General features: G+C 39.7%; 1 protein-coding gene and 1 long non-coding RNA gene across 3 annotated transcripts; one reads left to right on the forward strand and one right to left on the reverse strand.

The window, feature by feature from the left end:
• Window positions 1-18,704: 18,704 nt before the first annotated feature.
• GGH (gamma-glutamyl hydrolase) lies at window positions 18,705-43,471 on the forward strand. Of its 2 annotated transcripts, XM_055286242.2 has the most exons (9): window positions 18,918-19,511; window positions 22,400-22,514; window positions 27,896-27,946; window positions 30,945-31,029; window positions 31,919-32,057; window positions 34,026-34,132; window positions 34,215-34,305; window positions 40,895-41,032; window positions 43,101-43,471. In XM_055286242.2, exons 1-9 carry the CDS (start codon window positions 19,403-19,405, stop codon window positions 43,220-43,222), a joined length of 957 nt encoding a protein of 318 aa, XP_055142217.1. In that variant the 5' UTR covers window positions 18,918-19,402; the 3' UTR covers window positions 43,223-43,471. The 2 variants fall into 2 exon arrangements, with proteins under 2 accessions (XP_055142219.1, XP_055142217.1); XM_055286244.2 differs by lacking the exons at window positions 40,895-41,032; window positions 43,101-43,471 and adding an exon at window positions 34,475-34,978 and having other exon boundaries at window positions 18,705-19,511.
• On the reverse strand, window positions 23,982-29,543 carry LOC129486405 (uncharacterized). The gene is made up of 4 exons (XR_008658959.2): window positions 29,409-29,543; window positions 27,694-27,755; window positions 25,429-25,548; window positions 23,982-24,195 (listed from the first exon to the last, which is right to left on the reverse strand). It is a non-coding gene; the product is annotated as an uncharacterized lncRNA (long non-coding RNA).
• Window positions 43,472-58,514: the final 15,043 nt, after the last annotated feature.

The following is a 58,514-nucleotide window of genomic DNA, read 5'->3' on the forward strand; positions in this document are numbered from 1 at the left end:
CAGTAAGGCATGTCTGAGAAATAGTAAATAGCCCTATATTTTTATGGCATGAGTTGTAATGTATTCTTTTTCATTTCTGAGTTTATTTGGGTTTTCTCTTTTGTTCTTAGTCTAGCTAATGTTTTGTCAATTTTGTTTATCTTTTCAAAAAACCAACTTCTTGTTTTATTGATCTTTTGTATTTTTTTGTTCTCTATTTCATTTATTTCTGCTCCGATTTTTATTATTTCTTTCTTTCTACTGATTTTAAGTTTTATTTGTTGTTGCTTTTCTAGTTCCTTGAGGTGCATCATTGGGTTATTTATTTGAGATTTAAAGGGACAGCTAGACCCCAACATAATAATCGCTGGGGACTTCAACACTTTACTCATAGCATCAGACTGATCATCTAGACAAAAAATCAACAAAGAAACATCGGATTTAAGCTGCACTTTAGAGCAAATGGTCTTAATAGACATATACAGAACATGTCATTCAACAGCCGCAGAATGTATATTCTTCTTATCAGCATATAGAACATTTTCCAGGATAGACCATATGTTAGGCCACAAAACAAGTATGAACAATTTTTTTAAAGTCATACTAAATCTCTTTTCAGCCAACAATGTAACAAAACTAGAAATCAGTAACAAAAAAACCTTTGGAAACTGTACAAAATACATGGAAATTAAACAACATCCTCCTGAATGACCTATGGGTTAATGAAGAAATTAAGAAGGACATTTGAAAATTTCTTGAAACCAATAGAAATAGAAACACAACATACCAAAATCTGTGAGATACAGCAAAAGTAGTACCAAGAGGGAAATTTATAAGCAGAAATGCTTACATCAAAAAAGCCCTCTGTTTTTGGGGGAAAGAGATGAGTACAGGAGAGTGGTTCATTTACCTAGAAAGATCCATGTGAATCAAATCATAAGAGGCCTTGAACACCACCTGAAGGGCACTAAGGTGTATGAATTACTTATGTGCCAGGGACCATATTAGATTTACATACATGGCATCATTTCATCTTTGCAAAAAAAAAAAAAAGGTTAAGTGGCATTAGACCCGATTGTACATCCTTTGCTCAGAATCACAGAGCTTTGTAAGGCAGAATCAGACTGAACTCGGCTGGCCTGGCTGTAAAGTCCACATACTCCACAACACCACCATGCTCCTGTTAGACCAGATTCTGCAGGCCATGGAGATCAGTGGCCATCAGATTCCATCAGTCTTACCCGGAAATGTCTGACACTGATCCATCTCTGAGGCTTATCATCTTTCATCCAATCTTCTGCAATGGCTTCCTCTTGGACTACAGGTTTTTCATTGTTCCTCCATTTACTTACCCTTTCCATGCTGCCTGACTTATCTTTCTGTAAGATTTCATTTCCTGATCTTCAAGGGAGCAGCACTGTAAGCTGGGTAAACTGCTAATTGGCACCCACGGCCCTTCACACCCAGGCCCAACCTGTTTTTTCATTCTCACAATGTAGGACTCCTGACTCCACCTATTCTCCAGGCACAGCAACCTTTCCACCACTGTGATAATATCATCCCTTCCATATAAGACACATCAGAATTGGCAGAAAGGAGTGGAGGAATGAGGTGAAAGGGAGGTGAGGTATATTTTGGACTGTGAACCTTTGTTCTTTGTTTTCTCTGCTGGATGCCCTTGTTCTGTCTGCTCATATAGAGATATAAGTCCTGCCCCCTTGTCCCCTCTGTGAAACATTCCCTAATCATCCCCAGTAAGAATTCTTTGCTCCCACTTGTGTGTTCTCTTGTTTGAACTTACAGGCAGTTACCTGCCTCTCTCCCTTCTAGAAAGTATTCTTAAATGCAAACACTGTCTTTTCCATCCTTGTATAACCAGTATCTAACTAGTGCCTAGCACAGGGTCAATACTCACAGGGCAGACTTGACATAGGCATATTTCTTGTTGCAAGGGTGGGTGACAGCCATCAGCAGGGGCAGCCACAGGTCATATGTAGTGCAATGAAGCCTTGCACTATGCTAAAGTTTGGCTGACCTCAGCAGCTTCCTCATAAGCTCTTAGACGACCTTATCCCTCTACTTTTTCCTTCTCATTCTAAATGTTAGCTGTCTTACAATAAGTTCTTACCCACTAGTCTTTATTTCCATCTCTAACTTCACTCCAATGTCTCTATTTTAAGTGTCTTAACAAGTTAGGTTTCATTTTTAATTGATTTTGAATTTCAATTATTTTAATCTCAATATATATTCATACATATTATAGGCTGGTCCCTAAGGGGTTGTTCAGGAGACATTAACCCTTGTTAAATGAAAACCTGTTGCAATTTGGCTTTTATGTATGGCTCTCTCTCCAGTCAACAAGAAAACATGTGCTGCTGCTGTATTGAGCTCTTTCGGTGGGTTTCCCACAGCAGAGCTTTGCTGTGCACTATATACCTCTCTTTCTCAGAGCATCATGCACACGAGAAGATGTGGGGGTCTGAGATGGGAATGGTCAGGCATAGCCCCCCATTGTACCTGGTTATCCTTCCCTACTGCTCAGTCTCATTCACTCATGACTCAGGCCAGCCTCATTTGAGGAACTTCAGTCCATGAGTCACCTCTGAAAGTGTCTTAGCCCCAATATTACCTGAATTCAGAAGGTAGATGACCCCTTCTCAGTTCAATGGTGATTGCCAACACTCAATATTTACTCCAAACCATTGCCCACAAGGGACATAACATCATTAAACCCAACATAAAATTAACAGCCCTCAAGTGCCTAGGACATGATATCTCCCTTGAAGGACACGCTTTATCTTCTAAAAGAATTAACATTGTCATCAATTTCCCTTTCCCTGAGGCCAAAAGACAACTCTGACTATTTCTAGAATACATTGGCTATTGCCGAAACTGGATCCCTAACTTTTCTGCTATTGCTCCTCCCTAGCGCCCCTTAATTGGGCTTCTGAGTCTGCATTTCAGAGCCTCAAGTCCTCTCTATCCTCTTCCCTCACTGCTAGATGCCCCAATTACTCATTAACTTTTCCCTTTTTATACATGAAAGGGATGAATACACTTTAGGTGTCCTCAACCAAATCACAGCTCTCTTCCTCACCACCAAAACTGCTGCAAGACTACAAAGAATACAACCTTAGGTTCACATTTCATAATCAAAAAAATACAAGCCTTCAAATAGAAATTCACCCCAAAGAGGAAACATTAAATTGGAGGTCTATCAAGAGCCCTTAGAAGCAGATGATGACATGAGATAGACTGCTTTCCCAAGAACAACTGCATGATGCCATCAGGTGGCTGACTTCTACCCAAGACACCAGAACAAGATTCCCTATGAGTCCTATTTTTAATTCCCTCTGTATTCTCCCTTTGTGTCCTTCTCATTGTCCTCATTATCCTTTTGCACTCATAAGTACAAAAGCTTTCTGAGACAGGTCTGCTCTTTTCCTTTTTGCCTTCCCTACCATTTCTTTCTTCTCTATTCCCCATTTACCTACCTTCAGAAAGGATGCTCAAAACTTTTGGATGGCTTATACTGAAGAGACTACTCAATCTTAAAATCTTTCTTAAAATCACTGCTTTTATTCATCCTTTTCTCTCTTGGATCAACCATTTGATATAGTTTGGATCTGTGTTCCCACCAAATCTCATGTTGAATTGTAGTCCCCAGTGTTGGAGGTGAGACCCAGTGGGAGGTGATTGGATCATGGGGGTGGACTTCTCATGACTGGTTTAGCACCATCCCCTTGGTGCTGCTCTTGTGAGAGAGAGTTGTCATTTTTGAGATCTGTTTTTTAAAAATGTGCAGCATCTGTGCCCTCACTCTCTCTTGCTCCTGCTCCTGCCATGTGAGATGCTTCACTCCTTTTTTACCTTTCACCATGATTGGAAACTTCTTGAGGCCTCCCCAGAAGCAGAAGCCACTATGCTTCCTGTGTGGCTTGCAGAATGGTGAGCCAATTAAACCTCTTTTCTTTATAAATTGCCCAGGCTCAGTTATTTCTTTATAGCAGTGCAAGACTATACTTTGCACCATCTTCCCCCAAATTACTCTTCTCATTTTTAAAATCTCCACAGCTATTGATTTAGCTGTTTTCCTCTGCACAATGTTAGGAAATTGTTCCTATATTTTATATCAATCACACAAGCATCCAAATAGAATCTGAACCACTTTTTTAAAAAGTCATTTTTATTTCTCTCACAATTTTACAGACAATAATGCTCTATGTTCTAGTTTCTGGCTTTACAGCATTTACTCTGTCAACTCTGATGACAGTACTTGCAACTATTAATCATTTTCCCACAGAAAATACAACATTATATGAAATAAGTTTGCCATGGGGAATTGCTATGGGGACACTAAAGATTTACATATGGAAAAGTACCAATCAAGATATTCCCCTTATAGACATACCCTTTCCTCAACCTAGTATAGCGGAAGAGAATTGCTCCCACTTCACTTGGTTAGCCACAAAAGACAACTATTTCATTTATGGAAGAGGAAACTACTGGTATCTCCTAGAACACTGGACAGGCCCATGTTATCTAGCCAATCTTGTCAACCCCTACCATATATTACCAGGGGAACCCACCCCCAATATTTCAATGTATGTTCTTTCTATTTTCCCTAAGTGTCAGCTGGTCTGAGAAATAAAGAGAAAGAGTACAAAGAGAGGAATTTTAGAGCTGGGCCGCCGGGGATGACATTACATATCAGTAGGTCCGTGATGCCCCCCTGAGCCACAAAACCAGTAGGTTTTTATTAAGGACTTCAAAAGGGGAGGATGTGTATGAACAGGGAGTCGGTCACAAAGATCATATGCTTCAAAGGGCAAATAAAGATCACAAGGCAACAGGCAAAGCAAAGATCACAAGGCAAAGGGCAAAGTCAAAAACTCCTGATAATGGCCTATGTTCAGCTGTGCACGTATTGTCTTGATAAACATCTTAAACAACAGAAAACAGGGTTTGAGAGCAGAGAACTGGTCTGACCTCAAATTTACCAGGGTGGGGTTTCTTCCCAACACTAATAAGCCTGAGGGTACTGCAGGAGACCAAAGCGTATTTCAGTCCTTATCTCAACCACATAAGACAGACACTCCCAGAGCGGCCGTTTATAGACCTCCCTCCAGGAATACATTCCTTCCCCAGGGTATTAATTATTAATATTCCTTGCTGGGAAAAGAATTCAGCGATATCTTCTCTACTTGCACATCCATTTGTAGGCTCTCTGCAAGAAGAAAAATATGGCTCTGTTCTGCCCGAACCCGCAGGCAGTCAGACCTTATGGTTGTCTTCCCTTGTTCCCTGAAAATCGCTGTTTTTCTGTTCTTTTTCAAGGTGCACTGATTTCATATTGTTCAAACACGTTTTACAATCAATTTGTACAATAGTGGTCCCTAGGTGATGTACATTCTCAGCTTATAAAGATAACAGGATTAAGAGATTAAAGTAAAGACAGGCATAAGAAATTATAAGAGTATTATTTGGGAACTGATATATGTTCATAAAATCTTCACAATTTATGTTCAGAGATTGCATTAAAGACAGGTGTAAGAAATTATAGAAGTATTAATTTTGGGAACTGATATGTGTCCATATTAAAATGAAATCTTCACAATTTATGTTCCTCTACCGCAGCTCCAGCCGGTCCTTCCATTCGGGTTCCCTGACTTCCCACAACAATATATGTAGCTGAACTACCTTCTTAAACTATTTAAATTCCCCTGTGTCCCTTCTAATGTCCATCATTGGTCTTGATGGTGCACTAGTAACTGTGCCTCCTGAAAATGTAGAAGTTGGCACCAAAATAATACTGCATTCTTCCTTTCATTGCTAGATCTCAGATCTTCCTTGAAAAGGAAGCTGTGATAGTAAGGAATCTCCAGAACTTAAAGCTACATTTGATCACATTTAGGCTACTTTTGTGCCTGGAGCAGCTGCTGTATGGGATACTCAGAGTGAAGAGAAACTCTCATATCTTCCATGCTCTAACATGGGAGATAACCATCACTGCAAACAATGAAATAAATAACTTCACTCTTTCTGCCCCAGAATTTCAAAAGACTCAATACACAGAGCTCCATAACTGACTGGCACTCAATATGACTTTGGCATCTAGAGGTGAGACATGCTTTGTTTGGAAGCAGCTGCTGCATGATTGTTATCCAAAATGTCTCTGACCTCTACGTCATAAACGAGAATATTCAGTTGCTAGTGAGGAAATGCATGCTGCTGCCACCACAGTCCTAACTCAATCAAAAAAGGACCTCATCACATCAATTTCCTGGAATCCACTAGATTAGATGCTTCCTGGCCTCAAGTCTTGGTTTTACTCCTTAACACACCTCTCATAGTTATTTTTCTGCTTTTGCTTAGAAGTATCTCCTGATTAAAGGTCTTGTCTCCAGAAACCTTCTCAGTTCCAGATCACCATCAGAGCATAATACAGGCATACCTCAGAGATATGGTGGGTTTGGTTCCAGACCACCTCAATAAAGCAAATATTGCAATAAAGCAAGTCATAATTTTTTTTTTGGTTTCCCAGTACATACGGAAGATTTGTTTATACTCTACTGTATTTTATTATGTGTGCAACAGCATTGGGTCTAAAAAAAACCCAACGTACACACCTTAAAAATACTTTACTGCTGGCTGGGTGTGGTGGCTCACACCTGTAATCCCAGCACTTTGGGAGGCAGAAGGGGGTGGATCACGAGGTCAGGAGATCAAGACCATCCTGGCTAATGTGGTGAAACCTCGTCATTACTAAAAATACAAAAAATTAGCCAGGCATCATGGTGGATGCCTGTAGTCCCAGCTACTAGGAAGACTGAGGCAGGAGAATGGTGTGAACTTGGGAGGCGGAGCTTGTAGTGAGCCAAGATTGCTCTACTGCACTCCAGCCTGGTGGACAGAGTGAGACTCCGTCTTAAAAAAAAAAAATTATTGCTAAAAAATGCCAATGGTCATCTGAGACTTCAACAAATTGTATTTTTTGCTGGGGGAGAGTCTTGCCTCAGTATTGATGGCTGCTGACTTCATCAGAGCGGTGGTTGCTAAAGGCTGGGGTGGCTGTGGCAATTTCTCAAAATACAATAACAATGAGGTTGGCTGCGTCGATTGACTCTTTCACAAAAGATTGATTTCTCTATAGCATGTGATGCTTTTTGTAGCATTTTACCCACAGTAGAACTTCTTTCAAAATTGGAGTCAATCCTGTCAAACCTGGCCATTGCTTTACCCATTAAGTTTCAACAATGTTCACAGTAACTTCTCATCCAATCAGGTTTCATCATGAGATTGCAGCAATTCAGTCACATCTTCAGGCTCAACTTCTAATTCTAGTTATCTTGCTATTTCCACCACATGTGCTGTTACTATTTCCACTGAAATCTTAAACCACTCAAAATCATCCATGAAGGTTGGAATCAACTTCTTCTAAACCCCTGTTAATGATGATATTTTGACCTTGCCCCATGAATCAGGAATAGTTTTTTTGTTTATTTGCTTGTTTTTTTAGATGGAGTCTCGCTCTGTCACCCAGGCTGGAGTGCAGTGGTGTGATCTTGGCTCACTGCAACCTCTGCCTCCTGGATTCAAGCGATTCTCCTGCCTCAGCCTCCTGAGCAGCTGGGATTACAGACATGCATTACCATGCCCAGCTAACTTTTGTGTATTTTTAGTAGAGATGGGGATTCTCCATGTTGGCCAGGCCGGTTTCGAACTCCTAACCTCATGTTATCCACCCACCTCGCCCTCCCAAAGTGCTAGGATTACAGGTGTGAGCCACCTTGCCTGACCAGGAATAGCCTTAATGGTGTGTAGAATGGTGAATTTTTTCAGAAGTTTTTCAACTTATTTTCCCAGATCCATTGGATGAATCACCCCCTATGGTAGCCATAGCTTTATGAAATATATTTCTTTCTTTCTTTCTCTCTCTCTCCCTCCCTCCCTTCCCTCCTTCTTTCTTTCTTTCTTTCTTTCTCTCTCTCCCTCCCTCCCCTCATTCCTTTCCTTCCTTCCTTCCTTTCTTTCTTTCTTTCTTTCTTTCTTTCTTTCTTTCTTTCTGTCTCTCTCTCTCTTTCTTGATGGAGTTTCACTCTATCACCCAGGCTGGAGTGCAGTGGTGCGAACTCAGCTCACTGCAACCTCCACCTACTGAGTTCAAGCGATTCTCCTGCTTCAGCCTCCTGCATAGCTGGGATTACAGGCATGTGCCACTGCACCTAGCCTGAAATATCTTTCTTAAATAATAAGATTTGAAAGTCAAAATTACTCCTTGATCCATGGGCTGCAGCATGGAGCCCATGGAGCCCACCTAGGTATTAAGCCCAGCAGCAGATAAGCTTCCTGATGTGCTGCTGGATTTGGTTTGCCAGTATTTTGTTGAGGATTTTTGCATGGATGTTCATCAAGGATATTGTTGAAGTTTTCTTTTTTGTGTGTGTGTCTCTGCAGGTTTTGGTATCAAGATGATTCTGGCCTTATAGAATGAGTTAGGAAGGAGTCCCCCCACCTCAGGTTTTTGGAATAGTCTCAGCAGGAGTGATCCCAGCTCTTCTTTGTACATCTGGTGATCCACAAAGGTGTTTATAATATTCTCTGATGATTGTGTGTATTTCTGTGGGGTCAGTGGTAATATCTCCCTTGTTGTTTCTAATTGTGTTAATTTGGAGCTTCTCTCTTTTCTTCTTTGTTAGTCTAGCTAGCAGTTTATCTATTTTATTAACTTTTTCAAAAAACCAGCTCCTGGATTTATTTATTTATTGAGACGGAGTTTGCTCTTGTTGCCCAGGCTGGAGTGCAATGGCGTGATCTCAGCTCCCCGCAACCTCCACCTCCTGGGTTCAAGCGATTCTCCTGCCTCAGCCTCTTGAGTAGCTGGGATTACAGGCATGTGCCACCACGCCCGGGTAATTTTTGTATTTTTAGTAGAGACAGGGTTTCTTCATGTTGGTCAGGCTGGTCTCGAACTCCCGACCTCAGGTGATCTGCCCACCTCGGCCTCCCAAAGTGCTGGGATTACAGGCATGAGCCACTGTGTCCTGCCTCACTGATTTTTTTAAAATGGTTTTTGTATATAAATCTCCTTGAGTTAATGTCTGATTTTGGTTGTTTCTTGTCTTCTAGTTTTGAGGTTGGGTTTCTCTTGGTTCTTTAGCTCTTTTATTAAGTTGGTGAAAATGTGATTTCAGTTTTTGCATTATTGGAACTTGCTGCTTGATATTGGAATACATTCTTAAATAAAAGTGGTTATGTTGTACACTGTTTCAATGCACATTTCTTGCTTTTTTTTTTTGCTAATGACTTATCACTTGCTGTTTATTTTAGACTATGGAAATGATGTTAGACAAAAAGCAAATTCTAGCAGTTTTCTTATTTGAGTTCAAAATGGGTCATAAAGCAGCGGAGACAACTTGCAGCATCAACGCATTTGGCCTGGGAACTGCTAGTGAATGTACAGGGCAGTGGTGGTTCAAGAAGTTTTGCAAAGGAGACGAGAGCCTTGAAAATGAAGAGTGTAGTGAACTGCCATTGGAATTTGACAATGACCAATTGACAGCAATTATAGAAGCTGATCCTCTTACAATTACATGAGAAGTTGCCAAAGAACTCAACATCGACCACTCTATGGTCATTTGGCATTTGAAGCAAATTAGGACAGTGAAAAAGCTCAATAAGTGGGTGCCTCATGAGCTGACTGAAAATAAAAAAAAAAACCATCATTTTAAGTGTCCTCTTCTCTTATTCTATGCAACAACAATGAATCATTTCTCAATTGGATTGTGATGTGCGATGAAAAGTGGATTTTATACGACAAACAGAGACGACCAGCTCAGTGGTTCGACCAAGAGGAAGCTCCAAAGCACTTCCCAAAGCCAAACTTGCACCAAAAAAAGATCATGGTCACAGGTGGCCTACTGCCAGTCTGATCCACTACTATTCAGCTTTCTGAATCCCAGTGAAACCATTACCTCTGAGAAGTATGCTCAGCAAATCAATGAGATGCACTAAAAACTGCAATGCCTGCAACTGGTGTTGGTCAACCTAAAGGGCCCAAATCTTCTCTATGGCAATTCCTGACCACACGTCACACAACCAAGGCTTCAAAAGTTGAACAAATTGGGCTACGAAGTTTCACCTCGTCTTCCATATTCACATGACCTCTGACAATCCAACTACCACTTCTTCAAACATCATCCCCAAGACTCATAATTATCAGAGTCTCCAAGGTCAAAATGAAAGAAAAAATGGTAAAGGCAGCTAGAGAGAAAGGCCAGGTTTTCTACAAAGGGAAGTCCATCATATTAACAGCCAACCTCTCAGCAGAAACTCTACAAGCCAGAAGAGATTGGGGGCCAATAATCAAAATTCTTAAATAAAGAAATTACAGCCCAGAATTTCATATCTGGCTAAACTAAACTTCATAAGTGAAGGAGAAATAAGATCCTTTCAAACAAGCAGAAACTGTGGGAATTCATACCACCAGACCTGCCTTGCAAGAGTTCCTGAAGGAAGCACTAAATATGGAACAGAGAGACTGTTACCAGCCAGTACAAACAAAAAAACACTGAGGCACACAGACCAGTGACACTATAAAGCAACCACATAAACAAGTCTATGAAATAACCTGCTAATATCATGATGACAGGATCAAATCCACACATAATAATACTAACCTTGAAAGTAAATGGGTTAAATGCCCCAATTATAAGGCATAGAGGGGCAAGCCGGATAAAGAACCAAGACCCGTTGGTATGCTGTTTTCAAGAGACCCATCTCACATGCAATGACACTTATAGGGTCAAAATAAAAGATGGAGAAAAATCTACCAAGTAAATGGAAAATAACAACAACAAAAAAAGCAAGGATTGCAATCCTAACTTCAAACAAAACAGACTTTCAACCAACAAAGATTTTAAAAAGCCAAAGAAGGGCATTATATAATGGTAAAATGTTCAATTCAACAGGAAGACCTAACTATACTAAATATATATGAACCCAACACAGGAGCACCCAGATTCATAAAAGAAGTTCTTAGAGACCTTCAAAAAGACTTAGACTCCCGGGCCGGGCATGGTAGCTCATGCCTGTAATCCCAGCACTTTGCGAGGCCGAGGCGGGTGGATCACACGGTCAGGAGATCGAGACCATCCTGGCTAACACTGTGAAACCCCATCTCTACTAAAAATACAAAAAATTAGCCAGGCGTGGTTGCAGGTGCCTGTAGTCCCAGCTATTCAGGAGGCTGAGGCAGGAGAATGGCCTGAACCCGGAAGATGGAGCTTGCAGTGAGCAGAGATCGCGCCACTGCACTCCACCCTGGGTGACAGAGTGAGACTCCATCTCAAAAAAAAAAAAAAAGACTTAGACTCCTACACAACAATAATGAGAGACTTTAACACCCCATTGATGATATTAGACAGATCATCGAGACAGAAAATTAACAAAGATATTCAGGGCCTGAACTTAGCACTGCATCAGATGAACCTGATAGACACCTATAGAACTCTTCACCCAGAAACAACATACATTCTCATTGCCACATGACATATACTCTAAAATCGATCAGATAATCAGAAATAAAACACACCTCAGCAAATGCAAAAAAACTAAAATCATAATCTCTTGGACTACAGTGCAATAAAATTAGAAATCAAGACTAACAGCAGGGTGTGGTGGCTCACACATGTAATCCCAGCACTTTGAGAGGTTGAGGTGGGTGGATCACCTGAGGTCAGGAGTTCAAGACCAGCCTGGCCAACATAGCAAAACCCCGTCTCTACAAAAAACACAAAAATTAACTGGGCATGGTGGCATGTGCCTGTAGTGCCAGCTACTTGGGAGGCTGAGGCATGAAGATTGCTTGAACCAAGGAGGTGGAGTTGCAGTGAGCTGAGATCTTGCCACTGCACTCCAGCCTGGGTGACAGAGTGAGACTCTGTCTCGAAAAAAAAAAAAATAGAAAAAAAAATAATAAAGAGAAATCAAGACTAAGAAATGTGTTCAAATGTACAATTCCACAGAAATTGAATAACCTGCTCCTGAATGGCTTTTGGGTAAATAATGATATTAAGGCAGAAATAAAGAAAATGAGAACAAAGATACAACATACTAGAATCTCTGGAGCACAGGTAAGGCAGTTTTAAGAGTGAAATTTATAGCACTAAACACTCACATCAAAAAGAAAGAGCTCAAGTTAACAACCTAACATCACAACTATTAGGTTGGTGCAAATGTAATTGTGGTTTTGGACCATGAATTTTAAATCATTATAACTAGGCACAAACATATCTTTATTATTATGTAATGCCCTTCTTTGTCTTTGTTTGATTGTTTTTGGCTTAAAGTCTGCTTTGTCTGAAATTAGAATATGAACTCCTATTTTTTTTTGTTTTGTTTTGTTTTCCATTTGCTTGGTAGATTTTTCTTCACTCATTTACTTTGAACCTATGGCTGTCATTGCATGTGAAATAGGTCTCTTGAAGACAGCATATAGTGGGGTCTTGTTTCTTTATCCAAGTTGCCACTCTGTGCCTTTTAAGTGGGGCATTTAGCCCATTTATATTCAAGGTTAATATTGAAATGTGCACATTTGATCCTGTCATTGTGTTGTTAGCTGGTTGTTATGTACACTTGAATGTGTAGTTGCTTTATAATGTCAATGGTTTATGTATTTAAGTGTGTTTTTGTGGTGGCTGGTACTGGTCTTTTGTTTCTGTGTTTAGTACTCCCTTAAGGACCTTTCACAAAGTAGGTCTAGTGGTAACAAATTCCCTTAGCATTGGCTTGTCTCTTAAGATCTTATTTCTCCTTCACTTATCAAGTTTAGTTTGGCTGGCTATGAAATTATTAGTTAGAATTTCTTTTCTTTAAGAATGCTGAATATAGGCCCCCATCTCTTCTGGCTGTAGGGTTTCTGCTGAAAGGTCTGCTGTTAGCCTGATGATATTCCCTTTATAGGTGACCTACCCATTCTTTTCAGCTGCCTTCAACATTTTTTCTTTCATATTGACCTTGGAGAATTTGATGACTATGTGTCTTGGGGATGGTCATCTTGTGTAGTATCTTTCAGGGGTTCTCTGCATTTCTTGTATTTGAATGTTCTTTCTAGTGAGGTTGGAGATATTTTTGTGGTCAGTATTCTCAAATATGTTTTCCAAGTTGCTTGCTCCTTTTCTCTCTTTCAGGGATGACAATTAAGTTGTAGTTTTGTTCTCTTTATATAATCCCATATTTCTCAGTGGCTTTGTTTATTCTTTTTTATTCTTTTTTCTTTATTTTTGTCTGACTGAGTTGATTCAATGAAACAGTCTTTGAGCTATGATAGTCTTTCCTCACCTTGGTCTATTCTGCTGTTAATACTTGCAATTTTATTATTATATTATTGTAGTGAGTTTTTCAGCTTCATCAGATTGGTTTGGTTCTTTCTTAAAATGGTTATTTTGTCTTTCATGTCTTGTATTATTTTATTTCAACTTTCTCCTGAATCTCAATGATCTTCATTCCTATCCAGATTGTGAATTCTATGTCTCTCATTTTAGCCATTTCAGCCTGGTTAAGAAACGTTGCTGAGGAGTTAGTACTATCACTTGGACGTAAGAAGACACTCTGACTTTTTGAGTTGCCAGAGTTCTTGCACTGGGTATTTCTCTGGCCAGGAACACAGTGGCTTGACGGTCCTTTAAACTTTAAAGTTGCTGTTCTTTGGATGGGTTTTTTTGCTTTTATATTCTTTGATACCCTGAGGGTTTGACTGTGGTATAAGTTGGGTTTGGTTGACTGGTTTTCTTTCTGGAGGATTTCAGGGGACCAAAGCTCAGCTAAGTACTCTTGAGCTGCTTGCTGAAATCCTGGAGGTCTAGTACCAGGCCCATGGCTTTGTTCTCTGGCCTCTCGAGGTTAAGCACCTACTGCATCTTAGGGGCTAAAGTGCTCCCAGTCTGCTGGTAACAATACTCTGATGAGGAGTGCCAACCAAAGCACTTCATCAGGGTGGTGGCAGTAGAGTCGCTTGCACATGCATGTTAGGAACAGCTATTCAGTGGTGTCCAGACAAAACTATTAAAACCAACTGTAGCTGTGGCAAATTATTAAGGAATACAAATTACCAAAAAATGTAAATTTTGACATCAAAATAATGAAATGTGGGTGGGAGGGAGTGAAAGTGTAGAGTTTTTATATGCAATTAAAGGCAAGTTTTATCAGATTAAAGTAAACTGTTCTAAGGATAAGCTATATTATGTAAGCCTCATGGTAGTCACAAAGCAAAAAATTATAGTGTTTACACACAATATAAAAAGAAAAGATAAAAAGTATACAACCATACAAAGCCACCAAACCACAAAGGAAGATAGTAAGAGAGAAAGAAGGAAGCAAAAGACCCATAATACAATTAGAAAAGAAATTACAAAATGGCAGTGGTAAGTTCTTACCTATCCATAATGACTTTCAATGAAAATTGATTATACTGTCCAATAAAATATACAGAGTGGCTGAAAGGATTTTTTAAAAAAGCAAGATCTAATCATAAGCTGCACACAAGAGACTCACTTTAGTAATAAGAACACATATAGACTGAAAGTGAAGGGATGGAAAAGATATTCAATGCAAACAGAAACAAAAAGAGCAGAGGTAGCTACACTTATATCAGACAAAACAGATTTAAGTTAAATACTATAAAAAGAGAAAAAGAAGGCCATTACATAATAACAAAGAAGTTAAATCACCACAAAGACATGACTATTGTAAATATACACCCATCTAAAATCAGAGCACCTAAATACATAAAGCAATTACTAAATGATCTAAAGGAAAAAATAGAATTTAATAATACTACAGTAGGGCTCTCCATATTCCACTTTCAGTAATGGACAGATCATCTAGAGAGAAAATCCATAAAGAAACTATGGACTTGAATTACACTTTAGAGTAAATAGACAAAACAGAAATATACAGAACACTGTATCCAATAGCAACAAAATACACATCCTTCTTAAGTGCACATAGAACATTCTCCAAGGTAGCTCATATGTTAATGCACAAAACAAATCTTAACAAATTTAAGAGAATTGAAATCATATCAAGTATCTTTTGAGATCACAATGGAATGAAACCAGAAATCAATAACAGGAGATATCTTGGAAAATACACAAATGTGTGGAAATGAAACAACATGCTCCTAAACAACCAATAGGTTAGAGAAAAAAGCAAATAGAAAATAAAAAATTACCATGAGACAAACGAAAATGGTAAGACAATATATCAAAACTTATGGGAGACAGCAAAAGCAATCCTAAGAGGGAAATTCATAGCAATGAACACCTATATAAAAAAAGAAAGGTTACAAATAATCTAATGTTACCACTCAAGAAACTAGAAAAATAAGTATAGACTAAGCCCAATGATAGCAGAAGAGAGGAAATAACAAAAATCAGCACAGAAATAAATGAAATAGAGACTAGAAAAACAATAGAAAATATCAACAAAACTAAGTTGGTTTTTTGAAAAGATAAAGTTGACAAACCCATAGCTAGACTGACTAGGAAAACAAGAGACTACTCAAATAAACAGGATCAGAAAAGAAAGAGGAGACATTACAATATACATTGCCTATATCTACTATAATAGACATATATACACACACAAATCCATATGTGATATACCACGTTAATCAAGGATAAAAATCATATAATGATTTCAATACATGCAGAAGAAACATTTGAAAAAACCCAACATCCTTTTATAATAAAACTCTTAACAAAGCCAGGCACGGTGGCTCACACCTGTAGTCCCAGTACTTTGGGAGGCCAAGACTGGCAGATTGTGAGGTCAGGAGATTGAGCCCATCCTGGCTAACACGGTGAAACCCTGTCTACTAAAAATACACAAAAATTAGCTGGGCATAGTGGCAAGCGTCTGTAGTCCCAGCTACTCTGGAGGCTGAGGCAGGAGAATGGCGTGAACCTGGGAGGCGGAGCTTGCAGTGAGCTGAGATCGCGCCACTGCACTCCAGCCTCGGCGACTGAGCGAGACTCCATCTCAAAAGAAAAACACACAAACCGCCCCCCGCCAAAAAAAAAACTCTTAACAAATTTGGTATAGGTATAGAGGGAATGTACCTCAACACAATAAAGGCTACATATGACAAACCTTAGCTAACATCATTCTCAACAGTAAAACACTGAAAGCTTTTCCTTTAAGATCAGTGACAAGACAAGCATGCCTACTCTCACCACTTCTTTTCAATACAGTACTGTAAGTCCCAGCTAGAGCAATTAGGCAAGAGGAAAAATTTGAAGCCTAATAGGAAATGAAGAAGTGAAAATATCCCTATTTTCTATGACACGATCTTATATATAAATCCACCAAAAAACTATTAGAACTGATAAATGAACAGTAAAGTTATAGAATACAAAATTGACATATAAAAGTAGCATTTTTATATAGTAATAACAAATTAAAATGAAATTAACAAAACAATCCCCTTTAAAATAGTAACAAAAAATTAAATACTTAGGTGTACATTTAATGAGCAGGTAAAAGGCCTGTACACTGAAAACACATGAAAATACAAGTAAATAAGAAAATACAAGTAAATGGAAAGATATCTCATATTCATGGATTGGAAGAATTAAAATTGTGAACATGTCTATATGACTGACCTACAGCAATCTACAGATACATTGTAATCTCTACAAAAATTCCAGTGTCACTTTTTTCACATAAATGAAAAAAAAATCCTTAAATTTGTATGAAACCACAAAAGACCCCACATACCTAAAACAATCTTGAGAAAAAAATCAAAGTTGAAGGCATCATACTCTGATTTCAAGACATATTATAATTATAGTAATTTAATCAAACTAGCATGGTACTGGCATGAAATTACGGGCATTGACCAATGCACCAGGATAGAAGGCCCAAAAATAAACCAACACATACACTGTCAATTGATTTTTGACAAAGGTGTCAAGAACACACAATGGGGAAAGGGCATCTTCTTCAATAAACAGCGTTGGGAAAAACTGGAAATTAGACCCTTATCTCTCACCATGTACAAAAATCAACTAAAGTGAATTAAGCAGTTAAATATGAGACCTGAAACTGTAAAATGACTAGAAGAAAACACACAGGAAAAACTTCAAGACATTGGTCATTTACATTTAATATTTTACTATTACAAAAAGATGCTCCAAAGAGCATACTTACACATATTTTTTTGTTCACATGAGCACGCATTAATCTAGGTACACACATTCAAAAAGTACTGGGTTACAGAATATGTAGATCTTCACCTTTACCAGATATTGCTTAATTTTTCTCAAAAATAGTTATAATAATTACAATTCTACCAGAAACGCAGAGAACTCTCATTTTGCTACATTCTTGACTTATTATCAAAGGCTTACATTTTTGTCAATTTACGGAAACCTGCTTCCAAAGACGGAGGAAGCTGGGAGACCAAAGAGGCTGACCGAATTTCTCAGAAAGAAACACTTAGTAGAGACAAACAGAAGCAACCCCTGCACTTGCCCTCCAGAAAGTACGCTTTATTTAGCAAGCTTCTAGGGTAAAGACAAGTGCAACTAGTTAGCTCTTAGACTATTGTGATCACTGGGGACGTTAGAGAAGCATCTTTATGAGGGGTTATATATGTTATGAGCATTGTTTAAAGACCTTTGCTGCAGAACACCTCGGTATGCTGTGGGTCAGACATCAGTCCCCAAGATAGTTTTGCTTCAAGATGGTGTCACTCTTGCCAGGAAACAGACTGTTTTTCTATACAGTCTAATGGATGTGACATATTATCTTAATTTGCATTTTTCTGATGACTACAGAAAGTTTGGCTTGCTTTTCACATTCTTTTTCCATTTTTCTATTGTGTCATTGTTCTTATTATTTCTTCGCATATTTTAGAAATACTTTATATTTTATAACTATTTTTTCCAAGTTTGTGCTTTAACTTTAATTTTCTTATATAGTCAATTTTTAATTAACATTTTTATTTTTAATGTTTTATGAAACTCTTCCAACAGCCAAAGTTATGAACATATATTTATATATTTTCTTATCAAAGTATAATATTTTGCCTTTCATATTTACATATGCACTTCACCTCGAGTTTATTTTTGTGTGTAATGCCAGGTAAAAAACTTTTCCTCAGTGGATAGTCAATTATTCTGGCACCACAAGTTCATATTTACAAGGCTACTTGTCTATTTAATCATGCTCAAAACCAGCTCGGCCCTTTCATGTCTTTCATCACATCCGTTATTGCTTACCTCTCACCACACCCTTCTACATAAGCGTTATTTTCTTGTTAAACCAGACTATTCACTGCATTTACTCTTCTTGCAATATGCTAAAATTGTTCCTGTTGTCTCTACGAGTCACGCTTTCTGCCTTTTTTCCTTACTAAATTTAAACCTCTTGTGAAAAAGACATTGTCCAATCTGTTTTCACCCTCAATACTGAGCATTGATGTAGTAGGTTTTCAAATATTCTTGTTTTATTCTGAATTTAAGTTGGCCCTTATAGATGGGAACTTTCACTGAGTACAAGCTATATATCCATGTATTTAGGAACAATCACAACAGTTTTAATGAATAGGAACCAGTGATCTTTTCTGCCCCGGTGGATAGGCTTAGTGGTCGTCGGTGGATGGCGCAGACCGCGGCTGATCAGACGAAGCTGACGCCGTTTGCAGGCGTGGCCTGGGCGTGCCCGCTTCGAAGTAGACGCCCGGAGTTGGCCCAGTTCTGACCCTAGTGATGCGCCTGTGCATGTGTTCATATCGCCGTCCCGTCTTCTTCACTTCCTACAGATGCCGGGAGTCCCCAAATAGCAAGTGTGGACATTCACATTCAGAGGCACAGGCTGCCCGTACAGCGAACGCTGTCACCATTCCCGGAGATAGGGCCCCGACCTTCAAGGGGGCGGTGCGGTTGGCGCGCAGTTCTCAGGCGCCTTCTAGAATCCCCCGCCAGCCTCCCCGCTGCCGGGTTACCAAACTCGGCCGGGGACACCCAACCTCCCCTGTCGAGGACCTGGGTTGGCCAGCCCAGCTTTGTACGGGTGACTGAAGGCCACATCGACGTAACAGTTGAAAGGGAAGGACGCGGAGACCACCCAGTACCCGCCCCAGGCGTTTCCAGAGTCTCCGCTTAGGCGGCCCGTGGGGGTCGCGGTCGCGGACCGGGGACAGCAATGGGGCCAGCGCGCAGCGCCGGCCGCACTCCCAGAGCCGCCCGCCGCCGCCCCACGGCAGCCTAGAGCGGGCCGGGACTGCGTTTCCCATAGGCCCACGCTGCGGAGCACCGCCCACCCGAGCCACACGCGAGTGCGCGGCCGCGAGGTGTCCCTGCCGCAGCCCCCGCCCGCCCGCAGACCTTTTGAAAGGCGGCGGGAGGCGGTGAGCACCATGGCGAGCCCGGTCCGCCTGCTGTGCGTGCTGGGCCTGCTACTCTGCGGGGTGGCGAGCCTCGAGCTGTCTAGACCCCACGGCGACACCGCCAAGAAGCCCATCATCGGTAAGGAGGCTGGGCGGGGCCACAGCAGACGGGGAGGGCCTGGGTGTTGGCTCTGGGCGCCTCCCGCCGCCGCGCTCCAGCTGGTGCGCCCGCCGGGAAAAACCCCCAGATGTGCTTCGCTTTTGGTGCAAGGAGGAACTCGGGGCGGGCACTATTTAGGTAGTACTGAAATGTACCTGGTTGAGGTACCTGGTTCATTCCTTTAGACTCATATGACTCTTAAAGGTGGGAGGGAGGAGGGTGCACCATGAAGAATCCTGCGGATTTTCTTTTTTTGTACACAGCTAGGAATTTCTACTAAAATAAAACATTTCTTTTTCGCACATAGTTGGGAAGTTTTACTCATTTTACATCTACAAATTCTGTACATGCATTACATTCATCAAAATGTATTGATGGCGTGTTTAAATACCAGTGCATTGTAATATAAAATCAAGAATTTAAGGTATAACTTGGATTTTGTCATGTTCGGTAGCAGAGGACAACAGTGGCTAATATCCTAATGTTGGTTCTATTTGGTGTAAAAATGCAGCAATTTTTCGTTTCCAACATATTTGTGTTTTAAAGAGATAGTAAAATCAGTCTGTGTTACCAAAACACACATTTGAGACAGGCCCAAGGAAAGCTACCTACGAAATCATCCTGGGGTTAACATTTGCCCAAAGAAATTTGTGTGTGGACATTAAAATTAGTTTTATTTTGGCTGTAGGATTATGCCTTTCATACTATTTTTTTTTCTGTGAATATTATCACTGTATTCTGTAACTAAACAGAAAGTAGACGAATGTTTTTTCATATAGGTAGTGTCCAATTTTCAAATGGGGGTTGCTGACTGGTATTTGGAACTTATTTCATAGCTGTTTAACATGGTGAATTGATTCTCCATGAACTAACTCAAGCTGTAATTAAGGTAACACATTGCATATTGTGTGTCCAGAGAAGAGGAAAAAAGCAGAGGGGATTCTTTCCCTTTCCTAGAATCAGGGGTAGCCCTGCGTCAAATATTTAAAAAAGGGACTTTGCTTTTGGTCACTGAGATCAGCACAACTTCGTTAGCTGAGTACCGACTATGTGCACAATCTTGCTCTAGGAAGTGCAAAGGCTTGAAAGATGACAAGCCACAAAAGTTGTGAGATGGCCTTAAATTACTGGTGGAATTTTGGTCACATTTTGAGGGACAGGGAGAACAGCTTGAGCTCTTTTCCCAGGGATGGGAAAAGTGAGTATGCGTGGGCCCAGGGGAAGGGGAGATGTTGGTGGAACTCACTCTGATGTACTTCTCTTTCTGGTACCTTTGCGCTCCCATGATGCCCCATGTCTCCTTTGTGGTACCTCACCCCATGTACCCTGTACCACTCCATTTCCTATGACACTCCTAGTTCTTCGTTCCCTCGCCAAACTTTGTTATTCCTTAGTGAAGAAGGAATAATACCAGTAAGGAGAAAAAGTTTTACTGAACAAATTTTGGCATTTGACATGTTATCTGAATACCTGATGAATGCCAATTGTAAGAAGCTGGGAATACAAAAGTGAGTAATACAGACAACAGCTCTTCCTATCAGGTGGCCTACAGAGACACTGAAAGTGTTCCAAATGCTGAAGTGCTGAATAGGAGTAGGCACAGGTACTCACCCGACGGATGTGTTTTGATGTATACTGATTGCTGTACTGTGTTGGGGCTGGGTTTCACTGGTAAAAGGAGGCCAGAGAGATGGGTGGGGCAGAGCATACAGGGTCTTACAGAGTTTATTAAAGTTTAGGGACCCACTGAGGTAGTTAAACAAAGTGGTGACACCTGCTTGCTGATCTGTCTCTACCTGATGTCCTTTCCTATTGCTTTCTGCTTTCACTCACCTGGCTCTAAAAATATGGATTCCTTGCAACGTGACAGGCACAATCCTAACTCCTGGCCTTTGCACTTGCTATTCCTTTGTCCTGGATTGCTGTTTTCCCAGATACATGAATGTGGTTTACTCTGTCACCTCTCTGAAGTCCTGGCTCAAATGTCACGTTTTACCTTCTCAGGGAGGACTCGCCTGGCCACTGTGTTGAAGAGACTGTCCTTTCCTCCATAGATGGGCTCTCCTTCCCCAGCTTCTTTCTCTCCTTAGAGCTTCTGACCAGCCATCACTCTATATATTATGCCTTTTTATCTTGTTTATTGTTTGTTCTCTCTCCCCTCCCTGCTACACTCTCGAATTAATGCACACAGGACAGGGGTTTTTGTTTGGTTCACTCATAGTCATGTGTCCCCAGCAGCTAGTTTGTTGCCTGGCATGAGGTATGATTCAACAGTATATATTGAATGACTGTAGGAATAGGAATGGTGATATGATCCGATTTGCTTCTACACGGGGAGCTACTTGGAGCTTGGGGGATTTCTTAAGAAACGATATAACAAGACCTTCTAAGAGTCTATTATAATAGTGTGGTGGGGAGAGGGGAGATATTGATAGCTTGGGCTAAGGTAATGTTGGAGAGGTGTGGATGGAAGATGTTTTCACTCCTTTGCTTCGTTGTCAGGGAATCAGTGTGTCTGTGAGTATGTGTGGGAAAGGAGTGACAGCCTTGTAAATTTAAGGATCTGTATTCTTTAGATGGATTCTAGAGTAGGTCTACAGTTGTGTGAAGGCTGCAAGTGCTATTGTAAGCCTTCTTTGGGGGTTTATTTGGCCTCCCTGATGTGGTGAGAGATAGATCTACTTGAAACTAAGATCAGCCTCCCCTGCTTCTTTCCCACAGGCTATGGGTGGACTTGGAGGAGAGACTTCCTATTTAATTCTGTGGATTGGAATAATAAAATATGATATTTTTGCTGTGATGTACTTCAGTTTCTGAGCAAGAAGAAAAGAAATTTGCTTGAAACTAAACTTTTTTTTTGTTATTAGGAATATTAATGCAAAAATGCCGTAATAAAGTCATGAAAAACTATGGAAGATACTATATTGCTGCATCCTATGTAAAGTATTTGGAGTCTGCAGGTGCAAGAGTTGTACCAGTAAGGTATGATTCAGTGTTTTTTTTTTTTTTTTTTACTCTGTGTAAAAAATTGCTGCGTACGGGTGCAGTGCCTCATGCCTGTAATCCCAGCACTTTGGGAGGCCAAGGCGGGTGGACTACTGAGGTCAGGAGTTCGAGACCAGCCAGGCCAACCTGGTGAAACCCTGTCTCTACTAAAAATACAAAAATTAGCTGGGTGCAGTAGTGCACTCCTGTAATCCCAGCTACTGGGGAGGCTGAGGCAGGAGAATCGCTTGAACCAGGGAGGTGGAGGTTGCAGTGAGTTGAGATCGCACCACTGCACTCCAGTTTGGGCAACAGATCAAGACTCCGTCTAAAAAATAATAATAATTACTGCCTAATATCTCTAAAATTCGTGCTTTTTCTCTTATGATTACACTGTTTAAATGCAGTAACATTGCACCTGATTTTTGACACAAACATGTTGCTTAGTCTCTCATTGAATTGTTTAATGTGGGAAGCTGTGTGTTACCTGTAACGTCATTAGAGGTACTGTATGTCATATGCATTAACATCAAGAATGAAATGATAGTTTCCTTTACCCCAGAAAAGGTGGTCCTCACAGACACTATGAAGGTAATGGAGTAAAATAATTTAAAGTGGTTGGGGGGCGGGGTGAAGGATAAAAAATTACGTATTGGGTACAGTGTACATTGCCCGGGTGACTGCTGCATTGAAATCTCAGACTTCATCACTATACAGTTCATGCATGTAACCAAAAACCATTTTTACCCCAAAGGCTATTGAAATAAAGAAAAATTTTAATGAATCTACCATTTAACCAGCTTTATTCTATAATATTAGGATAAGAGAACACTTAGGGAATGAAGGAGGTTTTTAGAAGATGACTTTTAAAATACCTTCACACTGTACTTTAAAAGTTTGTAAATTACCAGTGCATTAGGGTTGCTTCAGTGTGGATTATAGGTATTGCAGTTTTAAAGGCACTACATTATTTTTGTGATAAAATGTTCCTATAAGAATAAAATAATTCATCTCATATTTTCATTTAGAACTGAATTCTTCCCATATTTTTCATTTGGAAGGTGCTAACAACCAGAATCTTAAAAGTATTTATAATATCTTGTCTGCTAAAATTAATGTATTTTAGAATCTTTGAGCACCCTCATCTAATCCATTTTGAGTGATTTAACACAGAAAACACTATTTATTCTGTATAGCCTGTTTTTGCAAACAATTCCTCATCAAAAATTATAACAAAAGTACTATTCAAATATAATACTACTAATAAAATGCAAATATTACAATTTAGAGAATTGTACCACAAAATGGCTTTAGGTTTAGATTTATAAGAATTGTCTTCTTGTATGATCTTTGACATTTAAATTAACTGTTTCTACACCAAGATTACCATTTGCTTTTGATATTAGTCTTTGATATTTTAGTAGCATATCTAATTTTTCAAATGAAATTTTATTTGAAGCCCATATAACACCAGAGTTTTAGAGCTGAGAAAGAGGCTCCAGAGAGTCTTCAGAACAGTGTTTCAAAGTTTTCATCAAGGAAGCTTTTTAATGCAAGCTGTTCTTCTGGGATGTTAGTGCTGAACATGTGGATGGGAGATAGGAGAGACAAAAGGCAGAGCAGCCATAAAAAAGAATGAAATCATATCCTTTGCTGCAGTGTGGATGCAGCTGGAGGCCTAAGTGAATTAATGCAGAAACAGAAAACCAAATACCACATATTCTCACTTACAAGTGGGAGCTAAACATTGAGTACACATGGACCCAAAGATGGCAGCAGTAGATACTGGGGCTACTAGAGGAGGAGGGCGAAAAGGGCGGAAAAACTACCTATTGGATACTGTGCTCACTACCTGGGTGACGGGATCATTTGTACCCCAAACCTCAGCATCACACAATATACCCATGTAACAAATCTGCACATGTACCCTCTGAATCTAAAATAAAAGTTAAAATTATACAAAATAAATGAAGTAAAATCATAAATGAAAGAGGAGACATTACAACTAATGCTACAGAAATAAAAAGGTTCATAAAAGACTACTTACAAGAAACTATATGCCAACAACATGTGTAACCTAGAAGAAATGAATAAATTGTTAGAAACACACAGTCTACCAAGACTGAATCATAAAGAAATAGGTAACAAACCTGTCACTGGTGAAGAGATTGAAATGGTAATCAATAGCCTCTCAACACAGAAAAGCCCAAGACCAGCTGGCTTCACTGGTGAATTCTACCAAACATCTAAAGCAGAATTGATACCAGTCCTTCTCAAACTCATCCAAAAAATTGAAGACAGTACAATTCCAAGAATGAACCCCAATGTAAACTAGGTCTTGGGCAATTATGATGTGTCAGTGTATTTTTATCAGCTGTTACAGTGTACCATCCAAGATGTTAATGGAGGAAGCTATACATGTTTTGGGGCAGGGGTTATATAGGAAATACTTAACCTTCCCTTAATTTTGCTGTGAACCTGAAATTACTCTAAAAAATAAAGTCTTTAAAAAAATAAAACGAAATGCCTAAAGGCAGGTAGACCAGTTTAGAGGTAGTTGCAGTAGGCTAGGTGTGAAGTGTTGAGGGCTTGGCTTACACCGGTGGTGTGGGAATGATAGGTAAGTGTTGTTTAAAAAAATCACCAGTACGTGATGACTAATAAAAGGGCACAGGGAGGAAGTAATATATAAGGATGATGGAAGTTTTGAAATCATGGGAGTTTTGAAACTGGATGACTTTGCAGAATATTGGTATTTATGAGAGATGCTGAGAACACGACTGTCAGCATATAGGTTAATTTCGAAATTGGGTTCTCAGAGTTCATTTAAGGTATATTGGAATCATGCGATCTTGTAGAAACAGTGTAATACATAGGGGCTAAGTTCACAGACTAGCCTGCGAAGGATTACCTGATGCAAAATAAGACTGGATCATGATGATGTTAGGTTCATTTCTGAATTTTGGATGCTGGGAGTCAACTTCTGTGGTTTAGAAGTGAAGAGGAAGAGATGGGAGACCTGGGAAGCATTCTGAAATAGATCAAGAAATTTGTCTTTGGTTTCCTTCTGCCTTCTTTCTGCCCCCTTCTGTCTCAGGTGCTTGGTGCCCTCAGGTTGTCATAAATGCCCAATGTGGGACTAGTGGAAAACAGAATGTCCTGCTTCCTCAGAGGTAGCAACAGGAGCCCATGGACTGCTGCTTTTGATTTAAAAACATGTTTTGTTCACACACATTTTAAAACACGAATCAGGCTGGGCACGGTGGCTCACGTCTATTATCCCAGCACTTTGGGAGGCCGAGGTGGGAAGATTGTTTAAGCTCATGAGTTTGAGACCAGCTTGGGCAACATGGAAAAACCCTTATCTATAAAAAAATTTTTAAAAAGTCAGCTGGGAGTGGTGGTGTGCACCTATGGGCCCACCTACTCAGGAGACTGAGGTGGGAGGATCACTTGAGCCCAGGAGGTGGAGGTTGCAGTGAGCTGAGATGGCACTACTGCACTCCAGCCTGGGTGACAGAGCCAGACCTTTCTCAAAAAAACCCCAAAGACCACAAATCAGACTTTATAAGAGTCTGAATTTTTGGTTCTTTTGAAGACAGTTATCTAGATTGGGTTTTAAATGGGGCAAACGCTCCCCATTGGCAACAATGCCTTACCGTCCTTTTCATGCTGCTAAAGCTGTGTGTCGTTTGCCATCACCACCAGGCTGAAGCCATTTCCTTACAGTTAAGGAGAGAGTAAACTGTTTCTCATACCTTGTTGAAAGGGACCTTTGTTTCAAAAAATGTCTGACAACATGCAACTAACAGCTGTATTCTCTGCCAGGGCCCCTAGGCACCAGAGTTGTGACATGGCACACTCCTTCCGCTGTGACAATTAGGTCTCTTAAGAGTGATAAATGGGGACCAAAACTATAGTCATGGACAGTGTGGGAGCCATTTATTTAGAATTAATGAAATGACTGAAACTAGCTTGCACCGCTAGCTGGCAGGAATCCTTGGAGTGCAGCTGTGTGATCTAAATCCATTTTGGTCCCTGGTGGTGGTTGCCCATTTTGGTTTAAATATCCATGGGGAGAATTCTGGGTCCTGACTTGTTGGTTCCTTTTTGTTGCCACAATCTGGGGAGATTAGACTGGCAGAATACTGGGTACACGTAGATTCATATTTCACCTCCCTATCACTTCCCGAGACAGGGCTACATATCAGTATTTTCTCCACTTGAGACCGTGGTAAGCACCATTCTGGTATCAGCCATTGCTTTGTGGCTGTCTGTCAGGAAGAGATTACTATGAACTTGTGAAAGACAGACCTGGACTTGCAAAGCTTGTTTGGACTTAGAGTAGATCCCAGAGTTGTTTGCTGGCAAAACACAGCCTGTGTTCTGGATATCACAAGTGTCTAGTTAATAATGGATGTGAGGGACCTTACCTCCCCCTAAAACTTCTTCGAGGGCAGAAATGGACTAGTTGACATCTAATCATAAGTCTGCTTCTTTTAGGGCAGGTTGAGAGGACAGGTACCATTTATCCTCTCACAGAAGCAGAAGGCTGCTAAATGCGGGAGAGTTCTTGCCAGGATTTCACTAACTTGGTGCTCTCTTCCCTTATTGTTGCATTTTATTGAACTTTTGGGAGAGCAGATATCTTACTGTGACTTAGTAAATGTTCTCACCATATATCACAGATTAATCCCATCTTTTTTTTCTGGAGAAAGGGAATAAAGTCACCAATAATATGGCGATTGTTGGGAGGCCCTTAAGGGGTGTTTGATCAAGGTCTTTCAGAGTAATTACCTGCGCAGTTAGGCTGTTCTACAGTCATCCCTCTGTAGTCCTCAGTTCAGACTAGATGTGAACCGTCCTGACTTTGAAATGCAGAGTAGTCCCTAGACTGTTGCAACTGGTTTGTTGGGGTGGGATCAGGCAGAGACTTGGCGTTTATTTATATATTTTTTAATCTGCCAGAGCTGCCTGTAGTTAAATAGGCATGATAAATAAAGTTATTTAAAGGAGTCTTTACATAAAACTACTGAATATTCTTACATTTCTTTTTTGTAGTTGTTGGTTAGTAGAGAAATTACTGGTGGCCAAATCTCACGGTCTTTACTGTTTTTGCATACTAATACATATTCACAATATTAAATTACATTAGATCACAGAAAAACATACTTACTTGTCTGATTAGCAAAACAAGGATAAAATTATGTGGCTTTCAAGTGGTTTGCAAAAATGCCTCTAGAAAAGTAGAGAGGTAATATTGTTTAGTAATTAAAAATTAGTTTTTACTTGGCTTTTTAAAAGTAATGTGGAGACTTCATTTAGAGGTTTACTTCTAAGTTTCACAAATATAACAATAACTGTTTTATTGTTTTCAGGTTGGATCTTACAGAGAAAGACTATGAAATGCTTTTCAAATCTATTAATGGGTAAGTTGGCAGCATTGGTTTCATACCAATGCTGTGGTCTGTAGACCAATGAGTGGTCTACATATGTCTGCTTTTGTAAAAGAAATCATATAAATATTATACATGTTTCTATGTAACTGTCTTAGAGTGGTATAGTATTAGTGTTCTGAGTTCTTTTATAGGATTTATTTTCTTGGGAGATGCAAAAGTCCTTCAAAAGAGGAAGAGGCAGGTTAGGAAATGTATAATTGTTACATAGTAGACACATGATTTTTTTAAACGTGTGACTTAATCTTTGTTCTTTTAATGCTTGTCTTAAATGTTTTGAAGCTGCCTTGAATGGCGTGGCATACTGCTTGCATGTGGGGTTTATAAGTCCAAAGTCTGAGGATGTTGATTTTTTTTTTCAGGTAAATTGGAAAAAAATGTTCTGTCCTCTGGTTTCACCACAAAAGATATGTTAGCTCACAGAACAAGACTTCTAATCATATGAAAAAAAAAATGTTCACCATCACTCTTAATTTTAGGAAAGAAGGCTAATTACAGCAATCAAAAACATTTAATTACCATGTTGGCAGAGATCAGAAAATTTGCTTATACTCTATAGGGCCTGTGAGGAAACAAGTGTGCTCATACTTTATTAGAGGAAATGTTAATCAGGTAGTCTTTTTTGGGGTAATATTGCAATACCTATTGAAATTAGAAACACGTATACCCTTTGACCTGGGAACTTGAGGAGGAATTTTATTTTATAAATATATTCCCACCTTGCATGAAGACTTAGACTCAAATCTATGCATTGTATTAGTAGTATTGTCTGACAGTCACCCAGTAGTCCATCAGGTGAGAATTGGTTAAATAAAACAGACTGTGTACATTTAATAGAATACTATGCAGGAATTAAAAAATGAGGCTATCTATAGATGCTGACTTGGATCACCATTGTCCTATGAACAATGTGATAGTGTCATGTGAAAAAGGCAAGGCACATGATGGTGTGTATAGCATACACCCCGTTTGCTTTTTGTTAAAGGTAGGGGTGAAGAGATATGCATATTTCTACCAAATCAACACAGCAGATTTTAATGGCAGTCGTTTCTGATTGGGAATAGGGTGGAAGTATTTTACTGTAAAATGTTTTTTAAAAAGAGCTTTATTATTTTTACTTCTAAAACCATGTTAATTTATTGTTTCTTTTAAAAAGCTATGTTTAGAAAATTATTTGCCTTCAGTTCAGTTTGGTTCAGTAAATATTTACCATAAAATCAGTTCAATTTAGTAAAACATTTACAATGCCTAGTATGTGCTGTGTGCAAGGTACTTTGGCATGGACAAAGATCATTAAGTCTAGGCTAGAATATAATAGTAGAACCTTGAAAATAGACCTTTTGAATCACTTCATTTTCTTCCCACCCTCTCCCCAATTGCATTCCTGTTTGGAGAGGAATCTGAGTCAAGTAGCAGTGTAGACAGGAATACATACTTTTGGGAGCTAGCCTGTCCAGATGCTCAGTATGTCTTCATGCAAACCAGCAAAAGGAGTCCATTTTCTATCTTCCTCACTTGTTTTCTGCGTTGCCACTAGTTGTTGCTCCTGTAGGCCTCTTTTCTGTCTCGTGTAGTCACTGCACTCCAAAGTGCACTCCAGAGTGGATTAAATTAAGGGCCTTATTTATATCTCTGTCACCAGAAAATGAGCCATATTCTAATGTGACTTCAAAAGCACCTTTATTGAGTCACTATTATGCAGTGGACCCCGTAGTATCTTGCAGGGGAATGCAGAGATGGAAAGACAGAGCCATGCTTTAAGGAGTTTGTCATATAGGAGGGACAGTCAGGTTTTGCTGCATGAAAGGACTTTGGGGTTAGACATACCATATTTAGTCATCGGCAGCTTTTTAAATACTAAGTTAATGTCTATAAGCTGGAGACCTGGGATGCAAAACATACAAATTAAAAAAAAAATATTGAGTTAATGGAAAGAGAGAACGCTAATGAGTCTTCACTAAGCCACTTTTAATTGTGGGATTTTCTGCTTGGATTTGTGGTAGATATTCTCCCACACAGATGCTTATATGTTTTCTACTAGACTGTGATCTTCCTAACAGCAAAAGCCACTCATGTTTGTCTCTCCAGGCAAATACTGAGTCTAGCTCATGGAAGAAACAGAATATATTTCTTGAATAACAACAATCTCACAAGTGATATTTCACATATCTCAAGCTCGTATTTAAATGTTTTCAAAATTTTAATATGATTAATACCATTTTTCTTACCTCTTTTGAATATCCTTGGTTCTTTCAAGACCTTGCTATAATTTTAAATTTAAAGTTTAATTTTAAAAGTTGGTATAAAAACATGGTAAAATATTTTTCTATATTTCACCTTTATGAGTGTATAAAATAATATCAAATATTTTTGACTGCCTTCTTTTCCTAGACTTTTTCTAGAATCGTAATTATGTTTCTTGAAAAAAATGTTCTAATACTGTGCATATTTCTGAAGAGACTCAGGGTGATAAGAATTAAATTCTTGTAGAAATTTAATTCTAGCTTAAATATATTTTTATGACCAGCTTGTTCTTTATAGTTAAATTATTTGTGAGCTAAAACCTACCCATAATTATGGACCTGCAATTGATTTGGCATCACAGATCACCTTCATTTAAACTGGCTATACCTGGAATTTTGTCTGTCTTTGATGTCTAGCTCTGTGTACTCTTGCCCCTCCCCTACTTATTTACTTTTAATTTTCCCACACTCTATTTCATTAAATAAATTTTTTGAAGAAGTTTTTGGAAAATCTGCACTGAAGTGTTGTTAACTGCTGTAGTTTCTGAATGGCTGGGATTGTAAATATTTTATATTTTCTTTTTTCTTTACTTTTCTAATTTTCTTCAAGGATCTTACTGCATATGTAATAAGAAAAATTGTTTTAAAATAAAAATATTGTTTTCTGTGTCTGTATGGGTAGGGGGTGGCAAAATACACCCTATTTGATTTATGTAACGTTGTTTCAGAATCCTTTTCCCTGGAGGAAGTGTTGACCTCAGACGCTCAGATTATGCTGAAGTAGCCGAAATATTTTACAACTTGTCCATACAGGTAAATATCAGTTACTGCTTATTATTCCAGGTGGGTTTTTGTAAGTTTTTGTGAGAGTAGTTCATTTTTTAAGCAGATGGTAATGCTCCCTTCAAAATTACCCTTAGCCTCATCATACCTTTAATTTTGAGGTGCCTGTTCTTGGCTGCTCCTGCCTATTTTCCATGTGCTTCATCTAATCCTGGGCTTCCAGAGACCCTTCAGAGCCCTGCTGACTGCCCCTCTCTTGATGCTTGTTAATGTGAACCATGTCCTCATGTAGTGTAGACATTCTGATGTCTCTCCCTGTCCTCTTTTTTTTTTTTTTTGTGGGCATTGTTTATATGTTATTAATTCTCACCTCTTCTTGAAATCTGTTGTTCTTCCCAACTCATTCAATCCTATTTGAACTTTCTTCACAGTTACCATAGACTCCATGTCAAGCAGAGCTTCTGAGCCTCTGAGTTCTCCTTTCTAATGTTCACAGTGGAACTGCCTTTGTACCATAGCTCGAACCTTTACTGTTTCTCTCCTCAACTATTAACAGCGATTTTTAAATTAATCTTGCTGGCCCTAGTATCTTACCAATCCTGCTTAAATATTTCCCTAAATAACTGTTTTTAGCCTTAGAAATACTTGTTTCAAACTTTTAATAGCTAAGGTCAGTAATCTGTAGGCTTTTATAGTCTTTGGGTCAAGATATACAGTGTGTCCACAGCTCATGTTTTCCAGCCTGTGTGGGAGCTTGGTCTGAAGAGAGATTAAGTGATAGCCTACTTATGGATCCTAGAGAATTCTTCAGAAATCCGTGTGTAACTCGGGTGCCTATTTGGTTATGACAAAAGATATGGCTAATTTTTATTTTGAAAAATTTGAATAAACTTAGTTTTCTCTTTTTCCACTTGCAAAGAGTTTTGATGATGGAGACTATTTTCCTGTGTGGGGCACATGCCTTGGATTTGAAGAGCTTTCACTACTGATTAGTGGAGAGTGCTTATTAACTGTCACAGATACTGTTGACGTGGCAATGCCGCTGAACTTCACTGGAGGTAAGAGTACTCTTTTCAACCCTTTAAAAAATATTTGCTGGGCAGGATTAGTAAGTAGCACATATGAAAGTAAAAGTGCTTATTTTTATTTTCTTTTTAGCCTTTTCCCTGAAGGAAAAAATGCTTACAACATTAGCGTTTAAATTATTTACACATGTTGAAGATGTGAATGAGCATCCTTGTACTCATTTAGGAGGATGACTTAAGGAATTGTGAATTTTAATAACTCATTGCTTCTAGTGATATCAGGACTGTGTGTGATGAAGAACTCTGAAATGGGATCTGGTTTTGACTCCTAGCTTTCTCACTTTGACCTTCAGGAATCATTTTACCTCTCTGAGGTTCAATGTCCGCATTTGCAAAAAGGTCTAACCCTTAGGGTTTTTTTCTGTGAAAATTAAATAAGTGTTTTTTTTTTGTTTTTTTTTTTTAAGACAGAGTCTCTCTCTGTCACTCAGTCTGGAGTGCAGTGATGCAATCTTGGCTCACTGCAACCTCTACCTCCAGGGTTCAAGGGATTCTCCTGCCTCAGTCCCCTGAGTAGCTGGGACTACAGGCACCCCACCACACCTGGCTGAATTTTGTATTTTTAGTAGAGACAAGGTTTCACCATGTTGGCCAGGCTGGTCTCAAACTCCTGACCTCAGGTGATCCACCCACCTTGGCCTCCCAAAGTGCTGGGATTAGAGGATCTACTGGGAAGCGCTGTATTTACTCAGCAACCAGGAACTCCAGTGAGTTTGGTGTCTGGAGTTTTTACTGGAATGTTATTATGAAATAATTGATTGAATCTTTGCCTATGTGATTGAACTCAATCTCCAGCCCCTCTTTCATACTTGGAGATTGATTGGGCTGGCTCGAAGTTTCAACTTTCTAATCATGAAGTTAGTTTTTCTGATGATTAGTCTTCATCCTGAAATAATTGAGGGACCCACCTTGAATTACCACATTAGCATAACAAAAATACTTCTATCACTCCGGGAATTCCAAGGGTTTTTAGAAGCTTCCTGTCAGGAACCCAGGACAAAGACCAGATAGATTCTTAATGATATCACTCTGTATAAGTAGATAATGATTATTGTAGGTTACTTGATCTCCGAATGCTTAGAATTGAAGCCACCAGCTATTTCTGTTCTCACAGGGATTTTGCAAGAAAAGTAGCAGTCATACTTAAAACTTATAGAATGCTTTATGCTTTTGAAAGCTCTTTCTTCCATTGTCTCACTTAATAATTGCAAAAACCTGGTGGGAAGTACATGTATTAGGTCAGAGTACTTTGGTTGTGTGTTGCCAGAACCCGGTTTATACAGAAAAGGAATGTTTCAGGGTGCTGTGGTTTTCATGGAAGTCTCTAGCAAGAATAAGGGGTCTGGTTTGAAACAGCTGTCACTGTCGCCTTGAAAACATCAGTGTCTTTTTTTCAAAATCTGTTTGTTGGTGTTTGAGTCTGTGCAGAACCTTCAGGGTTGACCACTAAGATATATTGCTTTTTGATCTGTTTACCGAGTCAAAATTTCTTGGCTTGGTTCATGTTCTTTTCTACATTGTTTGTATTTTTATTTGTTTGTCCCAGATACCTCTGAAAATATGTTCAAAGTTTTGGATCCTTTCCTGGGCAAATACATACACCCATGGAAAGTTTTAACTGTTTTTCAGAATAGTCTGTGGAAATCTAGTTAAGATTCCCTGCCTGTCTATAGCTTGCCAATACTTATATCAGAAGAATTTTACTTATTCATATTAAAATTCTAGAAGAAAATTACTTACAGCTGGAGCATATTTGAGTTTATGTTAAACACATTTTGTGACTTGATTGGAATACTTCTATGGAAATGATGTGTTTTGCTTATCATTTAGTCATCTTGATTATGTCTTCATAATGGCTTCTCTTTGGGTGCTGGTAAGTGACTTCAGTGGATTTTATTTTTTTGTGTTTAAATTATTTCTCTTGTACTTAAATTATTTCAGGTCAATTGCACAGCAGAATGTTCCAGAATTTTCCTACTGAGTTGTTGCTGTCATTAGCAGTAGAACCTCTGACTGCCAATTTCCATAAGTGGAGCCTCTCCATGAAGGTATCACATTAATTACACAATGAAATTAATATGTTTAGAATAACTGCAGAAGTAATTATTTTGTTTTATTTTCGTATTCTAGAATTTTACGATGAATGAAAAGTTAAAGAAGTTTTTCAATGTCTTAACTACAAATACAGATGGCGAGATTGAGTTTATTTCAACAATGGAAGGTATATCACTATAACATGTATACTTTATTTCACTTATTTTAGATTTTTAAATTTTGATTTTATATGTCTCTTATCAATAAAATCATATTACTTTGGGGCTTGAAAATGGGTGTTAGGGCATTTTGGGAGACGGGAGACATGTTTTGTCCATGTTTCAAATTAATTGCAGTTTTCCTGGGTATTTTCCTGAATGGGGTGGTGAAGAAGAAAAGTAAAAGAATAAAGGGGGCGAGGATGAAGAAAGAAATGAAGAAAGTGACTTCTGTTTCTAGCAATATTGCAGATTAAATACCTTGACAGACTTTCCTCCTCCAGCCAACAACAAAATAAATGTGGGTGATAGAGAAAAACGTAGTAAATACGTTGATGAATTGGCAAGGAAATAAAGATACTCAGGTCCAAAATTTTAAGAGTTGAGCGGAATATTTAAACCAGTGTTATTATGGAATCAGGAGAACTTGAGACAAAGTCAGAACTCTCTATATGAATAGTATCTCATGGAGCAGGACTTGGATGGCTGTACCAACAATGTAAGGGTGAACTCAAAATACACCTAAAATCCTCCCTATAGAATGGCAAGGAGAATTGCCCATCCTGAGCTTTGGGGCTAAGGGAGTGGGGTGGGGGACAGTGAATAAAGCCTTGAGTGTTTATAATGATGGGCTGTTCTCCTAGTGTGGCCAGCATTATACTAACTGGGAAGTTGGACAAATCTTGAGTAATTTTGTTCAAGGTTGCCTCAGACTGGTAATGCCCTCACTTGTGAAGCTGAAGCAAATGTAAATAGTTTTTTGGAGAGGACCAGACGTTCATCCTAGGCTTCAAGGAATTTCACTATATGAAGTTTGAAGGAAAATGAGTGCTTCACAGCCAAAATACTACTAAGGCACAAGCAAGCACTGTGAATGAGAACTTGCAGAGATAACAGATGTGGAAGCAGACCTGCACAAATGTTAGATATCAGTATTGTGAGATAAAGTATAATATATTTTAAGTTTTAAAGAAAGAAATAAGAATGCTTGAAAATATAGGCATGAAACAATCAGATTTGAAAATAACCAAATTCAGCTATTAGAAATTATAATTGAGGCCAGGTGTGGTGGCTCATGCCTGTAATCGCAGCACTTTGGGAGGCTGGGGCGGATCACCTGAGGTCAGAAGTTCAAGATCAGCCTGGCCAACATGGTGAAACCCCGTCTGTACTGAAAATACAAAAAGAAGAAAAAAAAAGCTGGGCATGGTGGCACGTGCCTGTAGTCCCAGCTACTTGGAGGTTGCAGTGAGTTGAGATTGTGCCACAGCACTCCAGCCTGAACGACAGAGTAAGACTCTGTTTCAAAAAAAAAGAAATTATAATTGAAATAAAACCCTCAGTAGACATGTTAATCAGAAGGTTAGACACAGTTGAGGAGAAATTAATGAACTAGAATAGAAGATAGATGTGAAGGAAACATTCAGAATCCAACATAGCCAGACATGTAAATGTAAATGCCAGATGTGTCCGAAGAGAGGTTGGAATCTGGAGGGTAAAGTGATTCCTAACATACCTAACCAGAACTCTACAAGGAAGGGAAAAAGTAGGACAGAGACAGACTCTTTTTTCCGTATTAAAAAAAAATTTTTCAGGTGGATAAAAGACCTAGGGGGAAAGTCACCCTACAGTAAGGTTTTAGAAAAAATAAAGGAGAATGTCTTTATGATCTTGTTTAAGGGAAGGAGTTTTGAAGACAAAATATAAACAAACCATAAAGGAAAAGATTGATGAATTCAATCAAATGAAGAAGTTGTGTTCATAAAAAAAAAAATCACAGAGAAAAGGGGAGGTATTTGTAATGCATATAACTGACAAAGGATATGTGTCTAGCTTATATAAAGTAAAGCTATGATTTAAGAAGAAAAGATAGCTTATTAAAAATGGATATGAGGGCTGGGCATGGTGGCTTACGCCTGTAATCCCAGCACTTTCAGAGACCGAGGCAGGCAGATCGCTTGAGGTCAGGAGTTTGAGACCAGCCTGGCCAACATGGCGAAACCCCGTCTCTACTAAAAATATAAAAATTAGCCGGGCATGGTGGCACACACCTGTAATCCCAGCTACTTGGGAGGCTGAGGCAGAAGAATTGCTTGAACCTAGTGGGCAGAGGTTTCAGTGAGCCGAGATTGCACCACCGCACTCCAGCCTGGGTGACAGAGTGAGACTCTGCCTAAAAAAAAAAAAAAAAAAAAAAAAAAAAGGGATATGAGATTTGAATGGATACCATCCAAAAAAACTTGATTGTCCTGTCCACTTATGGCTTGGTGAGATAAGTTGCTCAGTGTAATTTCTGATCAGGGAATGCAAATGGAAACCAAAGTAAAAAACCATTTTATACCCATCAGATTGGCAAAATTAAGAAGCCTGCTGATAACTAGTGTTACTCAGGATGTTGCACAGTGGGTGCTGTCATGCACTTACGATTGGAAAACATTTTGGCATTTCTTAGTAAAATCAAACATTTTCCAGTTTTGTTACCTGGCAGTTTTATTCATTGGTTAAAAAATACCTTAATGAAATAATTTCACGTAGATAGAAATGTACATGACATTATGTTCATACCAGCAAAAAAATGGAAAACAACTCAAAAGACCAGTAGTGCAAAGGATAAGTAATACTATACAGCTATTAAAATCAGTGGACACACCTGCATGTACCACTGAATGAATCATGAAGACAATTTTGAGTTAAAGAAGCAAGTCACAAGGGAATACATGCTGTATGTTTTCATTTATATGATGATTAAAATTTGGCAAAAAAGAATGTATTGTTTGGTAGTAAATCTAAGGAAAGGATGGGGTGATGAATAATTATGAGAGTCCTTCTCACTGGGCTGAAGAGGTGGGAGGGACAGTCGAAGGGCTTTGGAAGTATTAGTCATGTTTCCTCCTCCCAATCCGATGTACCTCGCTACATCAGCATTAACCACTTGCCACCTGGATAGATGCAGCAGCAGCCTCTTAAGGCTTCCAGAAACCCATCTTCCAGCCACCCACTCGTGGTCTGCTGAAGTACCAGTCTGATAGTATTGCCTGAACAAAACTCCTCAGTGGCTCCTCTGTATTGGAGGATGAAGTCTAGATTTATGAGCTTATTTCCTCATGCCCTCTCCCTGCCTTCACCTCTAGCTTGTACCCTGCACGACCTGTTTGCTGCACACAGCCCTTCCACAGAGCCATGCTTCTTGCCTCTGCACTGCTTCTCATGTGCTTTCCTCTTCTCTGAAAAGCTCCCCCTTTCCCCTATTCCTTTCTCCTGATGAACTCTTAGCCATCTCGAAAAACCCAGGCCACTTGTCATCCCTAGAGGCCTTTTCTACCATTATTCCTCTTCTCCACAACCTTGGTGCTTTGTGCTGTGTGGGAATGTTTCCCAATGCATGTATTTGCTCTTGTTCTATCATCTCTCTAGATGAAAAGCTCATTGAGATCAGGAACTGTATCTTACTCTCCTTTGTGTTTCTAGGGCTCATAGATGTTGAATGAATGCCTAATTATTTAAATGATAGAATATTGGGTTGGAAGTTAGGAAATCAGGTTCCACGTTGGTTCTGCTTTTGACTATGCCATACCAGGCTCATTTGAAAATTTTCTCCCACCTCCAGAATAGGAACACTTGAGATGCTTTATTATTTGCATATTTTCTTTCCACTCTTGATACTTCTGTCTAAATCAGTGAGGCAGGGCATGATTCCTAGTTTTCAGGAAACTGCACTGGTCTTTTAGTAATGCAGTTTACTAAAGAAGAGTAAATCTCACTCATTACTGAATGTCAGTGACTTCAAAAAGTTTGTGGGAAAAATGGAATTAAAATATAAAAATAAAAACTGTAAACTTTATTTCTCAAAATAAGCTCTATCAAGTTTAAGACACTTTTGCCCATGATGATACCAACCTTTTAGTCCATCCCTAAAGAACTGAGGGTCCTGTGAATTGAACCATGTCAAATGCAGTCTTTTACATTATTAACAGAAATGAGTGCCCTTTAAAGATTTTTTTAAGATTAGGAAACAAGAATAAGTCAGAAGGAGCCAAATCAGGACCATAAGGTCCTAATGGCTTCCCATCAAAATGCTCACTAAATAGTCCTTGTTGGATGAAAGGAATGAGCAGGAACATTGTCATGCTGGAGAAGGACTCCAGTGAAGCTTTCTTCGGCGATTTTCTGCTAAAGCTTTGGCTGACTTTCTGAAAACACATAAAAAGCAAATGTTACTCTTCTTTGGTTCTCCAGAAAATCAACAAGCAAAATGCCTTGGAGCATCCAAAAAAACGTTATGACCTTTGCCCTTGACCAGTTCATTTTGGCTTTGACTGGACCACTTCCATCTCTTGGTAGCCATTGCTTTGATTGTGTTTTCAGGTTCATACTGGTAAAGCCATGTTTTATCTGCAGTGGGAGTTCTTCAAAGTAATGCTCTAGGATCTTTTTTTTTTTTTTTTTTTTTTGAGACGGAGTCTCGCTCTGTCGCCTAGGCTGGAGCGCAGTGGCGCAATCTCGGCTCACTGCAAGCTCCGCCTCCCAGGTTCACGCCATTCTCCTACCTCAGCCTCTCCGAGTAGCTGGGACTACAGGCGCCCGCCACCACGCCCAGCTAATTTTTTGTATTTTTAGTAGAGACGGGGTTTCACCGTGGTCTCGATCTCCTGACCTCGTGATCCGCCTGCCTCGGCCTTCCAAAGTGCTGGGATTACAAGCGTGAGCCACCGCGCCCGGCAATGCTCTAGGATCTTGATCCCACCTGTTAAAAATGTCCATTGAAAGCTCTCCTCTTGTGTGCAGCTGATCTGTGTGCAATGGTTTTGGCACCCATCAAGTAGAAAGTTTGCTCAACTTTAATTTTTCAGTCAGGATTGTGTAAGCTGACCCAACTGAGATGTCTGTGGTATTGGCTGTTGGTTCTGCTGTTTATTGTCGATCTTCTTCAATTAAGACATGAACAAGATACGTATTTTCCTGGCAAATTGATGTGGATAGTCTGCCCTGAGGGCTACAACATTGTTTCATTCCTTCTTAAAACGAGTTATCCATTTGTAAACTGCTGATTTCTTTGGGACATTATCCCCATAAATTTTTCGTAAAGCATCAGCGGTTTCACCATTCTTCCATCCAAGCTTCACCATAAATTTGCTGTTTTTTCTGCCTTCAATTTTAGCAAAATTCATATTGCTGTTACAGGGGTTCTTTTAAAACTGATGTCTTATCCTTCTTAGTGCCTCATACTGGATCCTGTTCATACAAGTTACTACAAGTTTATTTTGGTGCAAAAAAATGTTGAAATCCTTGCATAATTTTTTTCATAATACACATTTTCTGTGAGCTTTTTGAAGACTTCTTATATATATATGTATATTTTCCAATGCATGAAGCATTATTGAGGACAAAAAAAGTCTTAAATCATAAAAAGGATTTGTATCCAATATACTAGAAGATCTGCCTTTCAATTAACTGTAACAGTTAATTTCCTAGTCCCCCAGCCTATGGGTCTCTTGCTGGTAGTTTCACAGGTAGTCCCAGAATAGAGAGGAAAAAGGGCAGTGTCACACGGAAGTGGGGGAGGCAGGGAGCTGAGTGCCTGGAGCTGCATGAGGTAGGTGTTTCCTCTCGTGAATACCCACAAAGCGGGGATAAAATGTTTCCCTTCTGTGGCCTGCTCTCTAGTCAGAAAGCTTACTGGGATGAGAACCGACAGTGCTCTTACTCCGAGGTATCTCTTCTTTCATTAATTATCTTCATTTCTCCAAGTACTTTCTGATGGTGGTCATGGTTACAATTCCAAAGCAAAAAATAATAGAGGGGAGATTTGTTTTTTTCAAATCAAAATGAGGAAAGGCACATCTGAAGAAGAGACAAATATGTACATTTTTCTGAAGGTAACTATTACACATACTCACTTTTTTTTTGAATTGTGGAATTGTTCATGAGTATGTAAACGTAGAGAGAGTAATATGAACCCTGGGTGTCTATCAGCTTTGACAATTGTCAACAGCTCTGTGTCCCTTCTCGTTTTATGTCTGCTTTTAAACTTCTAAAAAATATTTTAAAAATTTATACCACAAAGTCATAAGTCATTCCACAGACTGAGAGAGAGACACAGTTTAGGCAGGGACAAACTGGCTTGTGTAAAAGGACACCAGAAGTGCTGCCATACTTCATTCTCATATGAATAAGTCATTATGGGAGCACAGGAAAGCATGCTACAAGACAGGGGAGAAGGAGACCCACTGCGGAAGAAACTTGTATCACCAGTAAAATGTGCATCTCACTTTTGGACAGGGATAGATTCCTCAGCTCAGCTTCTACTTTGCTATGAGTATCTCGAAAAGCAAATCGTCCTACAAATTGTAAAAGGTTGCTGTATCAGTGAAATACGTTACTGGGAATTTTCACATTGAGTATGAATGGCAATTATTTTGTGTCTGAGAGAATATGTACAATTTTACCTTGTCTGATATTGTGAATTATATAATGTTTTACATAATACATAAACCAATTTCATTATAAGTAACATCTTAAACCATTCTTACTACTTACTAATTTGTGTTCTTCTTACAGGATATAAGTATCCAATATATGGTGTCCAGTGGCATCCAGAGAAAGCACCTTATGAGTGGAAGAATTTGGATGGCATTTCCCATGCACCTAATGCTGTGAAAACTGCATTTTATTTAGCAGAGTTTTTTGTTAATGAAGGTAATATGAGGGTACATAATTTTGTCATTCTGGGGTAGTTTTGAAGAAAATTGCCCTCATCCTAACTTTTGCCTACGCTTTGGCTCTATAAATGTTTTGTAAATTCTATAGGTTTAACTTTAAAGAATAATGCAAATGTTAAATAATGTGAAAGCCCTAAAATTGAGATGTTAGGTATTCTAATAAAACCAGGACAGTTACTTCAATTAACAGTATCATACATGCTTCAGTGGGCAGAATTCTTGAACAACAGTGTGAAGAATGTTGAGAGTTTTTTTGTTTGTTTGTTTCTTTTTCTTTGTTGTTTTTGTTTTGTTTTGTTTTTTGACAGGATCTTGCTCTGTCGCCCAGGCTGAAATGCAGTGATGTGATCATAGCTTATTGCAGCCTCAAACTCCTGGGCTCAGGGGATCCTCCTGCCTCAGCATCCTGAGTAGCTGGGACTACAGGTGCAGACTGCCACACCAAGCTCTTTCTTCTTGGATACTTTTAATTTAGATTCTTCCCCATTACTCTCTATTTCTTAGGCTAATGCTTTAATTATAACAGTGTCTGAGAATTAGATGTTACTTTTTCCAAGACAGTGATACAAATTGAATGTATATCCACCAGTTTGTGATTTTAAGTCTACCTGTCTATAGGCATTGGCATACTGGAAAAAGCAAATAAACTCTGCCTGCCTTTTGGTGATGAAAACACGGACATATTCATGCTGTGTTATGTTTGTGGGAAAAATCGAGAATTTGGTTGTAGATTCTTATTTCTTAGTTGAGCATGATAGGTAACAGTAAGTCCTACGATTTAAGTGGAACTGTGTGTTGCAGGTCCTTGAACAACATTATTTACTTTGAAGTCGTTTCATTATAACATTGGTTATAACATTATAACATTGGAAAAAAATTGGTTTTGTTATACATCGTTGTGCTTAAAAGTAGTACAAGAACCTATCGATGACGTTAAGTGAGACTAGCTGTGTAAGACAGAGGTACAGAAACAAGTTGTAAAGGATAGAGATCACTTTGGTGAGGTATAGCCATTTAAAGACTTCAGTGAACTTTGCTTTCATTCCATCTCCAAGCTTGCCCTAAGTTTTTATCAACTCTCCTGCCATTGCTGGGAAGTCAAGTACTTCCTACTGAGTTCACTCTGCTTTAGAATCACGCAGAACTGATGGTTTTATGACAAAAACTCCAAATTAAAAAAAAAGTATCCCATATACAGTAGTATCAGTCCAAAGGAACATTTTCATGTGTGTGTGGAGTGAATGAGGGCAGCAGTGGCAGTGCCGCATTTGCTGCAGTTGTAGTCACGTGGCATTTGGTCTATGTGGTTTTTATCTTCCAACATTCTTCTTTCTAAAAATGTCATAAGAGCCTGTATTTACTTTGACTTTGGGAGCTTTAGGAGCTCTCACCTCCCCACATTCCAGCTTTCATCATGCCACATTTCTCACTGTGCCTCCTGGTTTTTCATAATGCTGCCTTACCTGTGGAAATGTCTCCCTTCTCTGTCTGCCTCAGCTTCGCCGGTTTCTCCATCCTTTTTACTCTTGTAGCATCCAGTGATGATACACCAAAAACATTTTTATCATATGATTCTGTGTGTTTACGAGGCTGAACTTTTTGAGTGTTAGGACCTGTTCTTTTTATATTTCCATCCCCAGGCTGTGTATCAAGTCTTGTGTACACATAGCCACTTGGTAAGTATTTGAATGAGTTGCGGAGTGAGCATAGCATGGGATATGCTGCAGGGCGAATGCAGCACAGCTGCTGTGTCCGTGGGCGACTGTGCCATAAATCGGGCACTGCTTTATTTGGGGAAATTTTGTAAAGCATTTCCCTCCCTCCCTTCCTCCCTTCCTTCTTCTTCTTCTTTTTTTTTGGAAAGTAAGTTTGTTAAAGAAGTAAAGAAAAAAAAGGTGGCTATTCTATAGGCAGAGCGGTCGCATTTCTCTTCTTGTTATTTTCCCACTTAATAATGCTGATTGCAGGAAGAAATATTATAAAATAGTCTCTTGAAGATTTTGTCATCTGATCCTTTTAAAAATCAACTTTTTTTTTGCTTGCAGCTCGGAAAAACAACCATCATTTTAAATCTGAATCTGAAGAGGAGAAAGCATTGATTTATCAGTTCAGTCCAATTTATACTGGAAATATTTCTTCATTTCAGCAGTGTTACATATTTGATTGAAAGTCTTCAATTTGTTAACAGAGCAAATTTGAATACCATGATTAAACTGTTAGAATAACTTGCTACTCATGGCAAGATTAGGAAGTCACAGATTCTTTTCTATAATGTGACTGGCTCTGATTCTTCATGCTGTATATGACTTTATATAACATTAGATAATTAAATAGTGAGACATAAATAATCAGAGTGTTTTTCATGGAAAAGCCTTATATCTGAAGATTGAAAAAAATAAATTTACTGAAATACAAATATTTTTTCTAATTGATTTGGTTGGGAAATAAATACCATCCCCTACCTGCCCACTCCATCCTCCTTGCTGAAAAAGAAAAGAATCTTTGAAAGTCCTACCATTTGTTCATCTTGTTTATTGTGATGTCTCCCTCCTTTGGGTCTCAGGAGTATTTGTGTGTGTGTGTGTGTGTGTATGTGTGGGTGTATAGATATGTGTGTGTATGTGTGTATCTACTTCTCTGCCCTGTGTTAACTTCACATTTAAAGCGTACACATCCTGAAAACAGAGTCTGTGTCCTGAACTTTTTATCTTTCACAATGTCTAGCCCAGCAGGCCCTTAGTAAGTAATTGTCACTAATTGTAAGTTTTTTTCCCCATGGAAAATAATTTAAAAGCTGTCATATATTTATTTTGGTACACTTTTATGCATTTTTCTTTCTTTTTTTTTTTAAGATGGAGCATCTCTCTTGTTGCCCAGGCTGGAGTGCAATGGTGCAATCTCAGCTCACTGCAACCTCCGCTTCCTGGGTTCAAGTGATTCTCCTGCCTCAGCCTCCTGAGTAGCTGGGATTACAAGCATGCGCCATCACACCCAGCTAAATTTTGTATTTTTAGTAGAAATGGGGTTTCGCCATGTTGGCCAGGCTGGTCTCGAACTCCTGACCTCAGGTGATCCACCAGCCTCGGCCTCCCAAAGTGCTGGGATTACAGGCGTGAGCCACTGTGCCCAGCCAACATTCATGTATTTTTCAAATCTGTGCTACTCTCCACCCCTCACCATCCCGTATAACCCTCAGAAGTATGAAATTTAGGAACTCCTTGAGGACAACCAAGCTGCTGGAAGGAAGAGAGAGAGGGCTAGCTGAGCTGTGTCTGGTAAATGGTGTTTATGCATCTGTTCTCTGTGGGTTTCCAGAACTTCTGCAAGAGAAGGGGAAACAGGAAACCATGGTTGGGAATGATGTTGGAGGGCATCGTGGATGATTTTACCTGCAACAAGAGAAGAACAATCACCTGCAGACACTGAGCTAAGCCGTAATCTTTGGGGAGTGAGGACAAATAGCACATCGAAATTGAAAGAGATTAATACATTTAATTAACCAAGAAAGAACTTTACTAGAAATGTGGCAGATTCAGTTTCTGTCCATGAACATGAAGATTCTTTGTTGAGTCTTACTGTTGAATGTGTCTGGCTAAGTTTTTGTCTCCCACCACTAGAAAAAGGTAGTGACACTATTATTGCTCACGGTGCCAGGGTTCTTCCCAACCCATTTGTGTTGAAACCATACAGAACTGCCTGTCTCTGCAGTTCCCAAGAACAACTTCATCCCGACTCTGTGGTTACTCATGATGCTGCATCCTCCATCCTTTTGCCCTGAAGACTGGCTTCCAAAGGTTCTTACTGTGCTTCATAGAAGATGACCACAAATGCAAGAAAATGTGTTTTCTGCTCATGTTCAGCTTATTGTTTTTCCCATCATTTTTTTTTGAAGACTTTATTTGCTAGTTCACTTTATTCCAAGAATGGAATCTCTTTCAAAGCTGACCACACCCTTGCCTCTGCCCACCACCACCAGCAGGAAAGATAGGCCAGCTTGAAGGCAAGTGAGGAGAGCAGTGCTGTTCAGAAGCCTGGCATCCCTACACCAGCGGAGGCAGGAGAGGTCGTTGATTAGAGGTGCCTGTTGAAGTTGCTGGGCAGCAGTCTGGAAGGCCATTAAAGATGGATAGCCACTCCTGGAGGACAGCCTGACATGGGGCACCTGGGGAGGAAGGGAGGTCACAGCCCTCTGTCAGCAGGAGAGGGCAGAGGCTGAAAGAAACTATGACTGAGGGAGCAGGTGTGGATTAGGGATAAGAAGAAAGAACAGAAACAGGAAGGATTGGGTGGGTATGGAAGAGACAGCTAATGTGTACCCTTCCCCAGCCAAAGCTGACTTGAGTTTCCAAGGGTTTTTGGAGAGCGATTGCCAGAGCTCTTACCTCCAGCATTTCCAATTCTCTTCCTGTGTGGAATATCCCAAATGGAGTAGAAACGCTGGGCTTCAAAGTCAGGCCCTGCACTCATTTCTGTTGAGCCGGATGTTTCTGAGGGCGCACAGCTTCATGTGTCTTGAGGGCTGGCACAAGATATTTTATGAGGAGATGTTGAGTGTCTCCATTTCCACATAGCAGAGTAGGGAAATCCTCAAAACCTTGTCAGTAGACCGAATCGTAATTGCACAAATGGTCCTATGAGAGTCCTCACACCTGGAGTCTGGCGCACAGAAGGGCTGCATGTGCTGCCCCCATCTTCCCTCCCTCTATTGCAATAATCAAGCAGGCCTACCTACATGCTGGGTCTTTCCATTTTTATCGAATTGCAAGAAAATATTTCAAATAATTTTCTCCTATGGGAAGAATTAAGCAAAAATGGTCTTTCACTCCTCAGAAACAGCTTTGTTGTTTTCTTGGGATTTCATTTCATTTAAATAAATTTGTTCCAAAAATGAATACAATTTTTGTTCCACATAGCATCTTCATTCTTTTATTTTTTTGAAACTGAGTCTCGTTCTGTCACCCCAGGCTGGATGGAGTGCAGTGGTGCAATCTCAGCTCACTGCAACCTCCGTCTCCTGGATTCAGATGACTCTCCTGCCTCAGCCTCCCAAGTAGCTGGGATTACAGGCACGCACCACCACAGCTGGCTAAATTTTGTATTTTTAGTAGAGATGGTTTTTCACCATGCTGGTCAGACTGGTCTTGAATTCCTGACTTCAAGTGATCCCTCTGCCTCAGCCTCTTAATGTGCTGGGATTACAGGTGTGAGCCACTGCGCCTGGCCGGCATTTTTATTTTAATAGTTAAAAATTAACCGGGGTTCTCCAGAGAGGGCCCCACTGCATACCCTGGGGGAAGGAATGCTGACCTCACGAAGCTTCCATTAAAGCCCAAGAGGATGGAGTTTGGAGAGCTTCTGGATAGCTGAACACAGGGAGGTTCCTGTAGGGTGGTGCGCCCAGGGAGGGCATAGAAGCTCTGTACCCCTTCCCTGGTACCTTGCCCTGTGTGTCTCTTCATCTTTGTCCTTTGTAATGTCCTTTATAATAAACCTGTAAACATTAAAAAAGAAAAACCGGAGGTGTTTTGCAGTAATGTATTGGAAACACTAGATGTCAGGAGAGAACAAGCTAACCTAATGTTTAGCTGGTTGTGTTTTGCATTCAATTATTTAGAACAATAGATTTTAGGAAATTGTTAGAAACCTAAGGAACATTTACAAGTAAATTACATTTATTAAATATTTTATTTGATTTATTTTTATATATTTATTTAAATATAAACATAAACTTACACCTAATACTGGATGTTTTCCACTCTGATCTATGAGGAGGTCCTGATGACTCGATAAAAACACTTTTAACCATCTATTAAGGGCCAGGTGCTATCATGTACATAAATCTGTAGATTGTACATACAATTCCAATTTTCTTTCCCCTGCTGCTTAACTGGCCAAAATCTAGGCTAGTAGAGTGTTTCTTCGAGTGGGTGAAGAAAGAACACCTCATATAATGAGAGATGCTTCTGGGAAGGCCTGCAGGGAAGGTACCAAATTAATCAAGCAGTCCTTGGTCATTTCTAAGGATGTGGGCAGGAGAAGTGCTTCAAATGAACATGAACTTGGTTTGTATTTTTTTTTCTATAGCGTAAGGTTTCTCAACATAATGTACTCTATATCTTGTCATGGTTTCCTCTCCAAGGGAAAGTTTCTAATCATTAGCTTTCCTGTCGAACTTGTTCCTTTTTGCATAAATTTGGCATGCTTTTAGGCTTCCAGTTCTCTGACATTTATTATAATTTCTCATAATCTTAATTTAGAGCCAGTTTGTTTCATAGCATAGATTCCCTTTAGAATTTCACAATAACACTGTAACATCTTTTGCTATAGTTCAGCATTCAAGTTAATCACAGAAGTTTTTCAGGGAGAAACTCAAGGGTTTGAGGGAATTAGAGAATCTCAGAATGGAAGAGAATTTAGATGGTCACATTGGGTAGTGGGAAGACTGTATTTCCATTAATGAAGCCTACATAGTATTTACTTTAGACCAGCCATGTCACTCCTGGATTATTACAATGAACTGTTCACAAACTAAAAATTACAATTCTTTCTTAACCAGTTTTTATGTCATACCTTCCACCCAGCTTCCCAGTGGAGAAGAGTGGGCAAGCGCACCAGAAGTCAGGATGTCAAGGGTCATGTTTTATGTGTGCCATTTACTAACTGTGTAACGTTAGCCATGAAAGTTTCTATTTATATTCTGCATACTTTGAGTCCTTTAAAATTGTCCTTTGTTTTTAAACCGAGAAAAGATGCTTTTTATTTTATAGTCTCTGATAATCTACTACAGGCTCCTGCCACCACGCCCAGCTAATTTTTTGTATTTTTTAGTAGAGACGGGGTTTCACCGTGGTCTCGATCTCCTGACCTCGTGATCCGCCCGCCTCGGCCTCCCAAAGTGCTGGGATTACAAGCGTGAGCCACCGCGCCCGGCATTTCATACACTTTTAATAAAATTAATAATTTGCACAATAAAAGTGTTCAACTTGAGCAGGTAGAAGAGCCATTTTACTTTGCCAATAGTTAAAACTATCCTTTCTCTTTCAGTTTTGTAAAATGAAGTGAGGATGGGAATTTGCATTTTTTTCTTCTCTAGTTAAAAGAATCTAAATTACTTGGTTCATCTTTGCTAGTCTCTACCCAAGGACAAAGGACCTAACAAATAATGTATGCGAATCTGTTAGTATAATTAAATATAATGATTGACCTCAGTTTTGAGGGAAAATAGCCACATAAAACAAGATTTGAACTTAGAATAGACTTTAGAACAATAACAATGTAACGATGATAATAAAAATATTGAATTAAGGAAGTCCTTTTGTTATTTCCCCTTGGCCTATTTTCACACAGTTGCCAATACGGTTTGTGTTCTGCTCCTTTTACTTAACTAGATCAAAAGCACGTTTCCTCATTGCTGCAGGGCTGCCTGAGCTGCTGGGTCTTTACCCTCTGGGAGGGTTGAATTGCCCTGCCGAGTGACTAAGCTCAGCAGGCTAGGATTGGTCACTGTAGGAGGTGGATCGAGGGTGCAGACAGGTCAGGAATTCTACTTTTATGGCCCAAAGTGGGGCAGGGAAGCAGATCCAAGCCAAAGTCCACCTGGGGAATCAAAGTGCAAGAGCCAAAAGGACCAGAGCAATTTAGTAACTGGACAATGGAGTCTGGAATTAGGAACGGAATTGAAGAAAGCTTGACATGCAAGCAAGTTCCCACAAGCTGAGAGAGTCCAGGACAAGTGCCCCAGTGTCTGATGGAGATCTCAACTTACTTTATGGTGTTCAGGAGGGTGACTAGGGGCTTGTCTCTCTGTCTTGGAGATACACTATCAAGAATTACACTTTTAAAAATTTTCAATGACTGCAAGACATTCCATCTGGAAAAGCTGCCAAATGCTTGCCTCCTTTGGGCATGAAGGATGGTTCCTTTAAAGCCAACACAGACTGACAGTAACCCTGCTTCTTCCAACATTCAGGTGTAGGCTCCCTGTTGAGGCCTCCTGGGTTAGAATTGCTCTAGGCCACCAGCCACTGCATACCCCAGACCTCTTCTCTTCCGTGCTCTCCCTGGTCTCTCCCCCAGAAGGGGTTTGATAATTCAGGATTTTTTTCTTATCCGGCACCCTTGGGTATGTGGATCTTTGGGGTGATTTGACTGGCTTTGTAATTAACTGAGTAATGTACAAGTTCAGGCTGCAGCCCCAGCTTCAGGCTCAGCTGTGCCAGTGTTTGTTGCCTTGTGGTCAGAACATGACTGACAGCAGAACATTACCACATGGGGGGAAGACTGACTGCCCAGCCCAGCATTCACTGGGTAAGTTTAGTTCAGGCATAAGTGGTGAGAGACCTCATTTTGGCCTTGTGCTTAAGCAGTGCAGCTTTACAGAATAAGAAAATTGGCCAAGCATCGGGACTCATGTATGTAATCCCAGCAGTTTCGGAGGCTGAGGCATAAGGATCGTTTGAGCCCAGGAATTTGAAACCAGCCTGGGCAATATAGCAAGACTCTGTCTCTATTTAAAAACAAACAAACAAAAAGAGCAAGAAAGTGATTACTGCATTTGAATCCTCTCCCATGTGTATAGAAAAAACAAAACAAAACAAACAAACAAAAACCCCTGAAGAACCAGGCTTCCTGAGAGTCCCTAATACTTGCACAAAAACAAGCCGCATAAAAGTCCTTGCTCCCCTTTACCTTGGGCTTTGGCTTAAAATCCTTCTGAAAATGAGGTCTGCTGCAGTGGCCTAATGTTGCTGCAGCTTCCTGGAGCTGGACCTCACTGCCTTCCTCAGCATACCCTCAGTGTGCCTATCAATGCTTCCCCTGGCTGGCAGGAGCCTCATTTGCAGTGTCTGCCAGGCTCAGTCCCATGTTCATCTAGTCCTCCCACAGGAAGGGGTTCCAAGTCCAGATTGAGGGAGTGCTAACCTTAGGACATCAAGCAGTTTCAGAAGCTCTTGTTTGTTGTGCAATAACTCTATCTTCTCCTAGTTTAGTGGTTTAAAATAACCATTTTATTTAGCTTCTGAATGCTGTGGGACCACTGGGCAGTCCTTGTCATCTGGGCTGGCAGCAGACAGACAACCATGTGTCCTTCCTGAGACCCAAATCCTCCCAGGATAAGCATATGAGATGCTGAAAGCATCGAGAGGGGGTTGATTCCTTTTGTATCCATGAGCTGTCTTTGTCCAAGTGTTGAGCCAGTTAGATACCATGGACCCCTGAAAACACTGAGACAAGACTGCTCAAATTTGCCAGCTTGGAAGGAAGCTGACACTCTGCCCATGAGACCCTTTTAAAATGTAGATTTTATTTTTTATTTAGGTATGGTGAGGCCAACAGATCAGGAGACAACTGCCATTGAAATGATAGTTTATTAGAGTTTCCAGGAGGAGGGGGGCAGGTCAGCCACCCATGCAGGCCACAGGAGGGGCTCTGAGGTCGGTTGTAGCCACAGAGAGTGAGGCGAACTGCCACCTGAAAGAGCCTTTTTGTGGTGTTTGCAAGAAAGCATGGGTGAGGCAGGGTGAGCAGGCTAAGCAGGTTTAAGATTGGCTCACTTGCATAACTTGATGCCCTGCCTGCGCCTGAGGTGATTAGGACAGGGGAATAGTGTTCCCCAGTGCAAGAGCTCATTAAGCAGGGGGTGGGGAGAGGGCTCTGAATTGGTTAGTTTGCTTATGAAAGGCAACCTCACAGGAGGGTTTGTTACCTCTAAGAATTAGCTGGCACTAGGAGGAGTAGCACCCCGCCTCTCCCTACAGGCCCCCCTCCCCTTCAGGAAGGCCTGTTAGGTCAAAGCATCTGATATTGAAGCTAGAAAACAGGTGGTTAATCCAGTCACTTCTGTGCCTTCTGTGCCTTGGCCAGATGACTTGTGCCATATCTGATCTCCAAATGCCCCGAGGAAGTTCTTGCTTGCACTTCTCTTTCTATTTGACTCCTCTTATGGTTGTGAGATTTATGTGACACCCTCATAAAAATGGTAGATGCCGTCTGCCGGAGTGCAAGTCCCCCATTCCCTTCTCCACTGGTTACCAGGAACAGCTGATGGCTTTATGGATGGCCAAGCCAGCCAACATTTGATCCCAGCACTCAGTTTGTGCCTGGATTCTGAAGCCTCTGAGTCAGGTTCATTGTTCAGGATTCTTCATTCATAGACCCAAAGCGAAGCAGAGCTTTCAGGTGGGCCCAGAGCCCCCTGCATCTGGTCAAGCACACCTCTGCCACAATTGCTGCCCATTTCCCTTTCACATGAAATACGGTTTTTACCCTGACTACTTCCTCACTTCCTCTGATAAGATACGTACCTGGCTGCTGGTCACTGCCTGGGACAACCAAGGGGTCACCCAAAGGACCTCCGGGGTGCCTCTGACCCACAGGGATTAGGGATCATTGCTGCTTTTTGATTTGGCGTCTTCCTTAGCTATGGTGGCATCTGACAGGTTGGGCTACCAGTGTCAAGTGACATCCTGCCCTGGGTCCTGAGCAGGAACTTTGAGATAATTTCCTTAATTTCCAAAATGGGATTACTGGGAAACCTTTGGTTCTTGATTCAATTTCAAAGTTGCTTTCCACAAGAGTCAACATGTTTTACAGTGTATCTGACAGCATATTTTGTAATTAATTAATTACTTCTTCTTCTTCTTCTTCTTATTATTATTATTATTATTATTATTTTGAGACAGGGTCTAGCTCGTCACCCAGGCTGGAGTGCAGTGGTGCAATCACAACTCACTGCAGCCTTGACCTCCCAGGCTCAGATGATCCTCATACCTCAGCATCCCAAGTAGCTGGGACTACAGGTGCACGCCACCATGCCCAGCTAATTTTTTGTACTTCTTGTAGAGATGGGGTTTCGCCATGTTGCCCAGGCTGATCTCAAACTCCTGGGCTCAGGTGATCGTCCCACCTTGGTCTCCCAAAGTGCTGGAATTACAGGCATGAGCCACTGTGTCTGGCAACACATTATGGCACCAATTTTACCAGACCCTCAGTAGCCTTGAATATTATTGAATACTGCTACAGTCTGAATATTTGTTTCACGCACAAGTTCGTAGGTTGAGATCCTAATCCCCAAGGTGGCAGTATTAGGATGTGGGGCCTTTGGTAGATGATTAGTGTGGAGCCTTCGTGAGTGGCATTAGTGTACTTATAAAAGAGGCCTGAAAGAGACCTACTGCCTCTTCTACCATGTGAGGTTAGAGTAAGAAGCTGTCCAGGAAACATGCCCTCACCAGACACCAAATCTGCAAGACCCTTGTTCTTGGATTTTCTAGCCTCCGGAACTGTGAGAAATAAGTTTCTGTTGTTTGTAAGCTGCCTAGTCTATGGTATTTTGTTATAGCAGCCTGAATGGACCAAGCAAGAGAAACATTTTATTTCATTATATGCTAATAAATGAAGAAAGGTACATTACTGTTTCTCTCATTTCTTCATTTCTTCAATGGCTAGTGATAATAAATGAGCTCAGTATTTTTTTTTTTTTTTTGAGACAGAGTTTTGCTCTTGTTGCCCAGGCTGGAGTGCAATGGCACGATTTTGGCTCACTGCAACCTCTGCCTCCCGGGTTCAAGCAATTCTCCTGCCTCAGTTTCCCGAGTAGCTGGGATTACAGGCATGCACCACCATGCCCAGCTAATTTTGTATTTTTAGTAGAGACAGTGTTTCTCCATGTTGGTCAGGCTGCTCTCAAACTTCCAACCTGAGGTGATCCACCCGCCTCGGCCTCCCAAAGTACTGGGATTACAGGCATGAGCCACCGTGCCTGGAAGTATCTGTTTCTTTATTTCTTTAATTATTAATTTTTTTAGAGACAGGGTCTCTTGGTATTGCCCAGCCTGGAATGCAGAGGCTATTCATGAGCATAATCATAGTACAGCGTCCATCTTCTGGACTCAAGTGGTCCTCCTGCCTCAGCCTCCCAAGCAGCTGAGACTATAGGCACACACCACCACACTAGGCTCAATATTTGTTTTATCTATATCGTGAATTAACTATTCATTTCTTTTACTTTTTATTAGTTTCTTAATGTGTATCTTATTTGGTATATAGTTCTTTTTTTCTTTTGGTATGCAATTCTCATTTTATTTTACCTTTCTTCTACCCTAATTTCAAGCTAACAAGTTAGGTATATAGTTCTTTACATAACATTATTAACCCCTTACTTGTCATCTTTATAGAAAATGTTTTTATTTCAGTCTTCTTTGACTTTATGTCTTCTTTTTTCCTTGACATAAATAAATTTTTCTTTTTATGTAGCCACATTTTTAGATTTTCTTTCAATGTTTGTTTAGCTCTTTCTTTAAGCCTAGAAAGTATTTCCCTCTTTTTTATTTGTTTTATTTTTTTTCTGATTTTCTATATTATAATTTTTAACTCTATAACTCAACCACAGTTGATTTTGGGATATGAAGTGAAGTTAGTAACTAATTTTTTGTTCCATATTTACAACCAGTTTTTCCAGAATCATTGTCAAATAATCTTTCTCCAGTTATTCATGATGCTGTCTATAGGATATAAGGAATTATTGTAAACACTGTTGTCTGTTTTCTGCCATCAATTTTGTTTCATTGATTTATGCTTATTCTTATGCCAATACCTCTCATTTAATTGCAATATATTTGTAACATATTTTAATATAGGACTGACTCTCCCTTATTGGTTTTCTTTTAAAGAATTTGTTTTGATATCTTTTCCTATTTAAATGTTAAGATGAATTTTAGGATTATTTTCTCAAAATTTCCCCTCTCCCCCACAATATGTATTTTATTGAAAATACAATAAGCCTATGTATTAGTTTGAAAAAAACCCATATCTTTACAATGTTTAGCTTTTTTGATATGGCAATACACAAAGTGTCTTTTATATCTCCTAGTTCAGCTAAGTAGTTTTTTATATGATACATTTCTCATTGGATTAGTTATTTCATTATCTATTGGTATTTCTCAAGGGGATTAATTTATATACTATCTTAAACAGAAAGTTTTAAGCATACACCCCTTGAACCTATCAGAAGAGTATCTCTAAAAATTTTTAACAGATTTTTTAGGGATGTGGTAGTTGGGAGTTTGTTTACTAGCATTCCACTGATATGCTTTTCTGTGAATTTTATACCTGTTCTTTTTATTGAGCCATTTATTAATTCTAGCAATTTTAAAATTAATTCCTAAGGGCTTATTATATATATTTATGCATAAATACACAATTATATATTGTATGTAAATATAATACATTACAACTATTAATTTATATTTTTATACTATGAATATTTCCATATTTTACGTAATGGATTTTTTCAGAAATAAAAAAATTGTGCACATTAAATTAAGAGGGGGCTGAATCATTCTGACATTGAAATGGTATAATTAAAGTAGCCTGGTTAAGGCTTACAGACTTCTGCTTTACATGAATAAAAGCATTCCAAGCGGTGATCATCACAGTATGAAGTTTTCCGGAAGGCATGATCCCAAACCAGCTATTTACATGTAGGATCCGTTGTGTGTGCTTTGTTGCTGCTCTGCTATACAATTAAGCTTTTACCTTTTCTTTGCTTTCAAACAGAAAGGTCTGACAAACTATGAAGGGTCTCAGGGTGCCCAGAAACCACACAAAGGGTGCCCTCCTGTTGAACTGTACCTTAAGGCAAGAACTGATGCTGAGCTAATGAGAGTGTGTCAAGGTATTACCAGTTCAGGTCTCATCACTTCTAATTAGGGCTTCACGAATTCTGAGAACCTTGCCAGGATTCTTGCTTGGGTCATTTTAACGTGTTTCCATTCTAAAGCCTGGCTGCTAATTAAGATTTTTTTTCTGTAGGATGTCCGGACTCATTATGACTTAAAAGTCATTTATTTTGCCTTTTATAATGGAAACTCTTTATTTTGAAATAATTTTAGTCTTACAGAAAAATTGCAAATATTGTACAAAGAATTCCTACTCCCTTCACCCACACCCAAATGTTAACATTTTACACATTTGCATTATTATTTTCTTTCTCTCCTATTCTCTATTCTCTGTGTATGTGTGTGGTGTGTGTGTATATTCACTGACGCATATATACATATTATTTTTAACCACTTGAGATTAAATTGCAGATGTGTTGCCTTTTACACCTAAATACTTCAATGTATATTTCCTAAAAGCAACGACATTCTCTTACATAATATTGCATAATTATCAACATCAACAGACCTTATTAAAATTTTACACATTGTCCTGACATCATCCTCTATGCAAATAAAAAAGGTATTTTCGGGTCTAGAATCCAATTCAGAATCACAAGTTGCATTGAATTTTCATGTCTCCATAGTCCTTAACCTGCTCCTCAGTTTTTGTCTTTTATGACCCTGACATTTGTGAAGACTATAGGCCAGTTATTTTGTAGAAACTTTCTCTTAATTATAAACCTTCAACTAATTCCAGAGGCACGACTTTTAACTTGCAATTGAACTCTCTGTTTATCTTAATTTTTCCATGTCTAATCTGAAAACATTTATCTCCAGCTTATTGTTAAAGAATTCAAATATACAAGGGCAGAAACATGGGAAGGGAATTGACATTTGCTGAGCACTTGAAAAGCCCTGGTACAGGGCAGCTGATAAACATTTAATCAGCACATCCTCTTGTAACATTATTATTATTATTACTACTACCCCCATTATGCAAATGGGAAAATGGGTGCTCAGAGACTGTGACCTGCCTAAAGCTACACAGTTGGAGATAAGACATTTTGTAATCCAAATCCTCCCCTTCACCACACTCCTTCTGAAAGGATCCATGAAATTTACCTTGGTCCTTTCCAACACTTGCCTCCATACAGACTTTGACTTTTGCAGGCTCTTCTAGCCTTCCATGGAGCTCACTAATTTAATACCTTTCTTCTCCACTGGACTGGGAGTTAGCTCTTGAGGAGGAAGGACCACAGTTGTTTACTTTGTAGGCCCTGTGCCTAGCTCAAAGCCTGGAATTTAAACTGTATTTCTTGAAGGAAAGCCTTTGAGTGTATAAAGTCTAAGGAATAAGCAGTGCATCCTGTGCCTGTGGTCCATATTTGGGACCAAAGCCTCTCCCTGAGCTCTGGAACTGTCCCTGTACGCCGTGTACAGCGTGAGCCTCAGCGCCACTCAGGGCACAGGATGCCAGCTGGCTCCCTACGGTGAGCTCCAGCCTGGCGCTTTGATGCCGTTGTTTGAACTTTGAGATTTAAAACATTCAAAAAAGTATTCACCTTGTAAAGTAGAAAGAAATGTTGCATCATTTTCAAGAGGTAAAAAAGATCAAGGACCAAGTTTTTCATGATTTTTCTCACTTGTGAAATTTTGTGAAACAAATGGAAGAAATGTCACCTGCTTCTAGGAAATTTAAATATTTTTTTCTCTAATATTTGCCTGTTCTACTTAAGTGTCACCTACCAGAAGTATACATGGTTAAGTCTTCCTGTACATGCTTTCCACTCATCTATGTACTCAGGCTGCTGACAGCAGGATAATGTTGAGAGCCACACTGAATGTGAGTCTGGAACCATAATCCTTAGGTGAATAAATATCAGTAAAAAGGGAAGGTCAGTGGATACCATCAGATGTGCATTTAATTTCTCAATTTTCTCAAACTCCTTTGTGCACAATCAGCAAAAAACTATTGAAAAAGCTGTAATGACAAAAAATAAAACACTGTATTTTGTGTATAAATGGCCCCTAAATGCAAACCAATTCTTTCATTTGGTGCTCATCTGAAGAGGACTGAGCTGGTTTTGGCACTACCATAAGCAGGCCCTCAGTGCTACTGCACCATCTGAACACACTTTCCTAGTCTGTTTTCTTCTTCGTTCTCCTCAGTAACTGCTTCTCACCCTTCCTGTCAAATCTCCAACACCTTTCCTCTCTCCTCACTGTAAGATGATGAATTTCCTTCTGTTAGCTCAGAAATATTGAAAAGGATTAGAAGAGAACTCCCAACAAGCCCCACTGTTCAGTGCTCCCCCACTGTCATCTGTACACATATTCTCTCCCTTCCCTACCTGAAGCTCTGGCCAATCACTTATTGTCATCTGAGACCACCTCCTGTACTGTGCGCCAGATCCTTTCCCTTTTCTGCTATCCAGGGGCATCACACAAGCAAATGGCCCCCTCCTCCTACATCATCAATATTTACGTCTCTCCAGACTCATTCCGGTAATCACACTTACATACTATAGTACCTCCTACCTTTAAAAGTCCTCTGTTGACTCTGCACATTCTCTCATTATCTCCTTAATTTGCTGTATACCTGTACAATAAACCTCTAAAGAGTCATCTATACTTGATGACTCTCGTTTCTCCCCTCCTATCCTCTCTCAAATCTATTCCACAGGACTTTGGTGTTTTCACCCCTGTGCTCCATAGAAATTACTCTTGTCAAGGTTACCAATGACTTCCAGGTGGCTGAATCCAATGTCCCAAGTCCCCGTGTAACTTGATCCATCATTTGGTGTGGTTATCCCTCTTCGCTTTTGGAAACCCTTTGGCACTAGGAAGACATGCTCCTTAAAATATTTTTATTATTAATATTATTTTTAATTGTAAAATTATAATTGTATACATTTATGGAGTACAATGTGATCTTTTGATGTATGTATACAATGTGAAATGATTAAATTCAGTTAAGTAACATCCATCACCTCATTTACTTATCATTTTTTAAGTGAGATGTCTGAAATGTACTCTCTAGCAATTTTGAAATATATCACACACTATTATTGGCTATAGTCACCCTGCTGTGCCATAGATCTCAAAAACTTATTCCTCACCCCTGTAATGCTAGCACTTTGGGAGGCTGAGGCAGGTGGATATCTTGAGTCCAGGCGTTCAAAACCAGTCTGGGCAACATGGCTAAACCCCATTTCTACTAAAAATAGAAAAATTAGCCAGGGGTGGTGGCACATACCCGTAGTGCCAGCTACTTGGGAGACTGAGGTGGGAGAATTGCTTGAATCTGGGAGGCAGAGGTTGCAGTGAGTAGAGATCACGCCACTGCCCTCCAGCCTGGATGAGGAAGCGAGACTCTATCTCAAAATAAATAAATAAACAAACAAACAAACCCAAAACCAAGAAACAACAACAACGAAAAACTTTTTTCTCTTGCCTAACTGAAATTTTGCTCCTTTTGACCAGTAACTCCCCATTTCCTTTCTTACTTTCCCTCCCCACTCCTGGTAACCACCATTCTATTCCCTACTTTTATGAATTTGGCTTCTTTCGGATTCAACGTATAGGTGAGACCATGCAGTATTTGTCTTTGTGTGCCTCGCTTACTTCGTTTAGCCTCATGTGCATCAGCTTCATTCACGTTGTCATAAATGGCAGAATTTCCTTCGTTTTAGAGGCTGAAGAGTATTCCATTGTGTATATATACCACATTTTCTGTATCCATTCATTCAATGATGAACATTTAGGTTGAGTCCGTATCATGGCTATCGTGAATAATGC

This window comes from Symphalangus syndactylus, chromosome 7, assembly GCF_028878055.3.
Source record: "Symphalangus syndactylus isolate Jambi chromosome 7, NHGRI_mSymSyn1-v2.1_pri, whole genome shotgun sequence".
Lineage (NCBI taxonomy): Eukaryota > Metazoa > Chordata > Mammalia > Primates > Hylobatidae > Symphalangus > Symphalangus syndactylus.

Coding starts and splice junctions, on each gene's coding strand:
- GGH (XM_055286242.2), top strand. CDS start 19,403: ATGGCGAGCCCGGTCCGCCTGCTGTGCGTGCTGGGCCTGCTACTCTGC. Junction 19,512..22,399: donor CGCCAAGAAGCCCATCATCG/GTAAGGAGGCTG, acceptor TTTTGTTATTAG/GAATATTAATGCAAAAATGC. Junction 22,515..27,895: donor GCAAGAGTTGTACCAGTAAG/GTATGATTCAGT, acceptor TATTGTTTTCAG/GTTGGATCTTACAGAGAAAG.